We start from the raw sequence: 70,591 nt of genomic DNA, 5'->3' as shown, positions 1-70,591 counted from the left end.
ATAATAATTTGAACAATCAGCAGAGATCAGATCATTAATGCATCTTATGCAGAACAGCTTGCCTGCTTCTTTATTGATGGTCCAGGAGGCTCTGGAAAGACTTTCTTATACAACTACTTATTGGCCAATGTAAACCCAAAGAATTGCTGTTGTGTGTGCTGGAAGTGGTCAACTCTAATTGTTCTAACCATATGGATATTCAACCTGCCCTATTTTGATTTTTCATCCCTCTGAGTCCACAGGAATTTCAGCTCTGAAGATGCCATATTGCAGGACTGCCCATCCAAATTGTGGAATTCCTCCAAAGCTTCTGCAAAATTCATTCTGTTCAATCACAGATCATTCTCAATACTTGAATGCAGATGTGTTGAGGCAATCAAAGCTGACAATTTGGGATGAAGCCCCAATGACACATAGACATGTACTTGAACTGGGGAGAACTTCCAAAAGCTATGATTATGTACAGTAGAGGATGATCCCCAAAACCTACATTTGCAAGAGCATATCACTGGGTTGAACATCTCAGGTTTCCCACCTCATATTCTGATTGAAATGTGGAGTGCCAATAATAATGCTCAAGATCTTGATTGGACAATGGGAATTTGTAATGAAACCAGGTTCAAGGGTGATTGTGGAAAACTTGGGTCCAAATGTGATTCACACAAGAGTCATATCAGGTAACAGTGTTAATGATTCTGTGGCCATCCCTCACATTCATTTCATATCTGACCCAAATGAGTCAGGAGTGCCTTTGAAGCTCATATGCAAGCAATTTCCTGTCAATTTGGCCTTCTCCTTCACAATCAATAAATCTCAAGGTCAAACACCTGGCAATGTTGGTATTTTACTTCATGAACCTGTGTTTAGTCATGGCCAGCTCTATGTTGCATTGTCAAGAAGCAAGTCAAGCCAAACTATAAGGTAGTGATTCCAGAGTGTGAAAGTGGCCAGTGTTCAGATTTTTTGATTCTACCTCATCACCATTTTTCCAAACATTTATTTTTTCAGCAACAACTTTTGTGTATTTTCCAAAAAAAACTTGGCCTTATTTCCTGCAGTTTTCACTTGAAATGTTTTTTTCCAACCCATTTTTTGGGTTATAAGTTGGTTCTCCTTAGACTGAATGCATATTCGCCCTGAAATTGCATCATCAAAGGTTTGAAAAATTGAACTCATTTCCTTTCAGCTGTCCCCTTGCCACTTGGGGCCTTTTACATATTGTGACTTTCACACCCCCTGAAACCCCAAATCTGGGGGCTATGCCCTCGTAGAAAAATCAAAAAATATAGGGGCTGGTCTCCCAAGGCTGATGTAGATTTGGGTGTCGGATCAACTGGTGAAATTTTGCTCGGCCAGTAATTACAGGCTCTACTTACCGGCCAATGAGGATTGCGCCGAAGAGAAATCGTCCGCGGTCGGTGGCCCGGTGCCGGCCTAGTGTAGCACCTCACCGAAATCCCCTGGGACGTGGTGGAAGTTGGCGGATCGCGGGACGGGAAGCCTGAGAAGGGCTCAGCAGGGTTACGTTAATAAATACATTCATGGAGACCTCGACCGCGGCCCTGTTTTTGCCCGCCGGGAATTCCATGTCACAAAGGTCATTCCGGCATTTGATAAACTCTTCGCAGCCACTGTGACTTTCTGACAAACGTCACCCAGAGCCGCTGTAGCGCATTGAGGATGTTCTCGTCGCAAGAAGCATGCAGAGGGAAACGTCTGGATTTCGGCTGAAATCAGGGTGCACCTTCAGGCCAGATGATCAAGATCATGTCACATGGGTTACATACTTACACCTCGGATGCAGTTCAAACTGAAAAGTTTCTGATGCCTCTGTATGAATTTCGTGTTCAAAACGTCCCCTTGGTCAGCACCTTGCGAATTGGTCGCCAGCTCCTAACGTACAACGAGCTAGAGGATTACTTCGTCTATGACCTACTCCAAACCAGACCAACCTCCCCAGTTTTTCTTCTAGCCACGGGAACGATTCTGGAGTGATTGGATTGAGCTTGATCAGTAATCTCCGTGGGGCACCGTCAACATGGAGTGCGACATCGGCATGTGTGTTATTGGTGTTTCCAAAACCACTTATGACAGCTGCTGCAATACTCCTCAAGGCCAAGATGCGTTCATTAGAAGTCATATGCTCGAAAGTCTAAGATTACTCCGGGTCTTGCACAACAACTACCGCTTCAAGGATCAATCACCTCTGCTTAGGAGCGTTTCTGGACTTCTTTCGAATGCACCAACTGATTCGAATTACTTCAAGCTACTGATAAACTATATAAGAGATGAACGATTCCCGCCAGTTTCCTCCAGTACTTATATCATTTTGATATGTTTTGCTGTTTTACATGTCATCATTTTGGTTAGTTGCTTTGTGACCTTCATCTGGCCTGTTTTCCACTATTCATCGAATCAACGCTCGAAGAAATTTTGGCTTGTCAAACTAATTGCAATCGGAGGTCATGGTCAAGGAGATTGTCAGTTTTTTTTCGTTCTTTGAATTTTTCCATTCCTGTCTTGGGGTGAAGTTAAACAAACCTAAAATTGCGTTTCAATCAGTTCACTCGGTCCCGCTAATTTTGTTCAACAGCGGTGCTTTGGTGGCTTTCTCTCAAGTCACCGAAAGCTGTTTATCCATCGTTTATATTTTCCTGACATACTTCGCGTCTCAATCTGTGGAGTTCGCAGAAAATACTTCAACTAGGCCTTGGTGAGATAACGTTTTCCTGGATCACAAATTTAATGTGTAACTATAATACGACGATTTGACGATTCTAACAGCTAAACAACTTCTAGGGCATGTGCGATCGCCCTGTTCCAATTCTATTCTTGTTGGTTTATGGCCTGGACTTTACTCTACACAAGGTATGTAGAACAACACTTCTAACACGACTTATTGCCAACGAAATTGTCTAGTTCTCCATCCACGCTGACTTGTGAACGTAACTTATATTCAATTTGAACGCATGACTTTTACAGGATCTGCGCTCGCAATCCTTACATTGATCCAATTGGAAATAAGAAGAGATCTCGCAGAGTTTTCCACCCTCTATCCTTGAACGCTTTCTTTTGCAGCATACCTGTTATCGTTACAGTCGTGTCCGGCATAATGATCTACGAACTGGCGAACAGCTCAAGCAATTTATCAACGGAATGGAATTCTTTGAATGGAATCTTGAAAGCCGGTTCATTTGCGTGGGAATCACTCCACAATTCTGCAACAAGTGTTTCCCCAAGTGATGCTTTGAGATTTCAAATGAATATTACGACAGATAATTTAAAAAGTTTCGTTGAAGGTATCGAGGTTTCCCTTCGCCTAAAAGACAACGTGTTTATGGACCAGCTAGAATCATTGCTTTGGGTTATTGCACTTTCTGGCACTTGTTTGGTCAGTCTGAGATCTATATGACTTATCGCAATTCTGAGATTAACCACCGGGTGATTTTTTCATCTAAAAATTGAAATTCAAAAGGTTTACCTATTTTCTTACTGGACTCTATTGCGGTTAATCTCGGGTGGCATCCACAAATTCAAGCGGAGAGTTGAGATCGGGTTAATTTCAACCAGGATGAACAACAGTGGTACATCTATTGCTCGGACTCCAGCACAAGTCGATGTCCATGAACCACTAACAAGTACAACGTCCCTCGGGAGTAAAATCGAGGTTTCCCCGGAACAGGCCTCGATTAGAAGAGGGTTTGGTCAGCTATAATTTTACTTCTCAGTAATGACTTAACGTTGAGCAAACATGTCGGCTGATCCCTATTTTTCTTGTCATGGCGGCTGATGTCGATCAATTTCGTGTTCTAGTCCATCTCGCGTTTCATGGAGCAGCAATGATTTTGGCTATGCTATGTACAATTGGAGTGAGAATAACTCTATCAATCAAATCTCGAGACCTGAATTGGCAGTGAGTAACGATTGTCTAGCTGTCATCCCTTTCAAACTCTCCGCGTCGTTGAAAGACGGAGCGGAGATTGACCGACTGTTTTCTCCGTCTACTCGCATCCTAGCGCGAGCTGGCGTGCAGTCGGATCTTGGTTAACACTCATTAGTGGGACTTTTGCAGCGTTGGCAGCATCATTTCAATGTGTAAGGCCCCCACGCGTCATTCCCAAAATCTGCAGCTGTTTCTCATTGTAGTGAACTGTTTTGATTTATTTTGGTACATGGAATAAGATGAGGACAATACTAGAGTTCGATATAATTATCCCTGTCAACCCTGAAATTCCGAACGAAAATACTGGAAATTACTGTCCTGCCCTTCAAAATCAGCAGGATCGGCCGTGCTCACAAGACGCGAAACACTGCAGCAGAAATTTTGAATCGGATAAGCATGCACAGAGCGTTGAAGTTTATCAATGATACCCAAAAATCACAAATGTGTATCGTGGAACCGCTTCTTCGCCTAGTTCTCAATAAGCTTACAACGCCACACAACTTCCCAATTTTCCAGAATCATGCATAATTTCTTGGGTGATTTTTTTAACTCTACATAAATTTTTTAACCAACTCATTTGGACAAACTCATTTAGTGCTGGGTTTGTGGGATGTATTGATGATCGTGAAAAACCATTGTGTGCAGGATGAGTCATTCTCAAGTAAACAACGTGAAATTTCCCACAGAAAAACTCTCCCTCTGCTATCGAGGTAGCAGCTTGCTAGTGGTGGTGAGAAGGGTAGTTAGGGTTGTCACGTCTCACAATCATTTATTGTGCAATGATTGTGCTGCCAAACACTATGTATAAGACACTGCAATCTGACAGTGAATGGGAAGCTGGGCGGAACAGTCCTGTCACGGGTGAGCTATCGGCACTCGCGGATTCCGGTCTCCAATCTCGGTGAGGAAAGAGATTGGGGCCGGGGCGCGGGATCTGCCAGACTAAGTACATGATTCTAGCCCTAACCGGATGCCTAAGATCGATTATCACTAACTAGGTTATGGTTCTACATACATGATTATACTCTTGTAGTTTATGTAATCTTGAATCTTCCTGTTTCTTCCGGTTGTACTCCAACACCCCCCCCCCCCCCAAGATTACAAAAACTACCCACCAACACCAAGTTGTTTCAACGCGCTAGTCATTTTTAAGGGTCCGAGCCGCTTGGTTAAGACGTCCGCAAGTTGGTTTTGGGTGCTGGTCCAAGTGATGTTGATTTTGTTTTCCCTGATCAAATCATTAACAAAATAGAAGGCACGCCAAAGATATTTGGTCTTCTTTTTCGACGTGTTGTCTGTCGCAATGAGGATCACGGCTTCATTGTTGCAATGCATCGATAACTTTGGTTGAGAGCCCATTTCATCAAAGATGTTGAGTAAATGGGCCAGTTGCTGTGCCCCTTCCAAAAGCGCCAAGTACTCCGCCGCACACGTCGACATCGCCACTACCGTCTGCCTTTTTGACCCCCACGCTATGCTATTTCCGTCGTGTGTCAACAGATAACCCGTCGTCAACCGTTCATGCTCTCCGCCCCAATTTGCATCCGTCCACAGGTCCAGTCCCCCCGATCCTGCCGTGTACACCAACACCTTTTCCGTCGTCCTCTCCAAATATCCAATCAACCAATCCAACGCCGTCCAATGAATAGCCAAAGGTGCCGCGCCGAACCTTGCCAAAAGGTTCACCGCATACGCCAGATCCGGACGTGTCCCACATGCCAAGTACATCAGAGACCCAATTGTAGATCGAAAGGCTGTCTGATCTATGGGCTCACCAGACAAAGACTCTAGTTCTACCTCTGGAAGTGGGCAGTGGTGTGCGTGAGTTTTGCGATGGTAGGTTGTGACAATCTGTTTTGCCATGAGCAATTGATTGAGCCGCAGTTGAGGGCCATCCCAACGAAATTCAATTCCAACAAGCCGTTGTACTTCATCTGACCATTTAATTTCTAGTTGAGATTCCATACCTCACCGTAAATTGTTGAGCAGAGATTTGTCTGACGCCAGGGCAAAACCATTGTCCACGTGCAGCCAAATGATGATTAAGCTGCCCTTGCGTTTGAAGAGGTAGAGGGACAGTTCTATCTCGCTAGTGTCTAAGCCGAGAGACAGAACTGTTTGTTGGAAAAACTTCCACCAGCAGCAAGCAGCTTGTTTGGTGCTGTAAAGTGCCTTCTTCAAACGCATGACTTTACCCTTGAGAGACGGGTCAATTTTAACAGGTGGTTGTATGTATACCTCCTCTTCAATAGGAGAGTATAGATACGCCGAGCTGACATCAAAGGTAGCAGTTGGGAAACCATGGGAGAGACTGATTGATATGAGGAGACGGAGAGTGTTCAGGGAGGCAGTCGGCGCGTAAGTTTCATTGTAGTCCAGGCCCATCTGCTGGTTGAAGCCTTTAGCTACATAATGCGCACGGTATTTGTCCACGGTTCCATCAGGCTTCCGCTTGATTGAGAAGACCCACCTCGCGCCTAGTGCCTTGCTTCCTTTAGGTGCCGTCGTTGGGATCCAAACTTCCAGTTGTCCGAATTTTAGCATCTCATACTCCGCCACTGCACGCCAGAGGTGGGCATCGAGTCCTGACAGCGCCTGCTTGATAGATTTCGGAAGATTGTGTTCTTCATCCGTAGACAGTGGGCCGCTATGCTAAACTACGCTATTTTAGCCCTAAAGTTTAGCGTAGCGGCAAAAAGCGCCAACCTTTTTTGAATAGCGTTAGCGCGCTGTTAGCGCTGCTACGCTTCACTAATTTTCAGCGGCGCTAACAGCATACCAATTTTTGTTTAGCGTTGGCGCTGCGCTACAGCCGCTACGCTACGCTACGTTGTGCTAAGGCGCTTCTAGCGGAAAAAAGGCACTTTTTTGCTGCAAAAAACACTTTAGCGCAGCATAGCGCACGCTCTTTTGCGCATTGCGTGCTTAGCGTCAGCGCAATTGCGCGCATCTGCGCTAACGCTACGCTAAAAGCTAAAATAGCTTTGCATCCTTTGCGCGTAGCGTTAGCGCAGATGCGCGCAATTGCGCTAACGCTACGCTAAAAAATAGCGCATTTGCGCTGCGCTACGCTACGCTAACAGCTATGTTAGCGTAGCTGACCCACTGTTGGTAGGCCCATTTGGCGGCGTTCTTCTTCAGCAATCTCAGTGGTCTTCTCCTCGCCGAGCCGGAGCATGATTTGCTTGAGAATAAGGTCAACTTGAGTTTCTGTCTCTGGTTCTGGAGGAGGGACTAGGTCTGGAGCTGGTTTGCCGGCAGGTTTCTGCACCGGGAGGACTTGAAAATCGGGAAATTTTGCCGCCAACGAGTGAACAATCCTGCGTTCTTCAGGAACCCAGAACAACCAACCGGACCTGAACGTAGGGTATCCAAGTAACTGACCTTCACGGGCCTGTTCATCCAGCTTCTTCCGTCTTTCCTTGGGAACGTGGATGATGGCGCGCGCACCAAATGGGTAGAGCGTCTCTGGGATTGTCTTGACATTGTAGAGGAGCTCAAGGGGGGACTTCTGACCAGTGCGTATGTTGGCACTGCCAGCATATTTGGCTGGGATGAATTCATCCCAGTTTAACTGGGATGCACTCAACCGATTTAAAATGGGTTGATCTCATCCAATGAAATATAAAACCAAGGGGGTTACCTTGGATTTATATTTCATCAGTTGAGATGAACCAAGTTTAAATTGGTTGAGTTCATCCTAGTTTAACTGGGATAAACTCAACCCAGCCAATTATTCTGGCAGTGTGGGCAGGCGGTTGTGGAGATGTGCCGCCGTGGAGTATGCAAAACTCCACCAGATGCTTGACAGTCCACTTGCATGGAGCATTGTCCATGCCATGTCACCAAGGGTGCGGTTGAATTGCTCTGCCTCGCTGTTCTGAGATGGGGAGTACGGTGAAACTGGGGCAAGGGTTGTCCCAATGGCCTCGAGTTGTGGCTTGAGGCTTTTGGTGTATTCAAGCGCGTTGTCGCATCAAAGGTACGGCGGAGCTTTCCCCAGGGCCGTTTTCAGGTGTTTGATCCACGCCATGATCTTTACTGGAACCTTGCTTCTGTTGGCCATTGGTGCGCAGAACGTGTAGGTGCTAGCATGATCACGGAGTGTCACCAAATATTGGCAGCCATTGATGTCTAGATTGAAGGGTCCAATAACGTCTGAGACACAGAAATCAAGGGGGGCATCTCTGGGGATTTGCGTCTCCATCCCAAGAGACTTTTTATCCATGCTTTTCGATTGGGTGCACTGCTCACAGAAGAAGCTCTTTCAGGCGATTTTCTCCTCCGGGTAATTGATTTGGAGAAAGTTCTTGACCACCTGATCGGAGACGTGGCCCAGTCGAACGTGCCAAGTGGAAGATTCAAAAGAGGGACTTTCAGTCACTTTCTTTGATTGCAATATGGCGCTGGTCTTGATCGACCAGCAGTAGTTATGAAAGACGGTGTCATAACTAGTATTACAAGGATCAAATAAAGTGGCTTGAGTGTCATCATAGACTAGCTTCCAACCATCTGCAAGAAGTTGACCGGTCAACAGGATGATTCCATCAACACCTGGGCAGTGGTAGACATCCTTAATTATCAGCGGACCCTTTGGTGTTGGGATTGTCACACTGCCAATTTTGGACACAGTAACATTCATATCTGAGACGGCCAGATAAAACATGTGGGGTCTTGTCAGCTTCTTGTTGACTTTGAACAGGGAGGAGTCGCTGCTTACGTGTGCAGATGCGCCCGAGTCAATCAGGACACCATCACTGACGTCCGGATATTCACTTGTTGTAGGCGGTTTCTGGAGCCTTCAGGTTGCGGTGGAGGTCGGTATTTCGAATCCTTCACGTTGAAATCGGCGTCCAAAGGACTGATCTTCCCAGTGGCCACGTCCCGCCAAAAATGGGTGCAGTCGGGGTACCAGTGGCCATTGTCCCCACAGTACAGGCAATGGACACCGTGTTTCCGGAGGAGGGAGTTGGACTGGACTTTGCCTTTGAAGTGAACGGCTTTGTCTATTGACAGCTGAGGTAAGGTCCGTGTAGGTTGTTGAGTGTTGCAACGTTGGGGGGCAACATACCTTGCCTGAGTTTGTAAAGCTTGGATACGGTCTAAATCCATTGCCATTGGGTCGGACAAGGGCAGCGCCAATGACGGGTGAGGCCCAGTTGCTTTGTTTCAAAGCTTGTTGGCCGCAAACTGGAGGATAGTCGACATGTTGTCAAAAGCAGGAGCGTCCTTCTTGTTCAACTGTTGGCTGACTGTGAACTCAAAGGCCATTGGGTCCACCCCCACTGGGGGCTTGAAATATGCTTGGAGTAGGATTCCAAGCGCTTTGTCCCACGTGAGTTTGAGCTGGGCCAGTTCTGATTTGAGCCGGGCCCACACCAAGAGGGTAGCATCAGTGGCGGACGCAGGGTCTTTGACAAGTGAGATGACTTCCCCTAGCAGTTTGATCTTCCGGCGACGGTCCGATCTGGAGCATTTTGACTTCAGAAGTTCAAAAACTTCTTTTGGGTTTGAAAGCTTAGACAAATCAACAATGTCGCCCAGAGTATTGACAATTGTATTGCGGATGAGACTTGTTATGGTGGAGGCCTTGTCAACAGTGAGGGCGTTGAAGTTCTCCGGTTTGTTGGTGAAAGCTTCTTGTTGTACCAGGACATGAAGGATGGTCCTGTCAAGAGCTGCTTCCCAGACCGGGAAGTTGGTCCCCTCGTAGACAAGGATTGGCTTCCGGGGGTTAAGTTGGTTATGGACTTTGAGGGGATCCTTGACAAAGTTTTCCATAATCATCTCTTGACAGGTGCGTGGGCGATGATAAGGAGCGGGATGGAAGGGCTGAGCCTGATGTTGATTGATCTTCAGGGTCGCAATTTCTTGACGGAGGTCGTCAAAAAGTTTTCTGGCCTTGGCCGGGGTGAGGTCGTGGTCCATTGGGGCTTCCATTGCTTGGTTTGATGAGGAGGATGAGGATGGTGTCGAGGGAACGGTAAAGTAGGTGAATGTGGATGGTTGGGGTTGGTTCAGTATCTCTGATTTTCGATCTTTGATTTCTTCTTCTCGTTTTTTGTTTTTCTGATCTTGCTCAATCTTTTTAAATCTATCTTTTCTCTTCTCTATCCAGTTCATCAAACGTCCAATTTGGGACCCGGGGTATCGATGTGGTGCACTGAAAGCCGGCTTTTAACCTATAAGACACTGCAATCTGACAGTGAATGGGAAGCTGGGCGGAACAGTCCTGTCACGGGTTAGCTATCGGCACTCGCGGATTCTGGTCTCCAATCTTGGTCATAATTGCATAAGATAAGGGAAAAGCATACTAACCTGGGCGGAACAGTCCCATCACGGGTTAGCTATCAGCACTCGCGGATTCCGGTCTCCAATCTCGGTGAGGAAAGAGATTGGGGCCGGGGCGCGGGATCTGCCAGACTAAGTACATGATTCTAGCCCTAACCGGATGACTAAGCTCGACTATCACTAACTAGTTTATGGTTCTACATACATGATTATGCTCTTGTAGTTTATGTAATCTTGAATCTTCCTGTTTCTTCCGGTTGTACTCCAACACTGTGCAGCAACTGTCAAAAACTTGCTGGTGAGGGGCTGGTAGAGGAGGATAGAGGCTGAGCCTAGCGGCTGACAAACTTAACACAATCCCTCGCTGCTGCGGGCGTCTGGTCTTGCGAAGCAAGCCTCTGATAGCCCTTGGCAGGAGGGACTTGCGCGCTATCACCCCCTTTTGCAGAGCCTAGAAACTCCATTTGGCTGGGCGGTCTTTTCAAACCATCACAGTTTCTTGCATTCATAACATTAAACCTTAATTATTTGCTTGGCGCAGAGCCTTGCTTCTTGCCTGTCATCTGATACAATCTTAGTCACCACGGGTGCAAAAAAATATTTTGAAAACCAATTTAATTTTGAATGGTTTTCAAAATATTTCCAATACACTCAGTCCTGGACGTCCTGAGGAACGAGTTGGACTAACCATTTTCAGATATTTTTAAAATATTCTCAGAACCACCTCAGGTGGTTCTGAAAATATCTCAAAAACTGATTTGGTCAAAGAAATATTCTTGAAACCACTTCAAATGGTTATCAAAACCAATTTGGTTGGCTGATAAGCGTTGAAAACCAATTTGGTTGGCTGATAAGCGTTGAAAACCAATTTGGTTGGCCAAAAAGTTTGGAAAACCCAAATTGGTTGACCAAAAGGTTGCAGAAACTATTTTGGTTGGCAATTTGGTTTGAAAAATCAAGATTGGTCAGCCAAATGGTTCCTAAAACAATTTTTGTTGGCCAATCCATTTGGATAACCAACATTGGTGACCCAAATGCTTTCAATAACCATATTTTGGCTGTTAAAAAATTCTCATACCATCTTTGGTTCCAGGAAAAATTTGCGCAAAGCAATTTGATTTGAAGAATTTCAAGAATCCTTGCATTGCCATTAACCTATGCACTTAAATACATAAACTATGTACATAGAAAACTACTGCTGGTACCACGCCGACTGGCCACCCTCCAAGCAGACAGGCAGCGGGCCAACGGCCCCAAAATGGTCAGCCCGGCGGCGGCAGGCTGGCTGGAAACCGATGCAATGTCCTTGGCCACCTGGGTGTAGAATGGCGTGGTTGCATGAGGCAGCCACGGGGTCAACTAACAACAACTTAAAGTACGTTGACGTTCTGGAGATCTTGGCAGGCTTCCAGGGTCTATGTGTTCCAGGTAGCAGCATCAGAAACAGTGACAATGAATAATAAGACAACGAAAATCTGACTGACCGTAGCATTCCTTGTTGGGGAGATCAGCGCCCTCTGGATTCCCAACTTGGGTTTTCAGGTAATCCTTCTTTGCCTAGAAGTAGTTCTGCGAGGAGAAAATTCCGTCTCTGGTCAGTGGCCTAGCCTTGGCTCGTGAAAGAGTGGCAGTTGAGGGAACTCACTTGGAAGCCTTCCATGTAGGCCCATTGAGTATCTATGATCGTCCAGACGTCCATGAAAGAAAAGCTGTCAGAACTTGCACTTCAGTAACAGCGATAACTGCGGTTGACAGAACTAACCAGTGTCAACGTTCATCTGATGGAATTTTAAGGAATTGTTCAGTCTTTAAGACAGGCTTTGAGTGTATTCAGTGCTAGACTTACAAATGCAGCAGCAATGGAGAACATCGGGCTGATCTTGCTGAAAGCGGAGTAAACGTCCCACTGCGAGGTAGCAGATCAAGTCAAGAAACGGTGTACACTGAGCTCAGCAATCTCGACGAAAGAATAGGCAGCTAGGGACAAACAATCTGGGCAAGCAAAGAGGGGGAAGAGAAGAAAGATGTGCGATGGGCAATGCCCGGTATGGAGTGGGTGGAGAAGAGGGACAAAGGTCATGAAGTGATCAAGATGAAAGCTACAGCCATTCCGAAAAAGCTTGGCTTTGTTGGAAGGAATTTCCACCCAAACTTTGTATTGGATTTGCCAATAATCACTGGCAAGGTTGGACATATGTATATTCATGCCCACCTCATTCTTATATGCAGGGTGCATATACAGCAGCCAGATGCCCTCAATCATCTTGTTCCTTTCATTTTTTCCTAATTCTGAGTTCAGAATTGAGTGATTTGGCTGATTCTGCCCTGGATGGCATTCCAATCATGGTTGTGAGGTTGGAAGGTGCTGGTCCCAGCGGCCGGCGTGTTTTTTTTTTGCTACCAAACGGCTTGATTGGTGGGATCCTGCAAGCGACTGCGCTTGCAGGTCAGGATATCATGTGTCCAACCTTGATGTTGGATGCACATACATTGGCAAATGCGGAAATTCCTTCCAAAGAAGCCAAGCTTTTTCGGAATGGCTGCAACTGGGGGATCCTTCCAAGTGGCCGGTTGGACAGTCTCTGCGCGGCCCACAGTCCCCAGCTAGCCACGTTTGCAGTTGTCAGACTGCCTGCCCATGTACTGAAGGATGGTTCCAAAAAATATTTCTGGGAACTGCTCTGCTAACCTTTTTGGTTTTGATGACCTTTAAACCAACCATTTTGGTTTCCAGAACCAATCCCACAACATTTGGGAAAAAGTTGCGAGATTGGTTCTGAAAACCAAATCTCTTGGAGGACGGTGGCCATTCTCTCACAAAATGGTTTTGGGAACAAAATTGGTAACCAAATGGGTTCCCAAACCAAATTCAGACCAATTTGGTCCCAAAAACCACTATCCAACCAATTTCGTTCTCAAGACCACCTTGGAACCTTTTAGTGCACCTGTGGTGTATTTTACACGACTCCTTCAAATAGAAATAAATTTTCAAAGTTGACCAAACCTTGGAATTTACTGAAGTCAAGTAACAGAAGAGATCCGTGCTCAATCAAATATACATGTTTTTTTTTTTGACTTGAAGTCCAGCCTCTGAGCCCTCAATCGCTGTCACAGATCCGCCATCAAGACCATATAGCCCTCTTGATGACTGGTAAAGACCGGCCATCATCAAAGGGATATGTACAACCTCTCGATGACCAGTATGTTCCGTTCATCAAGAGTATACAACCCTCTTGATGACCGGTCTGTGCCGGTCATCGAGGGGACTTGACACTTCTGATGACCGGTATTGACGGGTAATTGGGAGGATGCAACCCTCTCAATGACCAGTACTGTGCCATTCATCGAGAGGGCTTTATCCTCTCAATGACCAGAACATACCGGTCATTGAGAGTGTTGAGTCCCCTTGATGAACGGTCAATCCCGCTCATCCTCAAGCTAGCTGGGTGTCAAACAGGCTATGTATTGACCAGAGAGTCCATGCTCTCATTTCATAATTACTTTCTGCAAAGTTGGGCTATAGAGTCGGTAACTGATAGCTCTGTTTATGAAGCTTAGGGCAAAAACCCGTCAAAATAAGGGTTTTGGGCCCTAGCACTATAACTGTGCTGATTTAAACACTGGTAATTTAAATTACCAAGCTTGTTACATGGCAAATATAGACACTACAAGGGTTTTTACACTCTGTAACAGAGTAAGGATTAATTATGTAATTAATAATATGTAATTATTAATTACAGGGAATTAATTTGGTGTAAAAGTAGGTGGTAAGTGCTTAAACTGATTGGCTGCTTGACAGAGGCGGTGGTCTTACGGCAACTCCTTATAAGGATAAAGTTTTAAATATGCTAATAAGGGATTTTGTATATTTAAAGGGTTTAATCCAATGAATTTTGTGTGCTGGGGATGGTTTTAAAGGGAAAAGGAGCTACAGTAGTAGCAGAGGAGAATATTCACAGCAAACTTACGGTTTATTGGCGGTGAATGGTCTGGGGGATCTTTTCCTGAGGGCCAAATAGACCTCTATTTATAGAGGGGACTTCAGTGGGCGCAACCACTAAGTCCTTTTCTCCCTATGGGAGTATCCTGTTATTTGTATTATAATAGACTAATTTCCCTGACTCTGTCACATGACATGTTTATAACCAATTGTCATGTGAAAGAGCTTCAGTAGAAGTCTACATAATATTTTCACGGGGTATTTTTACACGAGTAATATTACTCTTTAATGTACAACAGTTTATTTTTATGTACTTTGTTTATTTTACTAATTTTTGTATGTAATACTATTTTTGGGCGCTTTCTGGGGCCAATTGTTATTTATACAATTATTACATGAAGGAATAGGAATAAGGGGGTACTTTGAGTGGGTGAACCCCCTTAATTTATGATGAAGAATCTGATTCTGCAATAATCATTTAATAATTATTATTATTTACTAAGTTATTGCAGTCTTTTGGATACTTAATGTATCTCTAAGGCTGACAGTAACGGTCTTGAGGTTTATTTGTCTTGTCTAATTTCTCAGGACATACATGTATCAGTACATAAAGAAAAAAGTAGAAGCCTCAGCAGTAGCATGTTGAGCTGATATGGAGAAAAAAAAAGTTTATCATGGAATGAGAGAGGTAAAAGGGGAAAAGTGACAAGTGGGGTGAAAATTGCATTCTCCGTGCGCCAGAAAGGGGAGGTACGGTATAAGTCCCTCCTGCCGAGGGCTGTCGGAGGCTTGCTTTGCGAGTCACACGCCCGCAACAGCGAGGGAATTTGTTAAGTTTGAGCGGCTGAGGGCCCGTTCGGAGGCCCAGGGGCCTGAATCTCAGTTTCACCATGGATTCAGATCTCACCCTGGCAGCCAAAGATGTCAAAGTTTCTGGATCCATGACATTAACATCCAGATCTTCAGGATCAGGAACATTTGGCTGCCCACCCACTCTTTGCCTAACTAAGCGGGGGGGCTCCATCCGGACCCAAAGGGACTTCAGAGGTCCAGAAGTATCATTTGGTTCTGGGGCAGGTCCGCAGGAGCTGAGGGGGAGGATGACTGAGGATTATTATTATTGCTCCAGCCATTTTTGATTTCTTCCTCAGACAAAATTTTGACTGTGTGCACAAGTCCCTCCCTACACCACGGGGAGTGCCTCCCTGCACCATGGGTGCAATAATTTTTTTTTAAAACCAATCAAACTGGTTCTCCATTTTTTTTAATTCAGTCCAGACGTCCTGAATACGGTGTGGTAGACGGAAAAGTGAAAAATCAAAAGTTTTTTCTCATACATATATTTACTCACCCTAGGCCTCAAGATACCACCAAATAGACCTCATAAATGGATTCTACGGCCAATTTTACCCCTAGTCACCACTGGAAGCGTCACTGGAACCCCGCAGGATTGGAAGTTACACCCTCTTGGACCCTCATGGGCACGGCCAACCCCAGTCATCAACCTGTCACACCCCTCAAGTCATCTTTCCCAGGTATACACATACTCAGCCCCAGCCAAACACATACTCTTTTCTATCCCTCTTATCTCCACTGCATATGCAGGGGACCAACCCCATTTCCTCTGTATTTGACATGTCCCCGCCTCATTTATGCACCTCTTGCAGCTGCATGCAGTCTTCTGACCCCATTTCTGCACTCCTTGCATTAGTCTGACACCACTCATGCACCCCTTGCATGAAGTACCCCTGTATTTGACATTTCCCCGCTTCGTTTATGCACTCCTTGCATTAGTATGACATCATCTTTCATTTCTCACCCCACTTTTTGCCTGTATTTAGTATCTTCTGACACCACTTGTACGCAGCCCACCAGCTAAAATCCCTCATCCAGGGTCCCCCTTGTAGCTAAAATCCCTCACATTTGTCTATATAAGGAGCTCTCTCCCCCCAGTTGTTTTTCCCTCAGCTCAGTATTCCCCAGTTATTTACATACCACCTTCACACTTACCATCACATCTATACCTCACCACACCCCTCATATTTGCAAATAACTACTGAACTCACTCTCAACTCTCACATAAATGTTGTCGAACAACTTCATCTGGAACTAGACCAGACCTATCACTTGATTAAAACTTGCCAAGCTTAGCTTGGTGGGTCTTGTTATCTGATAGTATAGAAGGGCAGAGTTTGCACCTCCACCATCCCCTTCTCCATTCAGCAGAAGGGTTTCACAACCACTTTTGAGTCTTACAACGGGTGGGGTGGCTTTGCCGCCAGCCACAGCGAGCCTCCCACCAGGGCAAGCTTAACTAAGCCACTTGTGGTGAGCGGGTCTGGGCGGCAGCCCAGTCTCACCAGAGAGGCTTATGAACTAAAACACAAAGCTTGCGTGAGCCAAGCGTGATATAGAGGCCACTCTTTCTCTCCTGGCTTCTATGCCACTCATCAGAATTTTTTCTTTTTTTGCTTATCTGACAGCTTACCATCTTCTTGATTTTTCAGTATTTTTTTATTGCTGTACTCTCACCCCTTCACATTTGAAACTTCACAACAAGAAGTAGTATGACTGCGCACGGTCCTTGTCATATGATGCGCAAGCCAAATCCAAGTTTGAAATCATGAACTTCAATAATTTATTTCCAGTAGAAACAATCAAGATTTTGCACTAAAAAAATACTGAAAAATCCAGAACATGTAGAACTATGATGTATCAAAAACTAGAAAGATTATGTTGAGTGTTGAGAGTGTGGTGATGCAAACAAGGCTGCTCCCAGCCAAACCTTGGAATCGGCTCACGCGAGAAAAGTATTTTAGTATGCAAGGCCCCTAACTTATCAAAGTCCCTCCCCATGCGGGAGGTCGGAGTTCGGAGTTCGGGTGGTGGTCCGGGGGGTGACTCATTTGGGTGGAGCTTAGACCATCCGCACCAGGCGCTAAGTTAGCCCGGATTAGGGCACTTAGTCCACCCCCGCATCCGCATCGGCTCGGATTAACTTGGGATCAACTTGACCCGGAGCTCCGTTGGGAGCTAGTGGGGTATAGATCTAGACCTCACTAGTCCTCAGACTAAAATCAAAATGAATATGCAGAACAGGCAGGATTAAGACAGATTAGCTGATATCCCCCTCCGCATGTCAAAGTCCACCATACCCAACCACAATGGCTACCAACAACGAGCAGGATGAGTCACAAATCAAACAAGCGCCAAATTTCACTCTTGAGGACGGTCTGTGAATCAATTGGAAACTGGCGAGACTCAGGACCAAGCGAGGTCTGAGACTTTCAATACTCCAGATTGATTGGGAAAGATCTCTCCTCAAGAACACGCATGCAAAGACAACAGTGTTCCTTTCAGCTCTCGCGATGCGTTTCACACCCCCTCTGAGTCGGCCAAGCATCCCTCACTGCATCTCTCCAATCAATCGGCTTCGGATTGATCGGCTTCACATCTCTTTGATCCACCCGTTTTGTCCCCTTTGGCCATGGGCAGGGATGATATCAACCCGGCTTGGTGATAATTTTACTTGCCATCCCAATCATGAAAAAAACGACTGTTTACTCCTGACTTATTTTTCCCCCTATCACACTCATTGGTGATCTGATCCAACCCAAAAAAAATGAAATCATATTGATCTGTGATGTTATCTCTTTTCCTGCTCATCTCACTTGGAAAAACATGTAAAGGCTGCATCAAATGTGCATCACAAGTTGTTCTCTTCTCTCAGTGGCTCAGATACTTGGTTAGGAGCTGGTTTCATTGCAATGAAAAGAATGAAATAAATAAATTGAATCTAATCTGAGTCTTCATCCAAAGAATCTGATTCTTTGGCCCGTTGGCGATCCAAATCTTCATCCAATTGACGGTCTAACTCAGTATCCATTTGGCGGTCCAAATCGGTCTGCTGGTCATGGAATTTGAATCAATCTCGGTCTTTGTTAGGCCTGCGTCTGGTGCGCTCTTGCGTTGATGGTTCTTCATCTGATTCCAAATCCAGCTCGTCAATGAGGATTCTGATGTTCTCGTCATCTTCCAGCACCAGGGAGGAATCCGTGGCACTTCCCAAAGAGTACCATATTATAATTCCATCAGACCGGGGGACTGATTTCATGCTGGATTTAACCATAAATCTTGTATAACTTTTTACCCTATGGCAACAATCACTGAAGCCCAATTTATGCACAAATATCTGTTGATCAAATGTTTCATTAGGGATCATCTGGAGAGGACAATGTATTTATTTCATGAAGATCCCCATGTTCAACCAATGATGAGGTTGATTCTGGGCCCCCTTGGGTAAGACACAATTCAGCTTCTTGATTTGTGATTGAATCAACAAGCACTTTCCAAGCTCCTTTTGAAAAGAAGATATTGGAAGATTCAATTAGGCATCTTTGTGGACGTATCCACCTTGTATTTATACTACTGTGTCTGGTTGGTTGCTTCAAATCATCTCCAAGATTGGAGAGAACATTCTTCAATCTTGCTTCAGATTTGGAATTTCTAGTTTCAAGTCTCCAGGTGCAGATGGTCATTCCTCCTCAAACTGATTCTAAAACGACTGTCAAGTTGTCAACACCCCTAATGTGTGGAAAGCTGTGACCCTCTGGTATGCAGAGTGCCCTGACAAGATTAATGGGGACATGATGTGCTTAAATAATGGGATTTCACCAGTGACATTCCCTCAAGATTGCTGTACCCGCCACGCTGGATCCAGGGGACACAGGCACCCTTGGAGTTGGACCACACTGTTTTGTGATCACCAAAAACAAGCTGGCCCTGATGTCAGTGTATCAAGTGAGTTCTGACCATGTAGTGTATGTTCCTTCCTTTGGGCTGGATTGGAATTTATTATTGGGTTCTTACGAACGGATGCTGAGAGGTGTGAGGGCTGATGCAGCTGATCTTCCGTGCAATGCATGTATGTTGGTGCAAAGGTAGTATTATTTGTGTCTGATAGTTTCTTGAACTTACCATGGTGGGCTGCCAGGTTCAGGGAGAGCCAGCTGTATTGCACCGGATATGTCTCAAATAACTCATCCACCGTGCGGGTGGGATGGGAGTTGAAGGGTGGATGAACGCTGTGTGATGTCCACCCTGACGTTCGCGCGAACGTCAGGGTGGACACCTATCACACAGCTGCTTGCGGGGACTCCGGGGCGTTTTCCCCGTGTCCCCCGACCCCGCTCTTCTTGGCTCACCAGGGTTTCTTGGCCTGCCAAACGTCCTGGACATTGTCCCCAGCCAAGACGGTTTTAGACGCTCAACGCATGAACACTCATGCAATTTCTGAGCGTCCTTGTGGCAAGGAGACCCAACTTGACCCCTGATTCAAAACTGTCACGGAGGATTGCCGTCTCACAGTGCAATCAGCTTGCATGTGATGATCCGTCCTCACCCCAGCAGTATGCTCGCAAAGATCAATGGAGATCTTCCCCGATCAAGAAGAGTTCACCCAACAGAGGCCTCTGCCTACTGCCAGAGATGTCACAGTTTTACATGTAGCATATGTTTTTTACCAATCTCCATCTTTCCGACCTTTTTTAAATTGCTAAATTCTGGTTGGCTCCTTTTTTGGCTGTTGTTAAGGGCTCCGAACATCACAGCCCATCAGAAACAACCCGGTCATGCATCCTGGCGTTCCTGCACACCCTTCCAGCCTTCTCTTCATCACCACAACACCCAATCAGGACCTTCCCAGCAATCCCTCTTGCTCTGGAAACCCCCGGTGAATCATGATCACTTTGACAGACCTTCCTCAGATTATCACCAATTTTGTTCAATTCTTTGATTGTGGGTTCAGTAAAGTCTTATGTCAAGAGTAAATTACATACTGGCAAAATGGCTGTTGGCTCAGATTAAGAGCCGCTTGGATCATGAAATGAATCATTTTTTCTGTTGATGTACAATGAATACATTTTACCTTTCCTTCCCTACCTTCCATTAGTTTGGTTGGTTTAATTAATGCAATCAAATTCTACCATGTAATTTCCTAGTTGCTGATACATTAGTTAGACAAGACATCACTATTAATTCAACATCAGATGAAAAATCCTTCAGGCATTATTTACAGATGCACAAGCAGTTGACTTCACAAGAAGTTACTGAAAAAAATTACGGTATGGCACTCTGTGGGAAGTGCCACGGATTTCCCCCTGGTGCAGGAGCTCTTGAATCATTTGTCGGCCAAGCTGGAGATGATGTTTCACTAATGATGTCTTGTTTCTTTCATCCATGGAGGTAGGGAGCTTGATCACACCAATAGGGGGGTTCACAATCGGATTTTTGGCTCCTGGTGACACCATAAAATCTTCCTTGCTGGTGCACATTTGGGCCATAAAATTACCACTAGAAATGGTAAAATTTTGCTGGTCATCCAACCGGGACCAGCAAAATTTTACGGCACCCCTTCCGATGACCGGTCAATACCAGTCATCACCTGGAATGCATAACTCCATCCGATGGCTGGTCAACACGGGTCATCGGGTTGGGTACACACTCAACGTTTCCCCAACACCGGTGATCGGACGCACGCACACACCCCACTCAATGACTAACCTGGTCATCAAGTGGATACACACTCCACTCGATGAACCGGGTTGGTCATCAACTGCACACACTCCACTCAATGACCTAGCCGGTCATCGAGTGGATACTCGACTTGATAACCAGACCGGGTCATCAAGTGGGTACACACTCCACTCAATGACCCGATCGGGTCATCCATACCGGCTCAATGGCCGGACCAGGTCATTGAGTGGACACGTACACTCCACCCGATGGCCGGACCAGGTCATCAAGTGGATACACACTCCACTTGATGACCAACCCGGTCATCGAGTGGATAACTACTCCACCAATGACCGGGTTGGTCATCAAGTGGGCTCCCCGCTCCACTCGATGAACCAAACGGGACATCGAGTGGAGTGAATATCCACCTGATGACCGGATCGGCCATCGAGTGGATAACTACTTGACTTGATGTCCTGGTCCGGCCATCGAGTGGAGTGTGCATCCACTCGATAGCCGGACCGGGTCATTGAGTGGAGTAGTTATCCACTCGATGACCAAGCCGGTCATTGAGTGGGGTGTGTATCCACTTGATGACCGCACCGGGTCATCGAGTGGAGTAGTTATCCACTTGATGACCGGCTTGGTCATCAAGTGGGGTGTGTATCCACTCGATGGCCGGACCGGGTCATCAAGTGGAGTAAGTGGGGTGTGTACACTTGATGACCCGGTCCGGCCATCGAGTGTGTATCCACTCGATGGCCGGACTGGGTCATCAAGTGGAGTAAGTGGAGTGTGTGCACTCGATGAACGAGCCGGTCATTGAGTGGAGTGTGTATCCAATCAATGACCCGGTCCGGCCATCGATTGGATACACACCAATGACCCGGTCCGGTCATTGAGTGGATACGCACCGATGACCCAGTCCGGCCATCGAGTGGATACACACCCTACTCGATGATGGAGTATGTATCCACCCGATGACCAGGTTGGTCATCGAGTGGGGTGCGTGTATGGGTGTTGATTGACCTGATAATTGGCCTTTCATGGGTTGAGGTGTGTGAGATTGATGGCCGGTCTTGACCCGCCCAGGTTCAAGGTGTGATGGGCACCAGTACGTTTCCTTTGCTCAGCCAGCATAAAATCCTCCTGGTGTGAGGCTAAAAATTTGATTGCGCAGAATGCACATCTCTACTGGTGAGGTGATAAAAAGTTGCTGGTGAAATCCAATTGTGAACCCCCCTAATGGATTAACTTTTTGTTGATGCGGATGCTGGAGCTAGACAAGACTAAAGCCTGTTTAATCCAAGAGATAGTCCAACCAATGCGGTTGACTATGCGGATTAGCGCTACACGGCGGGGGTACTTCCTGCCCCGCCCGTTTGTGGAACCAACGAGAGGAGGGTAATCCGTGGAACCAACAAGGGTCGGCTCGGTAACCCCTTGGTAAGCTCTTTGTTTCCACAAAACAGGTTTTTTCCACGTGGAACCAATGGGCTTCCCACTTTTCCCCGTCGGTTCCACGATGTGCTGTAAACCCCCCTCCTCCTTTGGGGTTCACAAGGAACCAAGACATGTCACAAGTAGCTATGTAGTCCGGTCCCCCTCTCTTCCCTGGTTCAGCAGAGAACTGACCTGCAGTCTCTCTGGACCAGGTAAGCACCTTTCTTCCTTCTCTCTTGTTTTCATCTTCATTCTCACTTCCAGAGAGAACTGACCTGCAGTCTCTCTGGACCAGCGCAATCAAGACTCCCCCCTGAGTTTGGCCCTAGAATCCTCGTCCCGTGCCGTGCCACGTCCCTTTTCCCTCCTTCCGCTCAGTGAAGGGATCAAACCCTTACATGTGCCTTCCTGGCACGCGTGGAGACCACGTCAGCTTGTTGCTCACGTCGGTTCCACGCCATTTCTTTTTTTTTTCACTCCCAGCCAAGACCACCTCAGGCTGGTCCTGAGGTTTTGAAAGCCCAAGAAAACTTGATGTTGAAGATAGGAAAAAAAAATGAAAAAAAAAATCAAAAAAACCAATCGCAAACCCAAAGGCAAACCATTGTTTGGGGGGTTGATGAGGTGTAAAGAAGCAAGGTGAAACAATGTGAAATGGCTGTGTTGTGTGGCACTCCCTCTCACCCATATTCCCTGCCTTGATCCCGAATTCGACTCCTACTGGCGATAGTTTTGATAGGCTGCCTACTTTTTAAGGCCTGCCAATGTACGTGGCCACGTGGATTCCACGGGTACACATCTGTAAGTATCCGTGGGATCCTCGGGGCCATCACAAGGTGCCCCCGTGATCCACTTGGTGGAGACCCCGTGAACGTGTGGACGACCAGCCGCTGGTCCGACCTCGCGCGCGGCCACCATGTGGAGTCCTCATGGAATCCGCGTGATTTCCCCGTGGATGGACTCCCCGGGTGTAGTCCGGAGTTAGCTGCAAGCTTAACTTAGGCTAATCCCTAGCACCCAATGCGGATGCTCTTAAGTTTGGCTGGTGGCAAAGCCACCCCTCCCGCAGGGAGGGACTTGCGGCTAAAGCGACTGTTTGGGTGGGAAACCACCCACCAAAAAGTGATGGAAAATCACTCTTTGAATTTTGTAGCCTGCAGCTTCAACGCTGCCCCCCCCATTATCGGAACTTAAGCTGCTTTATACTTTGTTGATTTTTTGAGCTCATCACATCAACATCACATTTTCCAAGTTTTTTTTGATAAATTTTTGTAAAGCCCACCCAGACTCTAACTTAACTAAGTCCCTCTCTATGTGGAGGGGGGACGCCGTCCCGCAGGGACCCTCCGAAGGAGGGACTTAATTATGCGCTATGTCGCCCCTCTTGCCTGAGAGCATCAGGAAAATCGAGCTTTTTTTTCAATCTGCTGTACAGCTGCCATCTCTTATTGGGTGACTACAAAGTCACCCAGCAAAATGAGGGGCTTACCAGGAGAATCTCTGTGTCTCCTTCTTGAACTTGTGAGGGCCTACAGTGCTTGGTTAATTGTGTGTTTTCCAATTTTGTTCCTCCAAAGAGACTGAAACAACAAATCCTGTAACAACTGCCACATCTCATGGAACAAAGATTCCGCATGAAATACAGCAGTTGAAATGATTAATCAAAAAGTGTAAAGAACCATTGCTACTTAAATATCTATACGCACTCATGGGCTACAGTCATTGAAACAGCATAGTATGTTTCAGCACTGAATACAGTTTGAATGTGTGGAAGTGCCTGGAATTCAAGTGTAATGCCCAAGAGGAAATAAAAAATCTAAACATCAGGATAGTGAAGGCAGCTGATGGGATGGAGACAAAAAAAAATAGTAGGTACATGGGGACCGCTTGTGTGGTCCCAGAAATGAAAACTAGAAGGAAAAGTGTTCAGAGACAAGTGCGTGAGGTTGATTATGAAAAACTGCCCACCAAAAGCTGAAATGCTCTCAGGCCACGGAGTCGACTTAGCACGTAAGTCCCTCCTTTGGAGGTCGCTGCGCTCCCCCGAGGAGGGAAATTAGCTAAGTTAGACCCAGACTCAAGACGGCGGTCTTCACAGGCGGTGCCTGGCCCCGCAGGCCTGTGCGGGTCAAGTTTTTGTTTCTCTTATTTTGGCTTTGCTTGTCTGCTATACTTTTTCCTTTGAAAATCTGAGCTGACAGGAAGGAAGATGAGGTGCAGGTGCCTCTGTCGATGCTCAGGACCTCATATGTAGCTCGCATAACGAGCGAGCTACAGGCTCTCAAAGTTGAACCAGGATTTTTCCTGATGGTCTCAGGCGAGCACCCCCGCTTTGGGTCTAATTCCCTCCCTGCGGTCGGCGGCACTCTGCTCCCCACTCAGCCCCGCAGAGGAGGGACTTTGTTAAGTTAGACAAGGCCCTCCCTCCGGTCGGGGTCGCTAGGGGTCACTTTGCGACCAGCCATTCTGTAGTCTGTTTTTGGAACCCGTCCTTAGGGATGGGGGGCAAATTTCAGGACCCTGGAAACCCCCTATAAATGGGGGTAATGAAAATGTATGAATTTTTTGGCAAAAACCCAAAATGGTAGGCACAAAAATGGTATGAATGGGCTTTTTTGGCCTCAATGGTAAGCACTTCAAGTGTATGAAATTTTTCCTGGGTAAGGGATGGTAGTAACTAAGATGTATGAAATTCCTGAGAGTGCAGCAGAAAATCCCCCTTCCCCCCTCAGCAGCACACCTTGTCTTAGGGCCTATTCCATTGGTATAGGGCATCAAAATTCAAGTTTACCAATTTATCTCCCTCAATACTTTTTAAAACTCAAGCTGAAAATTACCAGAAGGCATTCTTGAGCCCAAAAGTGAAGATTTTCAACAATTGAACCCTCCTATTGTTTTCTTTCACTGCCAGCATAATTGGCTGGGCTGAGGTTATCCCAGTTAAACTGGGATGCACTCAACCAATTTAACCTTGGGTGATCTCAACTGATGAAATATAAATCTAAGGTACCCCCCTTGCGTTTATATTTAATTGGTTGAGATCAACCAAGTTTAAATTGGTTGAGTGCATCCCAGTTAAACTGGGATGACTTCAACCCAGCCAAATATGCTGGCAGTGTTTGTTTGTATAGAGGACAAGAAAAGTGGAAATTTTGCAAAATTGAAGCATAGGCCCTTACTTTTGGTACCCCACCTTGGTGCCTCCAAGATTTTGTTTTTTTGTGCCACCCCCCCCCCCCCCCCCCTTGGCAGCAATGGTAGGCATGAAAAATGTATGAAAAACTGGAAAATCCCCTGAGGTTAGGCACAAAACGTGTATGAATCAAATCAAAAAATGTATGAATTTTGGCAAAATTCTGGATTTTACATTACCCCTCTTTATAGGGGGTTTCCAGGGTCCTCAAATTTCCTCCTAAAAACTTCTTTTCAGCTCCTGCGTTTGCGCAGGAGCAGATGAAGATCCGTATAAAAAAAAAAAAATGCTGCACGCCCGCACGGAGGCTGGGACTTGCGTTAAGGTCGCCACCAGGGGGGGCTTGTGTTCTAACTTAACAAAGTCCCTCCCCTGCTAGGCTGAGTGGGGAGCAGAGTGAACCCGACCGCAGGGAGGGACTTAGGACTAAAGTGGGGGTCGTGGCGCGTAGAGAATCTCGGAAAAGTGTGGTTCAGCTTACACAGGCCATAGCTTGCTCGTTTTGCGAGCTACATATGAGTTCCCAGGCATTAACAGATGCTCCGGGATCCCGGCTATCTTTCTGTCGACTCAGAATTTTAGCAGATCTGTTCAAACAAAAAAGAAACGATGAAGAAGCCAGACAAAAACTGGCTGTGCTCGGACCCCCGGGCTCAAGCACCGCGTGAGATATGGGTGTTTCTGGCTTGCCTTGACTTGCTTCAAAAATCTACAAAAAATCTTCTGGTCGGCTGGGTGAGGGGACGATCAGCTCTAAAAATCGGCACCATCAACGAGCTTCTAAGTTCCTGTAGCTGGGACGGACAGCATCAAAGCTGTAGGCTGTAAAATTCAAAGAGTGTGTTTTCGCCACTTTTTGGTGGGTGGCCTACGCGCCACGACCCCCACATTAGGCCTAAGTCCCTCCCTGCGGGAGGGGTGGCTTCGCCACCAGCCAAACTTAAGCTCCACCCAAATGAGATATCCCCCGTACCACCACCCGAACTCCGAACTCCGACCTCCCGCATAGGGAGGGACTTTGATAAGTTAGGCTTGTGTTAAGTTAAAGGAATTCTGTCACTGGGGCCCGAGTCCTGACGTCAGCCGGGTGCACCTTCGTATGTTGTAAGTTCCCCCGATGATCGACTACCGAACCCGTCGTCATTGGTGTCCAAGCATCCGATTCCTTGGCAAACATCTTCTCTCAAGCTTCGGTCTTCTATCACTCAAATATATACTATCTATCTAAGATCACAATCCGAAGAAGAAAAATCGAAGTCGACATGTCTCTTGCCACCATTCAAGCCTTGGAAGTCGTCATTGCTGGTTCAGGTGGGTTTGGCTTTCATAATGCAGGTTGACTGATGTATTATTGCTAACCACGCATCAGTATATGTTGTAGATAACGAGAAGAAAGTATTACGACTCAATGCGCTTCGTGACGAACTGGAATCCCTTGAATGCGTCAGTGCCCTTGTTGGTTTTGTTTTGCCCGCTTGACCAGCTGATTGATCAACTGACTGATAATCTGTTTCCAGGCGCCTGATCTTCAAACTTTGATCGCATCTCTCAAGAGCTCCCTAGATTCTTCAAATGGACATCTATCCTATGCTGCACTTGCCTGTTTGCCACCACTTGCCCGCACTCTCGCTTCGCCGGCCCATCAGTCTGCCCTGAAACAGCTCGTCATCTCACTTTATTCTCCGGCTTCAAGTAGTGTGGCTAGTTTTCTCGGAGATGCCAAGCAACGAACCCGCGAGACGGCCCGAGCCGCTCTTTTTGCGGCCGCCTCAGCTGCCTGTGAAGCACATTTAATCTCCCAAACTTCACCCCGCACAGATGACGTCTTACAGGACATTGAACGTATCGTCAAAGAGCAAGGGTTTGCAAGCAAGATTGCTCGGGCCCGGGTACAGGTCAGCACCAACACATATCATATCCATTTAGCCGCATGCTAATCATGACCGAAATTTCCGCCTGGAAGACTCTTTATTATTTATCCGAAATCCGCTCCCGGTATCCAGCTTTGATTCCATTCAAAACGTATTTGCCTTCCTTGGTTTCATTGCTCGAGGACTCCGATGCTTCTGTTCGAACTGCTGCATCAGAGTGTGTTACCACCGTGTTTTCTGATCCATCACTGCCGCCATCTGCTCGAGGGGATCTCAAAAACGAATTGGCTAAACAAGGTACCCGGCGCTCAACGGTCGATATTATCCTTGCAAAAGTCTTCAGCACCTCAAACCCCGCTGTCAATAGCACATGTGCTCTTGGTTCTAGTGCGGACGATCCACCTTTGACACAGACCGATGACAGTGTGCGCGATCAGGCCGTCAATTCCAATCACGACCCGTTAGCCAGCTCGCAATCTGGCCCACCAGGTTCAGAACCCCCACCTCCTTCCGGGATCATCCACCCAGTCTTTGTATCTGGTCCCCGTGAATTGGAATCCATATTTGCGAAAATGTTGCCCCCATGGGAAGGCAAAGAAACTGAACACAACTGGCAAGCACGAGAAGCCAATTTGAACACACTTCGTGGTATGATCAAAACTAATGTCCATATGCAGTATGCTGCTGACTTCATCATTGGTCTCAAGTCGGTTTCTGAGGGATTGCTGAAATCATTAGCCTCCTTAAGAACAACCATGGCCGTTGGAGCTTGTAATGCATTCGCCGAGCTTAGTGTACTTGGTGCTGCACTCGATCCCTTGGTTGATATAATCCTACCTCCACTACTTCGTATGGCCGCTCAGACAAAAAAACTTGTCTTTCAAGCTTCGCAGGCTGCAGTCTCAGCCCTCATCAAGTCAACATATCATCCTCGTGTCCTGCAATATCTTTCGGCATGTATCAATGAAAAAACCGTACAGTCACGTGTTGCAGGAATTTCTCGAATGAAAGAGTTTCTGGATTTCCATGGACAACGATCCAAGTCTCAGATCGAATCAGGGGGTGGACTTGGAATTATTGAAAAAGTTCTACGCCGCTCGTTAGCTGATGCCAGTCCGGCAGTCCGTGAAACCGCCCGCGAAGTCTTCTGGAACTGCTCTGCAATATGGCCTCAAATGACTAGCCCCTTGATCGACTCACTCGATGGGCCTACCCGCAAACAGTTAGAGAAGGCTAGCACAGGTCGTCGGGCCGTTTCAAGCACGTTGTTTAAGGCTGAAAAAGAACCTTCAAGTCGAATCTCGGTGAGGTCACTGATCAAATCTACACGTTCTGCCCACCGCGCGACTGAAAACCCCAATGCGGTACAAGTGGCAAACGCATCTCCCAGGCAAGTTGCCAGTAACAGCGGTGTAATCGAATCGCCCACAACCAAGTCTGGTACAAGCCTCGCACATCGAACACCGGAACGCCAGTATGCTGTACAATCTCCCTCTAGAAACGAGATGAGAAGGAGTGTCTCTGCCCGTGATCCGCCGATCTCATCTCCCCCACTCGGACTGGCTACAAGTAAAACGCTAAGCCCCCGGAAGACCGGTCAAGCGTCACCAATTTCACGAATCGCCGTACGATCAGCGAGCACAGGAAAGAATTTCTGTCCTCCTAAGTTCAGTGCGATCTCGCTAGATGATCGCCACCTGGAAACTCTCTTGGATGTCACTAATGGTAATCAATATGAACATTGTAGCCAACGGCTTCAACCGAGGAAGGTTTTGAGTGCCGAAAATATCGTCGAAGATGCGATGAAAGCGCAAGCCGAGCAGGCCGAATCTGCAGCCCATCGACTTCTGGAGCTCACGGAAGATGAAAACGAGCTTCTGCCACTCGTTCCACTTGGTCCGGGTGGTGTTTTACTTCCAACAACCACTCGCTCTGACCATTCCCGTTTAGCTCAGCTTACGCAATCGCACACCGCCAAACAGTTTCAGAACATTTCCAATAAAGACACCATATGGAAACAATTCGAAGATTCTCCCCGAAATCATCCTCATTTCGCAGTCGAAGAGGTCCCCAAGAAAGACATCGCACATCGTGGGAACAAGAATCTTTGGTGGCACCGCCAAGCTGAGCGTGCGTTGAATATTTAATGTGAATTTTGCTATGCATTATGGAAGAACCTGACTGATCCTCAATTCCATTTTAGTATCAATGTGTGCGGGTCGTCAAGACTCATCCCCAGACGATATCCTAAGACTGATAGCTCAAATTGAGAAGAATCCACCGACGTCTGAAAATCGACAAATATATCTAGACCTGTCGCAGGCATGCTATGAGCATCGATGTTCAATAGGCAAGGTTGATAGTGCTGGTACTGTAATCAAATCAGAAGAGAAATCCCAGATGGAGAAGAATATGCAGTTTTGGGTGGACCAGAATTTGTTTGACAGGCTGTTTGAAGCTTTGAAAGAGACCCTGAAACAGGTATGGCGACTTATTTCATGATCATTAAAAAACCTCAAGGCATCTGATTGGACAGTGCTATGTTTCTCTCCTTTTGGATTTGGTATCAGAATGTTTCCGTAGAAGTTAAAGACGCTCAATTAGTCCTATTGAGGGCGTTAATCCTATATGAAACCATGTTGATGGCTGGGAAAGAAACTGAACTGTGTGAATTGTTGCTGCTGGTGGCTTCCGAAGGTGTATCAAATGTAAGTCAAAGTTTTTCGGGGAATCAAACGGAGAAGGTCCTAACAAAAAAATGAACGATTGTGTTTAGTTAATCATTGCAGTCGAGGCCTTAGGAAGCTTGTGGGCTGAAACAAGCGATCCTGTTTACGGCTTGAGCTGTTTACGAAGCTGTGTTGAAATCGTCAGCCAACGAAATTCGATGAACCAGGCTTCCATCAACCAACCAGGGTCGGAGAATTGGATGGGATTGGCAATGAGCTGTCTCGGTGGATTTTTCTGCAGACTTCCACCTGAAATTGTCGAAGAAGAATTGCCCAAGGCTAGCGAACTGATCAAACGAGTTGAGTAATTCAGTTGATTTATCTTTTTGATATTTTATTCCATCGAAAATCGAGACGACGAAAATCGATATCATGTCCACCTACCCTCCAATCAATAACTCTGAAAGGTACAACGTATTGACAAACACTTCCATATGCAGGCCCTCAATCATCGCCAGGCCGAAATTCGCATGTCGGCAGTCATGAGTTTGGTTTCAGCAAATCAAGTGATCAAGAACGATCGAGAAATCTTCCAAGTTTTGGGCAACCTGACCACTGCGCAAGAAGCGTTGATTACTTATTATTTAACTCCAAGCCAATAGCGCATGGTCGGGGATCACCATTTTTTCGATTTTCCTTGTCAACAGCATTCTTACACAGTCACTATAGGCTTTCTCCGGTGCACGTTGAACACGAATGTGAATCACCAAGCGCATCTACAATCGGAAATGTACGGCTTTTTCCTCATCAAGCTTATCTCTCTTTTGTTGTCCTAGACCACTCAATCTACTGAGTCATCATAGACAGTTTGGAAAATCACTGTATCCGGCTTTTTTTTCTCCCTCCATCATTGCTATACTTATTTATGCCTGCCCTTTTTAGTATGTAGACAAATACAACACATGCATACACATTTATAAATATATTGATCAGATATAAATTACAGACTTTGGGTAATACAAGCTCCTCCTTTTTTGATCCACCAATCAACATAATGACTATGCCCCTAGGGGTAGAGTATGATGAATGGAACATGGTCTGACTTTCATTCCTTTTCCCACTTCACTGGTCCCACCCTTCTCTTGTGATTTGCGATGTGGGCATTCATTGGAAGTTAAATTGCCAGTCGTAGATTTTCATTTCACGCATCTACATCTACATATCTACATATAACTAAAGAAATGGCCTCTGGGGGCCAAACAAACCAGTACAAATACCTGTCATGCGAGTAACGCCGGCGTCGGTATGCAAGTAACGCCGGCGTCAATACTTTTTTGTATTAACCGCGTCCGTTCAATGCAGAGTCCGTTCCCTCTGAATTGACTCTGCTTGAACGGACTCGACTCTCTGAAAGGATTTGGTAAGAGAGTTTGCTCTTCTGCTTGAACAGACCAGCGACTCCATTAAAGCAGACTCCAGAGTCATGTTGTCAAGTCTGTTCAAGCAGACTCATCAAGCAGACTTGGTGATCAAATTTCACCGAGTCCGCTCAACCATATTGCTTGAATGGACTCTTATCACACATCAATAATCAAGCCCATTCAAGCAGATTGCTCAAAAGGACTCTTACAGACACCAGTTCCATTCAAGCAATGTTAAACTGATAATTGATCTGCATGAATTCAGCAATCATAACACCTACATAATTCCCCTCATCATATATGCTTGACAATCCCATCATCATCAACTTTCACACTCTCTTCATTCTCAACAATCCCATTATCATCAAGGCCCAGCGTCATATGTGGTAATAAACCACAGCATAATAATCCAAATAAGCTTTATTAAACCTTATTTGTATTATTACTGGGCTTACGCAATTATAGAGGGCCGTTTGGGACGGCCACCGTCATATAGCAACAGCAGTCCTGTCTGTTTGGTGCACCACTCAAAAACAAGTCCGGCCTGCGCTTCTCTCCTCCTCAAATCCAATGCCACAATGCCCCCACTGGGCTCTGCAACCCTTGACAACAACCGCCTCTTGCCTCGCTTCCAAGATGAACGCCAGCAGAAAGTCATCAAGCTGATCATCTTGATGGTGATTGTAGCCTCGCTTTGTTTGGGGCAGGAAGCAGAGGCGGGATTGAAGCCTTGGTTGATTGGGGGGGAGGGTTCAAGGATGGAGGTCTCTTGCGTCTGGGTTCCATTGAGTTGCACGGATTTGAGGCCAAAGGGAGCAATTATGACCGCAAATTTTGGGGTCAGGGTGAAATATCCCAAATGGCGGGGGGAATAATGGAGCGGGAACTCCTGTGGTCAACTTTATGACGCCCGGTGGGCTGCCAAACAGGGACAGCGGATAGCGTAATTTCCCCTGTCCCCCCAAAAATAATCTGCAAAGTTTTTTATTACGCTCCAACATTTTTGTGGACAGCCAAACGGAGCCCAATTCTTGCCCTCCCATCATTACCAGCAATATTCACATTCCCATGTTCTTTTTCTCTGTGACAGGAGCACCAACATTCTATTTATCAGCCTCAAGATTTTCCTCACACTCAACAATCAAATAATCCAAATCATGAGTGGTCTTCATCCCCAAATTTCCATCAACATTGACAACAGACCCCCGCATACACAGTATCATCAAAATCATGAATCTCCTGACAATTTCAATTGTCAAACACAAAACCAATCTCAACACAGTATCATCTAAATCATGAATCTTCTTACAATTTCAATCCTCAACCACAAAACCAACCTGAACACAGCTCACACAAATCTCCATCCCAGCATGGAAATAACAATCATGGCAAACACGCCTCCAGGTTGTATATTTTTAACTTGCTCAACTCCCAGAGTGCTTCACCAAGAAATATGCAGAGTCCATTTCAAACTTATGAATATTCTTCAAATCTATCCCCTGATTCACCATAACATTGGAAGTTTGCTTCCACTTTCACAGGAATTCCCCAAATTCTTACAGCTGGACATATATGACACAGAAAATGTGTTTGAAAACCACAGAGTTCATGGTCAAGATCTACTTCCAGGACTTATGTGCAAAGAATCTAAACAATCCTTCACCATTAATATCCTCTCATGCAACAGTTTGAATTTGTTCCATCTGAAATAAATTCAAATCACTCAATAAGGCTAACTGATAATGCTACAAATGTGGATCAAAGAGTTTACAAACTCCCAACAGGTGACCAAATTGCATGCTCAGGAACCTTGATTGGACAATGGGACTTTGTAATGGAACCAGGTTGGGCCCAAATGTGATTTACACAAAAGTTATATCAGGTAACAGAGTTAATGATTCTCTGCCCATCCCTCGGAGTCACATTCCTTTCACATCTGACCCAGATAAGTCTGGAGCTGTCTGGACTGCTTTTCAAGCTCATACACAAGAAATTTCCTGTCAATCTGGCCTCCTCCCTCACAATCAATAAATCTCAAGGTTAAAATTGGTAATTTTGGTATTGTACTTCATGAACCTGTGTTTTGCATTGTCAAGAAGCAAGTCAAGCCAAACTACTAAGGTAGTGATTCCACAGCCTGAAAGTGGCCAGCCTTCATAATAAACTTCAAAAAAAATTTAAAAGGAATTTCCCTCACATTTTCAGAGTTTTTGAGTATCTCTCATCACCATTTTCCCAAATATTTACTTTTTCAGGAACAAATTTTGTGTCTTTTCCCAAAATAAAATGCCCTTATTTCACCCAGTTTTCACTTGAAATGTTGATTTTTGACCTATTTTTCATTTGAAATTTGGTTTCTCCTTTGACTGAATGCATAGTCACCCTGAAATTGCATCATCAAAGGTTTGAAAATTTTATGTCCTTTCCTTTGCTCTGTCCCATTCCCTTTTGGGCCTTTCACATCCTGTGACTTTCACACCCCCTGTAACCCCAAATTTGGGGGCTATGCCCTTGCTGTGATTTACAAACCCCTATGAATTTAACACCCCCTGGAACCCCAAATTTGGGGGCTTCCCCTTGTATATCATATGTGATGAGGCTCTGGTCATTGATGTATTGAGAGATGCCATCAGTTTTGACTTCTGCTGGGTAGGTTGAACCATCACTCATTTGTGACTCAGCTTTACATGTGCGAGACATGTGTGTGATTTGTCGCTCTCGGTCTCCCTCGAAATCCCCGTCCGTCCACCTGCCGGGTATTTTGTGCGGTGGTTATTTAGGATTTTCTGTCGCTCTTACATTCGATAACCACCAACCGGATAACGGGAAGCGGTCGATAGCGAAGTCTCAAGCTAGCGTTTCATCATGAGTGTTGTTAGTCCCTCATCCTTTTCGTCTGGAATCTGCCTCTGATCTTCGGAACTGTGACCCTGACCGCGATAACTTGTTTTTTGATATTCGTGATCGTCAGGTCCAGCCAGTTAATCCAAAGGTCAGCAAGAAGCTCGTTTGGTTTCACGCGTCTGTAGAAAAGGGGAAGAAACAAAAATTGCTTGGAGAAAGTGATGCTAACAAAAGAAACTGTCTTGACCTTGATTACCAACCTTTCTTCGATCGGAAACGTCGACTCACGGTCCCAAATCAATGGATAATAGCCGTTCCTTCAAGACTTGACTGGAAAAGAATGCGTGGTCAAATTGAAATGGGGTATGGAGTACAAAGGATACCTCGTCAGCGTGGACAACTACATGAACTTGCAGGTTGAGTTTGTTTTTACAATACTTTGAAATTCTTCACTCATTGAAATCAGCTCGTTCGAAGGCATACTGGTGCTAACGCTTTTCCTAATCGTTTTTTCCCCCGCCATGTCTGCACAATTTTTTGTCGATCCAGCTAGCTAACACGGAAGAATATCAAAATGGGAAGTCGGTTGGATCACTAGGAGAAGTTTTTATCCGGTCAGTCTCATTTTGAAGCACAATTCAATTGCTACATCGTATGATTGCTATGTACCGTACTAAAGTTGATTTCTTGCTCTTCATCAAAAATTTCGCTTGGATTTTTGCTGCGCATGTTCGCGATGACTCCACGTTTAACCAGGTGCAATAACGTCCTTTACGTAAGTTACTTGAACTGTTAGCAATCGGTTAGGAATGTACAGACGGTGACACCAGATAATCTAACCTGCTGCTTTCTATCCTTTCCTATTCACCTCTATCCGACATCGCTACAAATGACGACTATTGGCTTCTTTTGACTTTGTTTTTCTAAACATGTAACCCCCCCCCCCCAAAAAAACAAAAAAAAAAAAAAAACCAACAGGTACTTGCTGTAAATGAATAATATCCATCTTGAAATTTCGTTCTTTTCGCCGTCAAGTAGACCACACTCAAACCCAGTGGATATAATGGATAGCTTTATTCAAAGCGTAGCATACATACCTGGAACTGCAAGACAAACCATCACTCTACACCACCAGCTCACGTCCTGTGACCAGTGTTGGTTGGTCCAACATTACCTCGTCGGAGAACGTTGGTCCTATCTATTACATGATCGGGATCGGTTTATCCAGCCATTCCACAATCTGCATGATCAGGGACCAAATGGTCCAACCAATCACCCCAACTTCCCGCAGAACCTCAAAAAATCAGCCAATTGGCTAAAGGTTAGGGTAATACATTATGCCACTGGTGAATCCAATCTGATTAGCGCTGTGGTTAGAGCGTTTGGCAAGCATAGATGACCTTGTGGTTGCAGGTTTAAGTTGCCCCTTTTTTTTGTCCCTTCTCGTCGCAGCAGGCTGCACAGCTGCAATGTCACAATTGGGTTATGGTTGGGTGAAGGTGGGGGACTCTGTTGTGCCAACGTTTGACCCACCATTCCCCTTTGGGAATGTCATGGTTGTGGTGGCACTGGACCCACATTGGTCACCAAGCCAGAGTGTTTGGTTAGCCCAACCGTCAAAGCACACGTTGGGCTATTGTCCCAGTTGCTCAGTGGTGTAGCCTGCAGACATCACCCTCAAGCAATTGCAGCGATTGATCTGCCAAAATTCCATCTCAATTAGAACAAAAACAGTTTTGGTCAGAACAATCTGATTTACCAACACCAGAAAACCCAGATTCCCATCATCAACGCGTCCATCTAGAACCCAAGAACCATCCAGTAATCTTATGTTCAATTTTTTTGAAATAGTCACTTGGGATGTCCGGTTAAGCTCAATGATATATGCCTTTTGCAACCTGGCCTTGACGTGTGAATGTAAAGAACTTGTGGACAGCTGAATGCCGAAAACTGGAAGAAATATCACTCCTGGATGTGGTAACTGAATGGGAATCCATTTGGGCTATGAAATGGGTTTTTAGGGTGTTCAAAGTTGACTTGCATCAAATCATAACACCATGAAATCATAAAATCTAAGCTGAAAAAAATATGTACCACCCAAACACTCAAATTAGAGCAACATTTCTAAAATGGTACATATAAAATCATCATTTGAAAATTTTATGATTTTATGATTTTATGTATTTATGGTGTTCAAAGTTGAAATCATAAAATCATAAAGCTTTGAAGTGATGATTTCATATGTACCATTCTAGAAATGTTGCTCAAATTTGAGTGCTTGGGTGCAACATATTTTTTCAGCTTAGAATTTTATGATTTTATGGTGTTATGATTTTATGCAAGACAACTTTGAACACCCTTATTGAAAATTTTATGATTTCAACTTTGAACACCTTAATTATCCATGATGTCTTCTTGACCATTGCAAAAGATCTGTTGATATCATAATGGTGGTTTTTATTTTTGCAATCTTGAACAGGGCTTGATGTCCCAGAACCCAGCAAAGCAAGTAGAGCTGCTCTTTGGACCATCAACAAAAAACCTTTACATGAATATGTGTGGACATCAAGTGCAAGCAACTTCAGTTGTTTTTGCCATCATACAATTCCCCGTACCGCAAGCCCCCCGATCGGTGGCCGCATGTGCGCTTCATGGATACCCGCGGGGCCCTCGGGGGGAAGATAGACGCGCCGCTGTCTCACTCTTTTGGGCCATCCCCTCGATCTCGATCACTACCCACAACAGCACGCCCCGAGGACTCCCAAGCTGCACGGATATATACCATGTCCAAGGAACCCTCGAAATCCGCCGTCAGGCTCACCAGCTACCCTGCCATCAAAAACGCTCCGTTGATTGTTGAGGGTCAGTGGGCAAATCTCGTGTTGCTCGTCTATGTGGCCATTCGACAGTCTGATCCCCTCTCCCGCATTTACTTTTTCTGTCTGTCGAATGCCACGTGACGCTTCGTACCAATTTCAACTTGGAAACGGGCAACTTTGGACAGGAAATGGCAGATTCTCGAACAAGGAATTTGTCCTCGCATGCATATTCGTGCCTTACTTCGTCGGAAAATTTTTAGTGCCAGGGATCACGATTGGATTTTTATCCTATGGACACATCTTTTTGATGATCGTCTTGGCCCCAGCGGTGATGATAAGCTACTGGGCCTTAAGCTCGATCTATCCCAGCCAAGTCACGAACCAAGTCACGCTACCCAACAACAAGCAGTCCAGTTACTTCATCTTCAAAGACGCCAAACTTTCTCAGGCTTACAACCCCAACAACCCCGGCAGTAAACGGATCCCAATGCAAGTCTGGCATGATGCATATTTCGAGGGAAAGATTGAGATCAAGCGTGTGTCATCTCTTCCTTCCATCCAATCCCATCTAATACTTTCATTATGATAACTGACACTCTTGGTTGTTTGGGTTGTCAACAATTTTTTTTTGCCAGGCGACATGATGGAATTGCTTGAATACAGACACGACTGGGCCGCATTTCACATGACACCGGAACTATTCAAATACGTGGTGACCAGATTGCTACCCGAGGTTATTTTACACACCACGTCCCAAGATGAAGAACAAGTTCGAGGGCATTACGACCGAGGCGACGACTTCTACTCCTGGTTCCTTGGCCCTCGGATGATCTACACCTCGGGAATTATCTCGGATGCCGACAGGGAAGAAAGCTTGGAAGAATTGCAGGACAACAAACTGAAACTAGTCTGCCAAAAGCTCGATCTTCAACCGGATGACAACCTGCTAGATATCGGATGTGGCTGGGGAACTTTGGCTGCCTTTGCGGCCAAAAACTACGGCTGTAAGGCCACCGGCGTCACTCTGGGTAAAAACCAGACCAAGTTTGGTAACGATCGGCTCGCCGCCAATGGGATCCCCTCTACCCAGGCCAAGATCGTCTGCCAAGATGCACGAGATATACCCGCGGAGCCCAAAGGAAGATACAACAAGATCTCCTGTCTCGAGATGGCCGAACATGTCGGTATCAGACGATACCCGGACTTCTTGAAACAAGTCTACGATTTACTAGCTGACGACGGGACGATGGTTTTCCAAGTGGCTGGGATCCGACCCAATTGGCAATTCGAAGACTTGATCTGGGGTCTCTTCATGAACAAATACATCTTCCCCGGTGCCGATGCCTCGTTATCCTTGGGATGGGTGACCACCAAGCTCGAGCAAGCCGGCTTCGAAGTCAAATCCGTCGACGTCCTGGGCGTCCATTACTCCGCTACCCTCTATCGCTGGTACAAAAATTGGATGTCGAACGAAGAAAAAGTCCGCGCGAAATACGGCGACAGGTGGTTCAGGATCTGGGAGTTTTTCTTGGCTTATTCGGTGCGTCCTTGGTGTCTGTTTCCCCCCTAGCAAGTCGCTGTTCTCTATATACTGACTTTTCCGCCTCATTTTCTTGTCTCCTCAGGTCATTACTTCTCGACAAGGAAGTGTATCGTTGTTCCAGATCACCGTTCACAAAAATTTGAATTCATTCCATCGAGTCGAAGGAGTCAAGACCCACACTTCACTCGACACGCTCAAAGACCCATCGATCATCAAACGACGTTCTTTCGAAGAGGTCGTCTGTCAACCAGTCCCAGGAAGTTAGACTACCCATATCGCAGGCAATCTTGAATAAGTGCCTTTAGATTCCTCTTATCGAATTTGCTACCGTTACTCTTAGCCTCTCTACCACCTCTGTTTCTCACGAGCTTTATCTTGTTTTTTTTTCTCTTCATTTCTTGTTTCTTTTTCTTTCAATAAATGTGAAGTCCTTCTTGTTTATTCCCAGCAGTTACGTAAACACAATCTGGATACTCAGGTCACGACCATTATTGCCCTCGCTATGTAGGAAGGTTCGCGTAGCCGAGCTTGTCGCTTGTTCACTTGCTGCTGCCATAGAACTCTTAGGATGAAATTTCCAGGCCACTTCACGACATTGATGAGAAAAGAAAAATGATCTCAAAGTGAATCCACATGGGAGACAAGCGATGTTGTATCGGTGCCTGTGTACGAACAATATGGTGAGTAGAAAAGTCCGAGTGAGATGCTGCTCAACTCATTCTCAGGGCTGGACAATTCAGCAAAGAATCAAATCATCTGTACCAATGAAAGATCTCAATGGGGAGCGATCGGATAATTGTTGTGAGCTCATGACTCTCGTCACGATGAATGATTAATACAGGGACATAGCACATAGCATATCCAGAGTACATACATAATGATAAGATGATTTTGGATTGTTTTGCGTATGGATGAAGAAGTGAATTGGGTAGCACACTCATGTGAGTTTTTTTAACCGGGTACGGAGCGCGAAGTCTCTTCTTGTTCCAGTTCCTCCAGCTTGAGACCGATCTCACTGACGCAGTCCACCTTGAGGATCCCAAGCTCATACGGCCCCGGCTTCTCCAAGACCGAAATCCCGACAGTCCTGATCGATTCCCGGGGCATCTCGAACTGATTGTTGACAATCTGACCTTTGTTGGTCAACGCGAAATCGGCAAGTGGGATCTTGTGGCGAGAGAAGATATCATAAACAATCATGTTACAGTTAGTTAGCAGCGAGTAGATGAAATGAAACTCACGAGAACATCCTCCCATTCACCTGGGGGACCAAGCCAGAGCCGATGCTGAAAGATATCGGTGGACACTACAGCATCTCATCAAAAGAGTTAGCAAATGGCTAGTTTACAGGTTGATCGGGATTGGGGACAAGAACGCACCTGGACCTTCGGTTTGGATGTTGACGAAATATTTCATCCCATCCCCGGAGTTTTTAACCCGAAGTCTCAAAAACTCGTGTTGCTCTGCGTTCCAGTTGTCTTCACCAATCAACATCTCTCGGACCTCAATAAGAGAACCCGGAGATTCAGTCTAAGAAAATCCGGCCAAAAACAATGGAAGGGGAGCTTCACCCTAGTTCGGAAGCCAGCATAGCCACCAGCTTTCAAGATTCCAGATTTCAGAGCTTGTTCGCCCAACTCAGAGCGCAGAGTACCGCGAAAGACGCCGTGAGGGAAAGGGTGGCTGGGGGATTGCTGGATGGCCAGTTGGACAGTCGAGTAGCCGCCCATGTCGGCGTCACATCCGAGCGCGAATTGATCAAGGTGGGAAGGGTCGCTCATCTCGAATATCGGCAATGGCCTCCGGAAGGGCTCGCCCCCCAGCGGATCCATCTTCACCACTGTTCCGTGCCGACAGGGCGTGTATGCGTCAGTTCTTCCGGTAGAGTGAGCCGCCCACAGTTCGGAATGACTCACCAGCCAGTCCATAGCGATGCCAACTCTGCACGGTCCTCTGCAAACGAGCTTTGAGTGCTGATGCCATTTCGAACGTTGTTGCCCGGTGACTTATGTGCACCGCCCAACCCGAACTCAGTCTGAATCTTCAGCGGCTGGACGGATGGCCGGGGGCGGGGGCGGGTTCGGGGCACAGGGCAGCGCAGTCGGGCCGCCAACCCGGGGGCCCCGGGGGGTAACGCCCGACTCCGCCAGCCGCGGCTCGGCTGTTGACCGACCACCAACCACTGCCGACGATGAACTACCAGCACTCCATCGCCACCCCAGCATCCTCCTCATCGCGGATACCTCCACCCCATCTCCCCAGCCAGCGCCAGCCAGCCACAAGCCCACCAAGCCAGTCATGGCCACTCATCGATCAGCCCTCCCTCGACCCCGCTCCTCCCTACCATCCATTGTCCTCCAGCACGAACGTCCAAGCCTCGCTGACCACCTTCCCCTCACGGCTCAGGCTCGGGGCCAGTGGACTCTCTCAGCCGATCTACACCACCACGTATATTCAGAACCGTCTCCAACGCCCGAATTCTCCGATCGACTCCCATCCATCTAACCCATCTATCGTCCCTCTCTCCGAACCGGGAAAACGCGCTCGGCGGGTCGTCAACTACTCCGAGAACGATTCGTCGCGTCTGCCCAACATAGATCCGGACTTGGATCAAGCCTTTGAAGATGACCATCCTCGGTCTAGGGCCGCCCAGACCCGCGGCCGTCCCAGCCACAGCTCCCGGCTATCGATGGGCGCGAACGTCAATCAAACACCACAAGCTGGACGGCTTGCTGCTGCCCGGAATTCGACCCCTACTCCTGCGCCCTCTGATCCAGGAAAGACGCACGAGGACGAGCTTGCTAAGCGGAAATACGCCGACGGTCGCTCGTATCTTGGCCACGATCCACCTGCTAAATGGATCCGCGTCGAACGCAGACCGAAACGCGCTCCTCTCCTCATGAATACCTTGGGCTTGAGCGAAAATGATCAGGCCTCAGATAGTGTGTGCTTGGTGCCTATCCGGATCGAACTTGATACGGAAGAACTGAGGATACGAGATGTCTTCACCTGGAATCTTCGAGGTTAGTCTCCATTGGCATCTTGGTCAAAACTCCGTAAACAAGCAAGTTGATTATCACTCCCCCATCTGTGCAGAACGTTACATCACGCCAGAGATCTTCTCGCTCGAATTTTGTGCGGACGCGGGGATCCAGTCTGGAGTATATGTGCCCAAGATTGTCGAACAGATCAAGTCGCAATTGAGCCAATACTCCTTCTTATCCACCACAAAGTTGGTCCCAGATGAAGCGGACCTATCACATTTCTCTGAAGAACAGTTAGTCGGGATCGAGCCTGATCTGAGAGTGATCATCCAAGTTGGTAGTCTCACTTGCTCATCTAAGCTCCCGTCCCAATAGTTGATATCAAAACACATCGTTATTCGTAAGCTGGATGTCCAAATAGAAACACTACATCTGATCGATCGAATCGAATGGGATTTGGCATCACCATTAACGCCCGAACTGTTTACAGCCCAATACATCTGTGACTTAAACCTGCCCCGATCCGCGAGTCCGATCATTGCACATGCGATCCACGAGGAGATCTTCCGACACAAACACGACTGTCTTTCACTTGGGCTGATTTCCCACGAGGTTCTCTCGTCTACTATGCCAGCTGCTCCTAACGACACAGATCCTCAGACCTCCACCACCACCACCAACAACAACAACAACAACAACACAACCACGACAGCAGCTACAACCTCAACGACGGCAGCAGCAGCAACACCCAACCCGGTCGGGATCGTGCAGACAAGCTTCAAAATAGAAACCGATCCCTTGCTCAAGGAGAAATACGGCTCCAGTCGCGGGCCTAAAAAACTCGAGGGTGTCTGGCGAGACTGGCACGAGGCAAATCTCTTTGGCCCCAAACTACATTTAATCCATGTTGAGGATCTGGAATGGGCGGAGATCGAAAAGGAACGACAGGCTAGGTCGGTCCTCCTCTCTCATCCTCTGTTCTGCCGCCGTCCAACCACTCATATTTTTTTGTCCCGCGTTCTTTTTCATCAGACGCACTCGCAGAGATACTACACGAACTGCCAGGAGACGATGACCGATACTTGTTTTGGTTGACAATATATAAGAGGAAGCAAATATGTTTTTATATCCACAACAATGATTATCTTCATACGCTTATCTTACCTTCTCTGTATATTCGATTCCTGTCAACTTCAATGTATGCTTTGATATTTGCCTTGGTCGAGTTTCCTCGCTTAGGTGCTGCTCTCTATATTCGGTAATTTTAACTACGTATTTAGAACCTATTATTTCCGTTTTTTGAATTTGACCTGAAAAGAGTATTCCGGCCGTAATTACATTTTTTTTCTTCTCTTTTTCAGTGACTTATATATATTTGCAATACATGTGAACACATGTAGAGTCATATGTAGATAGAGAGAGAACAATTTCAACAAATGGGGTTGGAGGCCGTTGTATTTAAGCTCATTTTGGTCTTTGTTGAGAAAAGAATGCTCTCAACGGTCGTCATTTGTCTTCAATGCTTGCACATGAGCACGGATTTCAATCATAGAGTCAACTGAATCAATCCTCGATACTTTGGAAATAAAGGTACAGGTTGAAAGGAACTTTTGTTGGACCGCAAATATTTATGCCACACTATCTTGTTGATTGAGATAAACCACGAGCTGATTCATGCAAAGTATTTATAAATAGAAGCTATTTCAAAAATGAATAAAAATAAATTAACCAGAGCCTGAGGGAAAAAAAAACATTGCGCAGCACCAGCATCGACACGAAGAGGTTTCTCTCTCAAAAAAAAAGAAGAAAGAGGTCAGCAATTCTTTCACAGAGCCTGATCTGGGCTATCCCAATCACAACACTCCCTCTGCGATGATAAATACTCAAAGACTCGAGGCAGACTCACCTCTGCTCACTCATCATCAGCCGAGCAGGAAATCCCTCGGGCAGGCAGACTCGAGTGATCTTATGCATTTTCACCTCACGCTTTGTTTGTTGAGGTAAGTATGTTCGATCTGAGCCAAGAAATGAGTAAGACTACATATTTTAGTTAGTGGAGGTCTCCAGAGGCTGCAAGGGATGGCATTTGTATACGTGCATACTTATTTACTTCCCAGAGGACCGACCACGCTTTCTAACAGGATTTTCCACTCTTCCTTATGGCGAACACATTGGAGTCGTGCAGTCATCATCATCAAACCCATGTGTCCTCCACACGAGCCAAAGGACAAACTTCACATTTATACATCTTATGAATAACAGACAGCCAACTCACGAAGTAATTTGTAACTCGGAAATTCCATCTTCCTGCAAATTGTCTTCTCTGTCGGAATTCCCTTGGTCTGAAGTTTCGGACCCGGTGGTTGATTGATTACACATAAATTCATGAGGACCAGCCGATTCGATTCGAAGCTTTATTCGACTGCCAGGCTTCATTCGATGAGATGAGAGCTTAGGAATGTTTGGCCTTGGTTGGGGCATGCTATCCCGACTCTGCGACGAAGAGGGTCGTGAATTGCGGTTGGTAATATCAGTACTACATCTTATCAAATTTCAATGATAATAACAATAACAGCTGTCTGTAAGATAGGCTGGGTACAAGCTTGATTCAAGAACTCGGATAAACACTACTCTTGTGGATCCTTGACGGATGAAATGAAATAGATGGAACTTAGATTGTACCCAGCCCTCAAAATGAGAGAGCCTTGCAGACGAACTCCCCCAAGCGGCTTGGCTAACAGTCACTCTCACCACCCTTCCCTGCAGTGCCATGCTATGCCCCTGCTGCATTTCCACAAAAAAAAACTTATTGCGTTGGTGGTCTATTTAACATGTGGCCCACCGTCACCCAGCTGGTTCATCAAGAGACGCCTCCTTAGTCCGTGACCGTAGTAATAATAATCTGTTCATTGAAATTTATCTATCTATTCATCTTGCAACTTGTGTGTTTCCAGGGTCAGTTTTCGTTATCTTAATCAAGCAGAAAATCACCCAATTAGCTTGATCACAACACTGACTTAAATCGCACATCTAATCCATTCACGCTTCCCCAATATTTAACCGACCCCAGTTCCCAGGTTGAGGTGTTGACTCCAAAATCGAAGTAAATCTATGACGACTGGCACTACTTCTAGCCCATCCTATGTCGGCGGCTCAGCTGCTACCTCGGCAAAGCCCTCCGCCTCTTCTCAAGCTACTGCGAACCAGTCATCATCGAAATCCCTGCCGTCAAGAGAGTTGAAGAAAGTGAGCCCGCGGCCGGCCAAGAATGTGACGAATACGACCGGCGCAGGACTGGACGATTTCGGGCGGGCATACGTTAGTCTGATCGGCTACTTGAAGGCCGTCTTTCCGTCTCGCGAGCGCAAGAAGGCCGGTCGGGAGAGTAGCAGCAGCAAGAAGAAGAAACAATCCGGGGCCCGCTCCACTCGGGCTCTCGAGCTCCAACTTCAGCTCCAACAAGAACTGCTTCGCTGCGAATGGCTCAGGGATGGCCAGGTCGGCTGGCGTCTGGGGCCCCTCGACCTGCCTCTCCCCGATGGCGACAGTCAACCTGATCTCAAGAAGAATCTCTTGCCAGGTTCTCCACTCGGCCCCATCCATCCACCACGCTCTCGGCTACAAACTGCCAAATAACCCATCGACGTGGATTCTTTTCATTCTAAGTAGACCAACTTCATTGATAAAACGTAAGAATTCCTTCTCTCTTCCCATCGCCATTCTGCGACTGCTATCATCCTGTTTGATCTGACAGTTCATTTTTTATTCATGCTCACCAAGTAGATGTATTCGGCATGAATCTTCCAGGCCGGGCCGCGAACAACCATTCTCAGCATCCTCTTACAAACGATTATTTAGCATGGCTGTACACAAAAAAGACACTGATGAATATCGATACATCCAGCTGTTAGGATTTCCAGTCATCAAACTTACCAACAGTTTTTTTTCTTCCCCCGTTTGATCTGATCTGCTTAGTGTTATCATCATTAGCCTTTTCTTCTTGCATGCTCAGTTTCGTCCATCTTGTACCATTCTCCCCAATTGCCCAACTGGCTTGTCTTGTCAACCGCATAAGAATAGTCTTTACACAATCTCATGATCTGGAGTTCTCACATAAAGCACAGAAGTCCATAGAAAGCAAAAATTGAGCAGAACACAAGCATACATGTATGTTCTTTTTTTAGTAGTGACAAGTGAAATGCTATTAATAATCTATTGCTCTGCTTATCGTTGACGGTATTCATTGTGCCTAAATTTAGGGTTGACAATTGGGCGGGTTCGGGCCGCCCACGGGCTAGCCCGCAACTTAATTGGACAGGCCGGGCCGGGCCAAAACATCAGATTTTGCTGTCCGGCCCAAACCCGTGTCCGCAATGAGACAGACACGGGCTGTCCAGCGGCGCCTTGTCGGGCCAGATGGCCAGCGGGCCAAAGCGGGTGGCCCGCGGGCAGCCCCCTGGGGGCCCACGGGCCAGCTATAAGCACTCCCAAAAAAAGGTATTTTCAGAGGAGCCTAGGAGGAGAAATGTTTTTTTGCAATTCTAAGTACATGTATGCAACTAGGTCAACTACAAAAGAAAATTTACAGAAGATAATGGAAAATAAAGCATGAAGAAAAGAACAGACTGCTTTTTCTTGTCTTGAGCGCATAAGAGTGCTTCCGTGGTTTCTTTGCTCAGACAGCTTTGGCAGTTGTCCAAGACACAGCCCCCAGTGGAAAAGGTTTATTCCAATGCCACAGAGGTCACCGGGGCCATCAAGATTAACTTGGCAAGCTTTGAAAGGGTCCAAAAGCGGGAGGAATTGACCTTCCACCAGCTGAGGATATCAAAATGTTTGCTGCTGGTTATGCCAACATTCCTCTACTCAAGGTAGAGGTCTAATTTGGCACCCAGTGCATTGGACTGGCTTCTGTCTGTGGTGTCATTCATGTATTGGAGGAAAGAAGCCTCATTGACTTTTGTTTTTGGGCTTGTGGTTTGGATGTGGCAGAGACCAGACAGTACATTGCAGATAAATTGAGGATAGCCTCCCTGAAGAAATGTGAGATTTTCTCAGTGATCAGGTCTTGTACATATTCCGGGATGGCACACTTATTTTGAGCTTCTGGCCGGACCAGATGAGCAAGGCAAAGCCCACGGGCGCCCAACGGGCAGCCCGCGCCGCTTAGCAACTTTAACAGGTGTTGAAACTCAAGCGCACTCTGCTGCGCATCTCTCAAGCTCAAGCGCCTCGTGCGCTGCTCTTCCGCTGTCCTCTACTCTTTTTTGGTCTTTTGGTATCACTAAATGAAACCTATCTGAATCGCGTCACTCACTTGCTCATTTCCACGGCCACCACTTCTTCACTTATCAATCTCAACTTAAATCTTCTTACACACAACTCATCAATCAATAAACTCTTTGACTCAGATCTAGTCTTCCGCCAACAACATCGCCGATACTCTTTGCTTGCAACCTCAAAAGTTCCCGAAGCCTTAACTTGGACAGCCGTACTGGCTTCCAACTTGGTGAGAAATGCACCTCCGCATTTCCAATCTCTCATTGACCTGGCTCTTCCGATCCCTGATACTAATTCCTCCTTATTTCTCAGTTTCCCTCCTAGATCAAGTCCTTACTATTCCTTTTCCTTCTCCATAAAAAATATTGTCGCCTACATTGCTAGGGTTTGTTCTTCTTTCTCAAACGTCTCCTGAATCCCCTCGTCGACTAACCCATTCACTACATTCTCACAGCTATCACTCTCTTGTCGTCTCACATTTGTCGCTGTCCTCATCTTTATAGCCTCTATTGTCTCAGGGTTTGTTTCTTTCTTCCTTATATTGTTTATACCTTGTTCTCATCTATTTTTTCCTTTTAGTTCTGGTTCTGGTTTATAGCAATTAAAAGTCTACGTTCTTTAACAGGCCTGGCCAAAGCTCACTATTTTCACAAAAGCACTGTCCACGCCCGGCCCAAACCCAGCCGGGTTTGGGCAGCCTGTGGGACACCCGGCCCAATTTTCAACCTTATTCCTAACCATATTATAGCCCATCAGAGCATCTGCATCCGTTGCTGGATTAGCCTGGGCTAAACTAGCTTGGATTGTGATTGGGCATCCGCATGGGTGGGGATGACCCCGGAAAGCCCCAACCAAGAGGCCTCATGTGAATTGTGCTAATTTTGGTTTTTGGATACGTGGGGAAATTGGGTTTTTCCCAATTGGACCCGGTTTAGATACGTACATGGCGGGCGCGTTTCGCCGTCAGGAGGACAGAGATTTCCTGTACTCAGGACTCTGTTTGACAACATGACGGCGGGGCGCGCAATGTCTGCCAAAGAGCCAGAAGGCACACCGGTCAGATGGCCGGTGTAATCACTGCAAAAAAAACTGTGTCAACTGTGAGCAGTTGACATGTGGTAACTCTGAGGAAGCTTGTGGTGTTACACCAGCCTTACTCAAGGTTTGAATCAACCCAAGCTTTAATGCACAGTCACTGTGCACCTTGCACAGTGACTGTGCCAACAAAGACACTTGTGCATTCAGGTGGAGTTACAATGGCAGCTTGGCTTGAGTATCCTGCATGTCAACTGAAAGCAGTTGACCAAGTTTTTTTTGCAGTGAATAGCATTGTCAATGACAGCAAGCAGATCGTCCACACGGCCAGAATGGGTGGCATTGTGACAAGCCACCCACATGCCATAACCTTAAACACCGACCCCCAAGGCCGGTCATAGGCGGCAGAATGCTGGCACTCAGACCCGGGTGGGCGGCGAGCCCAATTGGAAGTCTTATTGATGGACGGCAATGATTTTTACTTGGGCAGATTGATATTATTACACAAAATCAACAGGCAAAAAGATATTTATGTACACCAAGCTGATTAGCAACTACAAACATGACATATAGACTTCTATTACAAAATTTTTGATCTTATTATCCGTGATAACGGGCCAATAGGCAAATAAAAAGAGAGCAAAACAAGAGTAAGAGACAAGGGAGGAGTGAGCAATGGAGCACCAAGCAAGCAAGCAAGGAACAATGGAGCAATGCCCCCCCCCAAATGTTGTAGCCTGAGGGGCTACGCATCCCGAGACTCGCCGCAGTCGCGGTATCAGCTTCACCTCGGACTCTGGTCCGAGGTGTTTGGTTCTGTTGATCATCAATACCATCATTTATTGTGCACGAGACCTCCTGTGCCACAATAGGTTATGAGCCCCTGACGCTCTTAAAAATTTCCTGCTCTTGATCACACCGATATTTTCCTAAACCGTATATTGGTAGTCACCGTTCTAATTGCTCGGATACTCTACAAACTTCTCTTTGTTTACTGAATCACCCATTCGACCTTCAAGATTAACCGTCTTGTCTATCCGATCCACCAACACTGCATTGGAAGGTCGACTTTCTCAACTTTCGCATTCGACAAACTTAAACCGTCTTGTCGTTTTCCCTCGGAATATCAACCTTTCCGACCGAGATCCGCGACTCTGGTGTGTTTGAGGTTAGAATTTGGAGGTTACTGACGGCTAGAGGGACTAGCCATCCTTTCGAAAACAAGACTGTGGCCCAGTCTTGCCTGCCGTAGGTAATTTTTAGGTTCTAATTTTGATTAGCATCGGGGTTTTGTCGGTGTCGTTTCCTCCTTCTCCGACTTGGATCTTCAACCTTTCCACCTTCGACATCTGTTTATCCTTTTTCTTACATACTATCTCCACAAAAAAAAAAAAAATCTGTCAATTTTTTTTCCCCGCTCTCTGTACCTGGAACCTTTTCTTTCTTTCCCACTTATTCTCACTATCGCCTCTATCACTCGTATATTGAACATCGAATCACCTCCCAGATTTTTTTTCCCTTTTTCCTTACCGATCTCACATATTTTCCCTTCCCAACCTCCTTTTCCTTTTTTTTCCTTTTTCCTTTCACTTCCGAACCCCACCTCCTTTTCCCGTGTTTCCGTTTTTCCCATGTCACCTCCTCGACAATCAACCTCTGCCAGCGCCACCAACTGGCAGATCGAAGACTCCTCTCATCGGGACAGGCTGGCCGAAGACATCGCGGTACTGCAATCTCAGCTCGACAACCAACTCCCGAGTCCAGAAACGACAGGCAGTACGGCGAAAGGCAAAGAAAAGCCGTCGTTTTCTCGTGTTCCCAAGCCAGACGTTCAAGACTACAAATCGGCACCTCCTCACATGGATCCCAGACTACCGGTAGCTTCTAACTTAAGACAGGCCCCTAACGCTGATCAGGTGTTTCCTCCCAGACGCCCTGATAACAGGATCACTGCCGAGGATGCCAGAAGACTGAAGGAGATGGCCGATTTCGAGGAAGCCGAATTTCTTCTACGACAGAGCAAGCTGGTGGCAGGATCGATTCAATCCGCCAAGAGCCTTTTTCGGACGGAGAATCTCCTGAAGGCCGATGGACGGAATTTCGGCGATTGGCATCGGAACCTGGCCGAAGTTGGAAGGGCGTGCTTGACTAGCGCAACCTTTTTTTTCGAGAAATGCAGCAACTCGACTTTCGAAAAGATAGGCCGGGCCGTTCTAATCTCCAGCATCGACCAATCGCTTGTGGCAGAGATGCAGAAATTCGTCACCTGCTATGAGATGTACATGGCCCTCTTCGACAAATTCAAGACGGCGTCTCGCGCAGCCCAGATGAACATCTGGTACAAGTTCAAGAGCTTCAAGATAGACCCGGAAGGACACAACGCCGGGATCTCGTCCTCTCTTAAAAATCTTCTCGCCGAATGGACCTCAGTAAGCGTCACATTCAGCGCGGATGCTTTTCTCGGCTTCATCGTTCAAGCCGCCGTTATGGAGTCTGGGGCGCCGTATAGTTCAAATTTTGAGCTTCGAGTCGAAAACTTGGTCCAAGCTGATAAAAAAGGGACCTGTCCGACTTTCGACGCGATCATGAATGCGCTGGACGTGTGTAAGGAGCAGAATAGGAACGCCGCCGAAATTGCCTCGTCTGGACAAGCGTTCGCGTCAAATCAACCACCCTCAGCGCTTGTCACGTCTGTAGATCAAGAGGATCTATTCAACGTCTCCGCTTTTCTCATGGACGTCGAAGAGGATCAATGGGTGGACGCTTTGGACTTCTATGCTCTAACGGCGAGCACCTGTTGGCAATGTGGGGGGACGGGCCATTATGCTCGGAACTGCCCAGATAAGTCGAAAGGCGATTCAAGCAAGCGACAGTTCGGCCAACCTCTTGGCACACTCGTTGGGACGATCTACGGCCACCTGCCCAGCGGTATGCCAGTCAGCTCCGGACGTTTTCCCCGGATGAACTTCAGGAGATCGAATGCGGCTCCTTCGCGCAATCAAGAGCACGCAAGACAACTGGCCGATCACTACCGTCCGAGGTATGGGGGAGACCGCCAGAACAGGAATTGATCCCAGCAATCTACCTCGTCAAGCAACGGCGCCGAGAAGCAAAGCGTGTCGGCGCATGTTGTGGAAGTCAACGGGCTTCCGGATGATCTAGACGACCTAGACTTCCACTCGATGGCTTTGGGAGAAGACCTCGTAAGTGACGTAGCTGTTTTCGACACCGGTGCATCGCACGGTTTTACTGGCTCTAAATTCCTGCTACACGATTTCCGTACCCTGCCCAAACCTATCGGTGTTTCCGTAGCTACCAGTGGAGGAGGTTCCACGATCACTGGGGTGGGATCCCTGAAATTTCAAGCCCCTGATGGGCGAGTTATCGTGCTCAGGCAAGTCCTATATTGTGAGCACGCTAAGGCCACCCTGATATCCATGGCTGCGCTAAGGAAGGCTAATGCGCTTGTTGCTTATGATAACGCAACAGACACCTTCCAGATCTCACGTTCAAGCGGCGAACGCTTGTTCGATTGCGCTTTTGAGCCAACCAAGAACCGCTGGTGCATGCCGTACCCGATGATCAAGTCGAATGTGGACTTACCCAGATCCGATACCGGCCTCGATTTCCTCGTTTCTCATGTCTCTCTACCTCTTCCTTCCCCACCAGTTCCGCAACCATTTCCTGCACTCGTTTCTACTTTATGCCCTCCCACAGACCAGATCATGCCTTGCACATCTCTTTCTCCCTCTCCATTGTCAGCATGTGATCTCAAGAAATGTCCAGAATATGCGAGAAATGACATAGCTATCCTTGCTTCTAATTCCAAAGTGAAACCAGAGGATGATATATTCCGAGAGCCCTTATGCCAGGCATCTGATTACCAATGGAAGGCGGAAGCCCTGAGCAAGGATGAATTAAAACTGCTCTACTACCACCGGACCTTTGGACATGCCAGCCTTAGGCATGTGCGACGGATTATCAAATATCAAATGGGAAATGGACTTCCACAAGAAATCCCCGCGGGCAAAATACACTGTCCGGTATGTGCCATCAGCAAAAGCACCCAAATAAATCCTTTAGCTTCAACTCTGCGCAAGAACGAGCGCCTAGATGTTATGGCCGTGGACCTGATGGGCCCATTCCAGGTAGACTCTGTTGAGGGAGGCAAATACTTGCTGACCATGCGGGACGTAGCCACCGGCTATGCATTTGCAAAAGTCCTCAAAGCTAAGTCTGAGGCAAATGATCACATTATATCCACCATTACGCGTTTAGAACTGATCACGGGGAAACGTCTCGGTACTCTGAGGAGTGACAACGGTGGAGAATTTGCTAACAAAAAACTTAGCGAATTTTTGAGTTCTAAAGGAATAGCAGCGGAAAAGGCGCTCCCGTATCATCACTACCAAAACGGGATGATAGAACGTTTCAACCGGACCATTGCGGATATGGGTCGGACGCTACTGATTGACAGCCCTCTTGGCAAACAATTCTGGAGCTACGCTTTTGTGTGGGCAGCTCATGTCTTGAACAGGATCCCGAACAAGGCAAGCGGCGACATGACACCATACGAAGCCATGTTCAAAAAGAAGCCTCAGTACGATCACTTCCGAGTCTTCGGGAGTACTGGGTATATCCATATTCCGCACGAAAAGAGAAAAAAGCTGGATGAGCGTGCTGTGAAAGGTTTGGTCATTGCACATCTTGACTCCAGCAAAGGATGGCTGCTCTGGCTTCCTGAACAGAAAAAGTTTGTGTCATCTGCCATGGTACGTTTTCCTCTTGAACTTTCAAATGCCCCTGTCAAGCAACCCTCCGACAGTACTCCGGTAGCCGCTGATAAAGAGACGCTGCCACGGGAGCCAAAACTTTCTGTGGATTACGTTATGAACTTACTCCAGCTTGGTGACTTCACCAAGGAGATTGAATTCACTAACCAGGAGTTGATAGTTGACAAGATCATTGATCTATGCGAGTTCTATGCAATCACAGTGCCGAAGACGTTCAAACAAGCTATGAACTCTCCTGAGAAGGAATACTGGTCGAAGGCGATAGCGGTCGAACTCACCAATCTGGAAGAGATGCGGGTCTGGGTTCTCGGCCTAAAGCCAGAGGATAAAAAAGCATTAGGAGGGCGATGGGTCTTCGCCACAAAACCAGATTCTAATGGCTCGGGGGTCAGGTTCAAAGCCCGGTATGTGGCAAAGGGCTTCACACAGGTCGAGGGACAGGATTTCAATGCAACTTTCGCGCCGACTGCAACCTTTGTCTCGCTAAGGCTACTCCTGACGGTGGCGGCGGAACACAACTGGCCGGTACAAAGTTTCGATTTTGTTGCGGCGTACCTCAACTCCAAGATCGATGAAGAAGTATGGGTAAAACCTCCGGAGGGTATGAAGACTCCTCATGGACATGCGCTACTTTTAAAGAAGGCCTTGTATGGTACAAGGCAGGCAGCGCGGTGCTGGTGGCTGCATCTAAAAGAAGTTCTTGACCGTTTTGGCTACTCCCCCTCGCAGTACGACAACAGTCTTTATGTTCTCCGGCACCCAGACGAAGCAGGTGTTGTATGGCTACACGTTGACGATGGTGTGGTAACCGCGTCGAATATGACCTTGTTGAAGAAGTTAGAAACTGACCTTAAAGATATTTTAAAAATCAAGTGGTCTGACAGTTTGGACTCAATTGTTGGGCTTAATGTTTCACGTTCTCACAGAGGTTTTCAGCTTTATCAAAAAGAACTAATAGCAGGGATACTCGGGGAACATTGGGACGGGGTTTCAACAGCAACGACACCTTTGCCAGCCGGTTTCAATGCGATCACTGATGAAAATGGGGTCAGCGCCGACTCAGGGCGCTATCTGTCGGTTATCGGTTCTCTGAGTTACCTGGCTGTCGGCACACGCCCAGACATTTGCTTCGCGGTGAACTATCTGGCACGGTTTGCGGCGAAACCAGGGCTCTTGCACTGGAAAGGCGTGCGAAACCTGATCAACTATCTGGCTGGTAGCAAAAATGTGCGTCTCTCTCTTTTTCCGTCACGAGATCTTAAGCCTTTGAAGACTTTCGCAGATGCATCGTGGGGAGGAGAGTTCTCTAGGTCCTCGTATGGGGTCTTGATCACCTTCCTCAACTGCCCGGTACTTTGGGTCTCGAGGAGGCAAGTCTCCGTGGCATCTTCCACGTGTCATGCAGAGTATATGGCGTTGGGGGTCGCTACACAACAGACTCTCTGGGTTAGGCACCTACTTCGAGACATCTTGCGCAAGGACTACGTAGGTTTTCTTTTTTGCGACAATCAGTCGGCAATCAAGGTGGCTACTGATGACGCGTCCAACAAAAGAACGCGCCACACTGACCGCGATTTCTATATCACGAACGAAGCCCTCTTCCAGAAAAAAACAATCCTAGAATGGGTTTGTACAAAGGATCAACTGGCTGATATTTTTACAAAGGGTATGCCTCAAGATAGCTTTGTATCAATGCGCACAAGAATCATGTCTTCCTGAGTCTCCCGGCGGTTTCTGTTTCAGTTTTGTTTTCTCTTTCCTCTCCTCAATTTTTTATTATGTTTTTTTTCTCCTTTCTTTGTTTCTTCCTATTATTGTACTTAGTGTTTAGGGTGATGCCGCGTCTACGGCGAGAGGGGGGGTGTTGTAGCCTGAGGGGCTACGCATCCCGAGACTCGCCGCAGTCGCGGTATCAGCTTCACCTCGGACTCTGGTCCGAGGTGTTTGGTTCTGTTGATCATCAATACCATCATTTATTGTGCACGAGACCTCCTGTGCCACAATACCAAAGGCCACAGCATATGTACTTACACAAAATACAGCCATCAATGCTAATTTGTGAGTAATTGCAAAACAGACACCATGGATGGATAGACAGGATGCAAGCGCATCTATCAATGCCCGGGACCTCATAGGTAGCTCACAGAATGAACAAGCTACAGGCTCTCACAGCTGAACCAGGATGTTGCGCGCAAAAATCAGCCTTCAAGGCTGATTCACGGGTATCTATTGAGTTGAGAGAGTTGGCAGACATTGGCGGCCAGTTGTCCCCCCAAGTTTGTGGGAACGCTGCTGCCATTGCTGCCATTGTCTTGGCGCATGTGAGACAGACAACTGTTGACGGAGCAACCTTTGGTAGTGTGAGGCTCATGGGTGGGTTCATAATTTACACTTGGTTTGAAACAGGTTGGAAACAGTTTTGGCCCCTGTATCTGCACCACCAAGATAATTTTTTCTGATTTCCAACTTATTTGAAAACAATCCCAAAATTATCCCAAAACTGGTTTGTAATTGGGCCCTGAGTTGAAGACTAATTGACAACTGTCACCCAATGGGGGGGTTCACAATTGAAATTTACAAAACTTTGGGACACATTTTAAGGTGTTTATGAACATTTTTTTAAAAAATTGGTAAATTGCACTGATTTTTCAGTATCACCTGCTGCTGTGCATTTTCCCAAAATTCAAAAATTTTGTTCATAAAGCTATTAAATTTGGCTCTAAAGTTTAGTAAAATTCAATTGTGAACCCCCCTAATGCAAGGTTGCAGATCACACCCGTGGTTTATGGCTATAGATTCATGAAGGAACTTGATCAGCTTCGTTGGCATCTCCTACAATTCTGCCTTTTGCAAAAGCGCTCAGGAGGATCTTTTCTTTATGAGATGAAGAATATACTCAGATCATTCCAAGTATGTACTTATTTTTGTCGCTGAATATATCCTGCAAGAACCCAAAAAGAAAGCCAGGAAAAGGAAAGACTCTCAAGATACGGAGGCATAAATTTGCTTATTCTCTACCATAACTTCAGGATGACCTATTCTCCACAAAGTATCAATGGGCGCCAATTTTGCGACAGCATTTCGCGCCAGGTTACTCCGACCAGGGGACTGGTGGTAGCGTTGGCCAGTCTCAGAAGACTTCCATTCAAGTTTGAATGAAGCGCCACGTCAGAAACCTGCGTCAATTCGCCTACGGGGCCCGCGTCCTCAAATCAAGAATGATATCTGCTAATCAAAACTTAAAGCAAGTCACAGATACATTTTTTTTGCTGCCATTTATCTCGACAGAAAAGTGTTTCTTATTTATGATTGTAATGTAGGTGATCAATTCAGGATCATAGTCAGTTGAGGAGTAAAGGTTCAACTCATGTAAAAAATTTAAACAATTCAGACGAAATGACGAAAACTCTGCGCAGACAATTTTTTGTTAAAACAAAATGATTGAAGTGTTACTGATATAAATGTGAGAGTCATAAAATTACTCGTAGGTATAGCATAAGAATCCGCCCTGTTTATCCATTATTATAAAGTAGGTGTTTTATTGGTTTTGTTAGCCACATGAAAAATTGGTCAATGTGTGCAAATATTTCGCACCTGTATATCCAAGGAGCCGTACAAAGGTACATCCTATTTGGTAAACACACAGTTTTGAGATCAATCTAAACACAAACAGATTTCACTAGGAAGAGCCGATAGCTGGCTACTTACGGGTGCGAGTCCCAAAAACTTGAGAGTTGTCAGAAGATTTGTTTCCTGAAATAGAGAGAAAATTAGTTATCAGATTCCATCCCTAATGTGTCTGCTGAAATCAACAGGGGAAACTGTTATACCTGAGTTGGGTTTGCCTGTGTTTCGTATCCTGCACCGCGAAGATCAAAAATTCGCTCTTGGGGGTTGGCTTCTTGCCTTTATCGGATGAAATTTTCAAATTATAAATTGACGGAACATCCTAATGTAACAGGAAGTGTTGTTCGGGAAGATAATAGACGCTTACCAAGTTGCCCATAGCATACTAAAACGAAAATTGAATACACTCGTCAAGACTTTGCTGGTTTAATCCGAACGATTTCGACGGAGACTCACTCTATGTAGAGATGGTGACTGAAAAAAATCGAATCTACTGGTGCGGTCTGCACATCTCCCAACTTTTAGACCCAGCTGATATTAGACCCGCATTGAAAATCACTCTGGGATAGCAAGTGAAGGACTTACTTCTCCACCCACACCGTGATGACCGGCGATGTGATTATAATGCCGGATCTCGTTCAAGAAGGAAGCAAACGTCGTTTGGGCGAGTAGATTTTGATAGTACTGTCGGCCCGCCATAGCTGAAGCAGTTTCGTTAATTTGTCGCCGAAGTGTTCGTCGAACATTTTGAAAACCAGGGCCCAAGGTTATCTCCAAATTCGCAAATGGTCCTTGGGTCTGATTGCAGAGTAAACATTTGTTTTCGATTAGTTCAATTGAAATATTGATCCAGGATCTTTGTTGAATTTGATTTCTGGAATAGAACCCACCACGCGACCAGTTTCATCGCCAGGACCTCCGAAATCACGCAAAAACTCCGAGTTGCGGAAGTTTCCAGCATCACGCTGTTCGTCCCAATATGGCATTCTACCACGATAATTGCACTCGTCGCGTATCATCAATTCGAAGATGAAACAATACATTCGATGGACCGCTAGAAATTGTCCTGTGACGTGCCATTCATCTCTGCCATTAGGATAGTCACTCTGTCTTTGATGTACGTAGACCTGATTTCAAAGAGTCATGAGATTGCATCTTCAATCGTAGTATTTTCTGCCAGAGCTTACGAGGTCATCATACCGGGAGACAGCTCCAGGATACTTCATCTGACTTGGTGCTCTGAGTAGACATGTGATGCTTGCCTGGTAGGCTCTCTTCTCTGATGTAGAAAGATTTGACCTGTTATCATGATTCATATTCGGCGAGAGATCAGTTTATAAAAACTTCCTAGAAGGAAGGGAAGCGTAGTGAAAATAGGAATTACCAAGAGGTTCTGACTGAAGGATTCGGACAGGTGGCACTATTTCGGCGGTGGAGATTGTTCTCCGAACTAGGTAAGCAGTGAAGAGGGGTTGAGGCCAAGAATATTATGCAAAGTCCGCACCAAAATTGGTTCCGCATAATGGGCTTGGTAAGAATGATAAACGATGGTAGACTATCAATGAGGAGCGACTATCAATGGAAGGCAAGCCAAGAGGATTGGTCAAGAATCAGCAGATGTAGGATATGAATGAAATGAGTGATAGAACTCGGCTGATCAGTGTTCGAGAAGAATGGAGACGAAGGAGAGAGGCTGGCTCACTGGAAGTTATAGTTATTTATTTGTTTTCATTTGCTTTGAAGAGAATTATGTTTGAGCGATACCGAGAGTTAACCAAAGGGAAAAAAACAGCGTTGCTGAACCAGGAGGCAGATTTCCATTGAAGATACGCTGGTGATTGGGCCTCATGGGGTGAGCAGGAGATTTCTGAAGAGTCTCGCTGAAACCGTAGCGCCATCCAGGCTCTCGGTTTTCGAACAGTCCTTGAGGTGGCAACTTGGGGGTGATACATGTACACCCTATCCCCAGTTACACCGATGAGTTCGTAGGTGTGGAGGCGTTGCCATGCCTCCCATCGTTCCTTCTATTGAGGAGTTAGTTGGAGTTGGTTGGTCGGTCGTGGCAGCTGTCCAAACTGCCGAAAACACTTTGAGCGGCTTGTTATCATTGAAACAAGGAAATATTCGAGGGATCCTTATCCTGCTGCAGTGCTGAAGCAAGCACCTGGTGGCCGTGCACACCCTGATTTTAAAGGGACAGCTCGTTAGCTGATCAAGTGCAAGCAACGCGCGGCAAGATATCGCCCGGCGACTACAAGGCTGCGTATACCAATACTCGCGAAGCGCGAGGGGAGCAAGGAAGCGCTTTTTTGAAGTCCTAGCACCTACCCTTCTGAAGCAGAAAAGTGGTTTCGCATGTGGCGCGCTTCGTTTCTTTCCCCTTTTCCCTTTCAAACATCGTACGGGGTGAACACACATCTTAGCCCAAGACGCTCCCGAAATCGGTGAAAAAAATGACTGAGTCCACCAAAAATGGAGATCCCCTCAGACACCAAAACAAAGCTGCCCCCACAACTTGTAACTAAATAAATAAGTCCCTCTGTGGGAAAATCACTCGTTACATTAAACCCAAAATGATAGACTGCCAGTTGTGGGGGCAGCGTTGTTTCGTTTTCTGGGGGGACTCCATTATTGGTACAGTGGAGGACTTCCCGTCGGTTTCGCAAGCGTCTTGGTAGTGTGTGGTTAGCAAACCGGTACTGGAGTGATGTGATCTGGAGTCGTCATCAGATGTGTGCATATATAAGTGCATAACTGCAGTATGCACTTAGGTGAGCTCGAGTGCGGGTGACGAAGCCGCTGGACTGCTGGCTGCGATCGCTGTTGACCTCAGCACCACCCAGCTTGAGCCTTGCGTCCATCACCATCTCCCCAACCCGTCAACCTCTACCCACACCCTTTGAAAAATCGATACAATGTTTCTGACCAGGTGAGCTCGGCGGTTCTGATTGTGTCCTGCTTGCTCGGTTGGATGTTAGCTGACCTTGTCGTATATCCCGATCAATCACGCTTCGTCCCATGTGTCTCTCGTCTTAATTCAAATGTTAAAGATCTGAGTATGGTATGTAAGAAGCTCTCTCAAGAAACGAATCAGCCAAACTGAGAACTGTTCGAACTCAAAATAATAATATCTACGATTTTCAACTTGATTCTTGTTTGCGAATTCTGGGGAGGTTTCAGATCGAGGAGTCAACACCTTTTCGCCTGAGGGAAGATTATTCCAGGTAGAATATGCAATCGAAGCGATCAAACTGGGAAGCACGACGATCGCGGCGACGACGAAGGAGGGAGTGATCTTAGGTGTCGAAAGACGATCTCAATCAAAATTACTAGAAGCGTCATCGATCGAGAAGATCATGGAGATCGACAGTCATGTCGGGTGTGCCGTCAGTGGGCTCGTGGCTGATTCCCGTACCATGGTCGAACATGCTCGCGTCGTCGGTCAGAACCATCGGTTTACGTTCGATGAACCCATCAAGACTGAGAGTGTCACTCAAGCAGTCTGCGACCTCGCGCTAAGGTTTGGTGAAAGTACGCATGATGAAGATGCAATGATGGTCAGTCCTTTTGATTCTCCCTATCAAGGAGCCGGGTCAAGTGATTCAATGATTATCTCAAGTTTGTTCCTTATGCTGACTGATTTCTCATCTGACCCTCCTTCCTTTGTTGCTCCTAGTCACGGCCTTTTGGTGTCGCTCTTCTCATCGCAGGATGTGACGAACATGGACCTCAACTGTGAAGTCACTCCTCAGCTCTCGTTTCAACGACAGGTAACCCATGGCCTTCGGTTTTGAATTGCACACTAATCTTGTAAATTTATTTGGGTTAAAACTCCAGTTTCCATGCCGATCCTTCCGGCACCTTCATGCGATATGATGCAAAAGCCATTGGCAGTGGATCGGAAGGCGCTCAAACAGAGCTGCAAGAGCGTTGGCATAAGGTATGGGGCTCCATCTTCTTATATCCTCGCATTTTATCATCATCATTGTCTTTCCCGCTCATCTTTCCCACATGGTCATTGATGCTGACAAACAAAATCGGACGGTTCGGTAGTCAATGACTTTGCAAGAGGCCAAATTATTGGTACTGCAGGTCTTGAGACACGTGATGGAGGAAAAGCTTGATGAGCATAACGTCCAATTAGCACAGGTGAGCATCCTTCATACCAGAAGTGAAGTATTAAAAACTCCTCCGTTATACAGAAAGAGTAACCAGATGTATTTGACATAAAAAACCAGGTCACTCCGAGTGGTGGATTTCATATTTTAACCAATTCCGAATTGAAGGAATCGATCAGCCAAATGCCGGTGGAAAACAATCCTACGCACCCTTCAGCTGCTGGAACGCAAGCTGCCCCCACAGCTTAAGTCAAGAAAGAAAAAGACGATTGTATGATTGACTTTATTAACTTGAAAAAAAACGACTAGTGGTTCAGATAGTACATATATATTCCATCTGCGCTTCTTACTGCCTTTGCTTTCCGAAAAATTATATAACAATAAACCCTGTACTTGAGTTCCGAAGCAGAAAGAAAGAGGGTCAGATGCTAAAAGATCCTGTCAGGGGATCAGCTCCTCACTCTCTCAAGTCTGAGATTCTTCCTATGATGGGCAAGTGCTAGATTTTTAGGACTTAAGTTCAGCAGTAGTAGCTCTTTTTATGAGTCAAAGGTATACAGCCTCTGTTGAATGTACTAAGGCCCTGGTTGTTAGTGTGATAAATGTTGTGTAATTACTAATATTAAAAACACACCAGATTTACAATGTCAGGTTTTGTGGTGGGAAAGATTAGCCTAAGGCCCAGTTTGGATATTGCACAAAACATTCAATAAGAAACAAACCATTGGAGGACTTTGTCAGCCTTAAAGTCAACAAAGTTGTGCCTTTCATCTCCATTTTATACCTAAATTTTAACCTTAAGACTTAATTAGGTTTTTTTAACTTCAGACTCTGATTTCTCATGCAATTTTGACCATAGTAGGGGGTTTCAAAGTTGAAAATCAGGTTGTGCAGGTCACAGGAATCAGGAAAAAAAATGGACCTGGAATCTCTCCTGCGGACCTGATTTCCTTCTTCAAAAAAGGCTCCAGGAGATCAGGTCCAGGAGCATGAAAAAGGTCAGAAACATCCCCTCAAGGGTGTTTTCACCTATCCCCAATCACACCCGCATACCGGCCACTCAGCCAGTCTGTGATTACAAACACAACTTGATGGCCAGTTGGGTCTATACCGGCCATCAAGTGACACAACACTCAATGACCGGTCAGTTCTGTACCACACAACACTCAATGGCCGGTTGGGTTTGTACCGGCCATTGAGTGACACAACACTCAATGGCAGGTTGGGTCTGTACCGGCAGCCATTGACTCTGAGTGACATAACACTCAATGGCTGGTTGGGTTTTTACTGGCCATTGAGTGACACAACACTTGATGGCCGGTTGGGTTTGTACCGGCCATTGAGTGACAAAAAAGTGCAACACTTGATGGCCAGTCGGGTCTTTACCGGCCATTGAGTGACACAAAACTCAATGGCTGGTCAGCTCTGTACCAGCCATTGAGTGGGTGGTACTCACAACACTCAATGGCCGGTGTGGTGGTAGATCCGGGTTGGGGACCCGAATTGAATGCATGGGTTTGCGGAGTTTGCGGACTGCGTAATCCGCAAGGCTGGTGCAGAGCAGCGCAGCGCGGAGGCGGAGCGCATAAGCTGGACGCAGAGCGTGCGGTCAAAGGCAGCGGTGGCGGAGCGCATAAGGCATCAAGCGTGCGATCAAAGTTGGCAGAGCTGTGGCGTGCAGAGCTGAACAGACTTGCTGAGTTCAGACAGTCCAGCGCAGCAATTGGGGAAAGCCGTGGGAGCTGAAGCGGGCTACGTCAGCGGACGTAGCTGGGGCGGAGGCAGCGTGTGGCATCCCAACACCAGAGGCTAGACAGGGGTGTGGATGATGGATGATTAGGGGTTTGGCGGCTGTCTACGGCAAGCGGTGGAGGCGCAGATGACAACGTGGGAGCGGAGGCATGCGGCGTGCGTGGGATGGGAGGAGGATTTCTAATTGTTATTTCTTTTTCTATTGGGTTATAACATGCGGCGGAGTTTTCTCATGGTTCATTTTCTATGGTGGAGCGGTGGAGAGTTGTCTATATAAGGGGGAGGTCTTTTCCCCCTGCGGGGGAACTTATCATGCTATCTTTTTATGGACTTTTGTTGATTATATTGTGGATTCTTACTTTTGCTTGCGGAGGGATTTCTACTATGGTTTTATTATGGCTTCCTTTCTTTTACAGCTACTTCTTGTGGTGTTTGCTTTACTATTTTGACATACTACTATTATTATGGTTACTTTATTTCTGCGGAGTTATTTTTACGCTTATGCTATATGGAGTTCGGAGTTTCCCTTGACTACTCAGGAATGTCTTGCATAGAAGAAGGTCTGCTCCGGTCATTTCATACCGGTGGTACCACTCTCTTCTACCACACCAGTTGGGTCTGTATGTTGTGTCACTCAATGGCGGGCTGGTCAGGTTTGTGCTGGTCATCAAGTGAGTACTCACAACAATTGATGACAAGTAAATACCTGTCATCAAATGATTATTGAGTTGCGTACCCACTCAATGACCGGTACATACGGGTCATTGGGTTTTGTGCGCGCACTGAAGGACTGGTCCAGACTGCGGGAGGTAACCCGTTACGGACAAAAAAATTCTGCCAAAGATTCTCCAGGTTGGAAACTCCTGATGCAAGATCAGGAGTTTTTTGCACTTTGGGGGCGTTCAAACTAGATCCCCTAGGTTGCTGTTTTTGGCAGTGAAAAATTTTCCTGGAAATTGGACCTGCACAAGGTCCTGCGCGACCTGATTTCAACTTTCAAACCCCCAAGTTTCCACTGATCACTTTCCAATATCTCTGCTCCTTCATAGAGTTTGTGGTTTGTGACGCACATGCGCAGCAGCACTGTGTAGGTGCACCTGAGCGCTCCAAACCACATGTACATGTGTGATTATGTCATCCAACTTTGAAAATTTTTGAATTCAGGATCTCCCATGCAGCTGGAGTATCCACAGACTTCAGACAACCAGAACCACACCCCCAGATAACCCAGGATCACCTACCAAAGGCAACTATACTCCCAGTACACCTTCTGTCACAGGTGCCAAGGATATTGACAGTTTGTACCCTTTTTCACTGACCCTTGAGTATCTTTGAGGTACACCTCTCTGTTTCTTGACTGTTTTCTCTCCCTGTTTGCTTTTGCTCTTCTCTTTTGATCACAGGTCATCACCTATCCAGACCTCTTATCTCAAGGATCCCTCTGATTGCATATCCTTCTTTTTCTGTGGTTTTTGTCAGTAAAAAACTACATAGTCTTCCCTTTAAAGAACCTTGATTATCCACAGAGAAGTCTAAAACATTGTGGCTGATTAGACTTGTCTAATACCTTCCACATTTCCATTGTGAGAAGAGGCTGTTGCAATCTCTGGCACAGCTTGGCAGCACTCCCTTAAGGAGTAGTATGCTAGTGGATGTTATTTCCCACCTTTAGGTCCACAGGAACTTGATTATCATCATTCAAATCATCTCTTTTCCTCTCTCCCTCTTTCTCTCTTACTGTTTGTTGTTTCTTTATCCCAAGAAATCCAAACAGTGCCCACCCAAAAACTTTGTGTCCTGTTTTCACTTTAGAGACACAGGCTCACAGACTTCCTGTCAAATTTGACTAAATCTTGAATTTCAGATTTTGCAGGGAAATCTAAAATCTGGAACTCTGGATCACTTTGGGGATCTTTGGGGAGCTAGATTTCCCTGCAAAATCTGAAATCTGTTGGCTCAGATCTGACTTTCCAGATCAAAGGGAAGTCCTTCATTAGAATTTGGTACCTAATTTTTCTGCAAGGCAAGGTGAACACATGATCCCCTCAATTAGAGATGGCATTTTGTACCCGGGTACTGCCTGTGATAGAGAATGTCAACCGGTGCCCATTTGGCGGTACCCGGCACCCGCGGGCGGGTAACGCCCGCACCCGCCGTGCACCCGCCAGGCGGTGCCGGATGCGGTGCCGGGTGCCCGTTTTTTCGGAAAAAGCGGTGCGGTACCCGGGTACCGCCCCCAAGTACCGCTTTCCTCCGCCGGGTTAATCAAGTAACCCCCGGACCCCGTGTCAGGGCGGGTCTCTAAAGTGACACCGCCGTGAATGTAAACCTAGAGATATCTAAGGTTTGAGCTGTTTTCAGCTGTCACAGCTGAAAGCTGGTGCTTGACTCGGCCGCGCAGGCGCAAGGAGAAAAGCCGCGCCTTCTTCAGAAGGGGCTGGTTGAGCGAATACAACCGGAGTCCACGGACTCGTTGAGAAAGGTCCTTTCTAGGACTTAGAGAGATAAAAGGAAAAGGTCGACTTACCGAGACAAAGCGCGGAAGGTCAAGGGATAAATTGGAGAAAAGAGGAAAGGTGGATCAATGGGCCCCAATCGTTGTAAGTCGGCGTTGGTGGTCGAATACAACAATATTGGTGGGCTTGGTAACTGATCTGGGGGCTATTCCTGGTAGGAACAGTCCCTGATACTTATACCCCAGCTATGCTGGGTTAACTTGTGGTTCAATGTGCATTGGCACTCTACGATCTATCCACCTGGGAATCTTATTAGAAGATGCCCAGGTATTGCTCACTCACTCACTCGAGGTCGGTGAGCCTAATGTCATGCTTCACTTGGGCTGGCCTGCCCACTTGGGGGCGACACCTGAGTGCGCTCTCTAGTCGGAGGGGTTGCTTGGTTGCAGGCCGCTCTCACTCGCAGCGGCCCGTAATTTGTCGCCGTCTGCGCTGTCTTGACTAGCAGACTGCTGACACCCCGGCCCCTTGGCCCGCTCTGAGCTGCCCTCAATGACTGACAATAGACCGGTCATTGGCCAGGAACCTAACTTGACACAAGTCCCCCCTGGTGGGAGGCTCGCTGTGGCTGGCCGCGAAGCGGCCCCTCCCGCAGGGAGGGACTTGTGCACAAAGTCAAAATTTTGGCTGAGAAAGAAATCACCAATGGCTGGAGGAAAAATACTTAGCATCACCCAGCCTCCCCCTCAGCTCCTGTGGACCTGCCCCAGAGCCAAATTACACTTCTCAATCTCAGCTTTCAAATGGCGCTGGTCTCATCTCCTCAATCCTTATCATTTTTTCTGTACTAATGTTTTAAAAATAAAAAAAACACAAAGAAATGTAAACCAAGGAATTACAACCATCATGCCTTGTGGATATTGGATTCACAAGCCTGCAGATATCTGCAGATCCTACACCTGTAGCCACCCAATTGTTGCAGATTCAATTGTGCATATTATCAGAAAATCCAAAGTTGGATCTTCAGTGCAATGGAATATCCTCCAGGATTCCTTTGACCTCCAAAACGGATTCCTTCAATCAGTTTTGGAGTTTATGCCTCAAAAACTTGGGCATCAGTACTGCCAAGAAAACTGTCTATTCAGTTTTTCTTGTACATATTTTGGTGAATTTTAAATTGTGTTTTTTGTGTTTTTAGGATTGAAAATCCTTCCTTTGTCTGCCAGCCTGCAGACATTATTCATAAGCCTCTCCTACGGAGAGCCCTCCGGGCGGGGTCCCCCGGACCCTCCGTTCGAGAGGCTTAGTTAAGCTAGGCCAGGAACGGTCATCGAGGACGGTCCCTGGTGCAATTATCGAGGGGAGTTGTCACTCCCCTCGATGACAAGTGCGTGCTGGTCGTTGGGGGAGCACCCTCAATGACCATGAGCGACCTGTTTGATGACCGGAACAGGTCGGTCATCGCTTTTCTGGTCATTGAGAGGTCCTCCCCTCAATGACCGACCTGTTGCGGTCATCAAGGGGAGGACCTCTTGATGACGCGTCCATTCCGGTCATCAAGGACACCTCTTGGTGAGCTTTTTGATGGAAAAAGCTGGCAGGTACAGCTGGTACCTGCCTAAAAGACCGCTGGTACCCGCCAGGCGGTGCCGGATGCGGTGCCGGGTGCCTGTTTCTGGAAAAAAACACGCGGGTACCGGCGGTGTAAATTACACCCGGGTCCGTTTTGACATTCTCTAGCCTGTGATTTTGGACAAAAGAGACACCTGGTACTGCACCAGGAACTTCCTGGCTGATGCCAGCTAGTGCAGGTAGTACTTTGGGGGGGGGGGGCACCAGTGGTACCCAAAGTGCTCATAAACACTCATAGGTTTGGGTTAGATTTGAAAGATGATACTCAGAGGATGAGGCTGACAATGTGCTGCTTGTGGGTGGATCCCATGGTGAGTGGGCAGTACCGACCCACAGGTGCCAGGTTCCTCCAAATGGGTACCAAATATCTTTCAACATTTCTATTATGGCACTGAAGATAGCCAGTTTTTTTGAATCTGATGGAAATAGTGAGGAGACCAGTTGTTCACCTAGCCTGAAAAAGCATTTAAGTACAAATTTTGAATATATTGTTTTTTATTTAGTGATTTGTGCAACACCTGCATGTATGATGCATCCAAAGGGGCCTAAAAATGATGTTTTACAGTATGTAATTGTACTGTGCTTTTGATATTAAACTATCTATATCACACTAATAAACAGGGCCTAAGTGCATCCAAAATAAACTAGTACAGCCAGGTGTTTTCTGGTGTGTCATTTAGTGCATCAAGACACTTGAGCAGCATAGAAAAATGTGTGCAGGTATGTATTTATTCCAAATTCACTAAGGCTTGAAGGACTGATTTAAAGAATGTGGATCAAACATTAAACTGAATTTAAGGAAAACACAAAATACATGGGAATGTTGCAAATTGTGGGATTGGACTAACCAGCCTTATATTAGTTGTGGCTCATATGTTGATATGATGTGTAAGTATATCCACCTTGTTGCGGGGGACGCAAGATGAAAAACCAAAGTTCACGGCTGACAGGCCTGTGACACTTTGTGAGTGAGAGATGATGGTTTGAATTCACTAAGGAAGGAAAACACTACAGTAATCTGGTGAGGACTAAATACAAGATTCCTGGTGTTTTGGTTGAAGCATACAAGCTGAGACATATAAGCATATGTGTAACTCAACACACCTCCCCCTTTTGGGGAAATTTACAAAAATATTTCAACTCAGCTTTCAGACATGCAATGCCTTAATAATGTTTCAGCCAAGATGCTTTTGTCCTGATTCTTCCTGGGTTTGAGATGTCAACATGACCAGTGATAAAAAATTGGGCCAGATGTATCATAAGCTTTGCTAAGAGTTATCCAAGTTCCACCAACAGTTGGGCCAAAAGTAGTTCGATTCAACACAGGCGTGCAAGATTGTAGGACACAAGCAGGAAGGCAGAAGACTTCTGAAGCACTCTAATATTTCAATCAGGTGAAGCAGGGTAAATACACATCTCAAAATTCAAAACAATAAATTATTAACACACCAGGGAGACACGACTCTTTCGACAACAGTGGCTCGAGGAAGTCAGAAAAAAGAACGATCACGAAAATGAGAAATTCGATACACACAAGAAGGCATCAAGCTCTTTTACGTTGTCGACCAGTATGCAAGAATTTTTGGCCTTTTCCTTCGGCGGTACATTGAGGACAATACCACTTGCCAATTGGCGTCTCTTTGAGGCCCAAACAAGAAACATGGAACCATTCGTATTGACAGGTTTTATTATCACACCCAATCATCTAATCCCAGCCAACCGAAAAAAACGTAAGCTAAGAGAAAATGTGCGAGGGCGAGGCATAGGGGACGAAAGGATAGTGGGTGATAACGTACTTCACCGTATGAAACCTTTTGGCAAAAGCAATAGAGCGTCGCATCGTCTCCGGCATTACTCTCTTCTCCTTCATCAGCCTCTGCTTCCTCACCTGGGTCGTACTCCATCGCAGCCATTTCTTCAGTTTCTTTGGGCTGTATGGATGGCATGTGGATGCGAAGTGTTTGACGTGCTTGGCCAGCCCGACGTTTATTGGCTACATTTATGTTCCAGGATCGATCAATGATAAGTAAAATGCGATGTATAAGAGGTTTGAGCGAAAAGGGGCATACCTTGGCCACTCCCTTGAGCTGCAGAACTCCCCGTAATGTTAGGGAGTTGGCTAGGCGTGAAGTTGTGCGGAGAAGGTGTATCCATCGAGAGTTGTTTTCGCTCTACAGGTCATCAACAAGTGGAATAAATCTCTGGTGAAAAGTGGACGCATGCAGTGAGGAGCGAGCAGATGTTTGCAAAACCTACTGTTATTGCGAGCTGTTTCAGAGGCTGGAGCAGGAGTGCCAGCAGCATTCGGTGCCCCGTTGGACATTGGATTCAATGAGCCCGGGGCCGTAGGCGGCTCTGATGGCTCCCTTTTGAATTCCGGGACCTCTATTCCAGTTGTGGCTGCCAGTTTAGCCAGCTCCTGGTTGAGTCTTTCAAGGTGTCGAGTGACCTGGAAATTTAACCAAGAACAATCAGACGGATGAAAGAAAAAGATTACGGAATCATGTATGTGAGCTCGCGCGGAGGTCGGGAGAGGGTAAGATCCCGACACGAAGCTAAGAGACATCAAAGGGTTCATACCAAATTGACTGCTCCAGAAGCGAATTTCTCCTTCTCCTTGCTCAACTTGATAGCATCGTCATAATGGGCGAGTGCCCTTTCGATGAGGACAGGCTCCTTCGGGTTAGGAGTCAACAGGTTATTGGGAGGCTTATGAGAGTGTCGAACGATTGAGCTTTGCTTAGAAGCCGCCTTACGGCGCGATTCATCAACCGAATACCATTTCTTGTTCAAGCCGGACTCTCCGTTACCGGCTTGCGAAACCGGCGGTTGGTCATCCTTCGCCGACTTCTTGGCATAGTCTAGATAGGCTATCTCGCACAGCAGATGGCCCACCTCAGATGGTAGATTCGCCAAAGAGTCGACAAAGTCCTACATGATTAATTTCGCAATAGTCCAATCGATACCCGATCTACGATGACCAAGGAAAACTGAAACCTGAAAAGTTAGCACTCACTTGAAGGAGAGTGTGTGTAGCATCTTCCATCTTTGGGATAACGGTGATGTCCAGTTGTCCGAGTCGAATGGATTGATAGTTGACGCGCGGGGCCCCGAATGGCTACTCGCCCCCTCAAGACCGCTCCGATCCGTCAGTATATAGTCGGGTAACCCGTCGATCCTCAATCAAAATCTATAACTGGAGGACAGACACTGGACAGGAACGAGGGCGCAAGATGGCGAACACGAGCCATCATCAAGCGCGTCGAATCACCCATCCCGAATTCACGGAAAACGTGAGTATCAGATAAAGAGACGTTCAACGGTGAATCCTTTCCCACCCACCCGCCGTTTCTGACCATTCGGATGGTTGTCGTTTCCTCCAGGTCATTTGGAACGATCGGGCAATCGACTCGATTCGGTCAAGTTGAGTAGATGTCCACAATGCATAATGAATCGAGCTGGACAACACGCCTGACCGGTTTTTGATACCTTTGAACCGATCTTAACGAACCAACCAACAACAAAACGAAAACCAAAATATCCCAGCCTGCTCATGTCTATCAGGCTCGCTCACTGGAATCATCGGCTTGACAAACTTCTCAGGACTGAGCTTTTATCTAGCCAGCTTCACGATCACCAATCTTATCATCCTTCTCGTAAACTACCTCAGGTTAATATTAGGTTACTCGTCTATCCAGCCCGTCAAAAATCAGTCCACTTTTCAGAATCTGGCCGAAAACCTCAAGTTCAGTTACGCCTTTTGGATATCCGGTTTGATCGACAATTCATTTGGCTTTATTCTATGTTTGTCCTCTTTCCCCTTCCATTTTTATGCTGCATTGTACTCCAGACACAGTTAGAGCTAACTGGTACCCCTTCTTTCGACAAACGTCTCGGAACTTTCCAGGGTGGACGCGTAAGTTGTTCTTTTTTCGTAAACCAACAGCCGAAAAAACCGTAACATTACTTCTGAAGCTTACCGGTTATCTGTTGTCCGTTCATTAAAATCTTGCCTCAGTTTTTTACGGCTTGATTCATAGTTCGTCTTTCCCACCATATCTCCATAGACTCTTGGTTGTACTCCGGCCACTGTAGCAAAGTGTGGCATACTGACCATTCAATTGACTTTTGCTTGTTCTTCTCTGTAAAACCATAGTCTATGATTAAATTAGGTATAGTATTCATATGCTCCGCGAAATTTCACGTTGGGCGAGGATTGAAAATTCCAGTAATGAACTGCATTAGAGCCCAATTATAAACAACTTTTGAGATGGTTTAGGGTTTGATTCCAAACGAGTTTGAAACAGCTTTTTGCTGATTTTTTCGGACAATAAAATCTCAAAACAACCCAAACCACCTTGGGAAGGTGGTTGGGGAAAACTGTTTGGCCAATACTGTTTTGAATGTGATTACAGCTCAGCATG

General features: G+C 46.5%; 10 protein-coding genes across 10 annotated transcripts; 6 read left to right on the top strand and 4 right to left on the bottom strand.

The window, feature by feature from the left end:
• Window positions 1-2,038: 2,038 nt before the first annotated feature.
• PtA15_18A162 (uncharacterized protein) lies at window positions 2,039-3,715 on the top strand (the record flags this gene model as incomplete). Its single annotated transcript, XM_053164674.1, has 5 exons — window positions 2,039-2,480; window positions 2,563-2,713; window positions 2,800-2,868; window positions 2,983-3,391; window positions 3,476-3,715. 5 exons carry the CDS (start codon window positions 2,039-2,041, stop codon window positions 3,713-3,715), a joined length of 1,311 nt encoding a protein of 436 aa, XP_053028660.1.
• A 7,889-nt stretch (window positions 3,716-11,604) lies between these two features.
• Window positions 11,605-12,104, bottom strand: PtA15_18A161 (uncharacterized protein; the record flags this gene model as incomplete). The annotated part of the gene is made up of 5 exons (XM_053164673.1): window positions 11,605-11,639; window positions 11,719-11,791; window positions 11,880-11,911; window positions 11,997-12,012; window positions 12,081-12,104. 5 exons carry the CDS (start codon window positions 12,102-12,104, stop codon window positions 11,605-11,607), a joined length of 180 nt encoding a protein of 59 aa, XP_053028659.1.
• A 14,481-nt stretch (window positions 12,105-26,585) lies between these two features.
• PtA15_18A160 (uncharacterized protein) lies at window positions 26,586-30,525 on the top strand (the record flags this gene model as incomplete). The annotated part of the gene is made up of 9 exons (XM_053164672.1): window positions 26,586-26,634; window positions 26,705-26,766; window positions 26,841-27,218; window positions 27,287-28,860; window positions 28,942-29,324; window positions 29,398-29,675; window positions 29,765-29,902; window positions 29,971-30,222; window positions 30,364-30,525. The coding sequence occupies 9 exons, from the start codon at window positions 26,586-26,588 to the stop codon at window positions 30,523-30,525; spliced, it is 3,276 nt and encodes a 1,091-aa protein (XP_053028658.1).
• A 6,386-nt stretch (window positions 30,526-36,911) lies between these two features.
• PtA15_18A159 (uncharacterized protein) lies at window positions 36,912-38,755 on the top strand (the record flags this gene model as incomplete). The annotated part of the gene is made up of 4 exons (XM_053164670.1): window positions 36,912-36,990; window positions 37,133-37,483; window positions 37,583-38,487; window positions 38,573-38,755. The coding sequence occupies 4 exons, from the start codon at window positions 36,912-36,914 to the stop codon at window positions 38,753-38,755; spliced, it is 1,518 nt and encodes a 505-aa protein (XP_053028657.1).
• Window positions 38,756-39,441: 686 nt separating this feature from the next.
• Window positions 39,442-40,473, bottom strand: PtA15_18A158 (uncharacterized protein; the record flags this gene model as incomplete). Its single annotated transcript, XM_053164669.1, has 5 exons — window positions 39,442-39,657; window positions 39,732-39,796; window positions 39,870-39,993; window positions 40,062-40,330; window positions 40,407-40,473. 5 exons carry the CDS (start codon window positions 40,471-40,473, stop codon window positions 39,442-39,444), a joined length of 741 nt encoding a protein of 246 aa, XP_053028656.1.
• A 75-nt stretch (window positions 40,474-40,548) lies between these two features.
• PtA15_18A157 (uncharacterized protein) lies at window positions 40,549-42,549 on the top strand (the record flags this gene model as incomplete). Its single annotated transcript, XM_053164668.1, has 5 exons — window positions 40,549-40,725; window positions 40,808-41,513; window positions 41,587-41,807; window positions 41,880-42,427; window positions 42,507-42,549. The coding sequence occupies 5 exons, from the start codon at window positions 40,549-40,551 to the stop codon at window positions 42,547-42,549; spliced, it is 1,695 nt and encodes a 564-aa protein (XP_053028655.1).
• A 2,036-nt stretch (window positions 42,550-44,585) lies between these two features.
• Window positions 44,586-45,110, top strand: PtA15_18A156 (uncharacterized protein; the record flags this gene model as incomplete). The annotated part of the gene is made up of 1 exon (XM_053164667.1): window positions 44,586-45,110. The coding sequence occupies one exon, from the start codon at window positions 44,586-44,588 to the stop codon at window positions 45,108-45,110; it is 525 nt and encodes a 174-aa protein (XP_053028654.1).
• A 10,950-nt stretch (window positions 45,111-56,060) lies between these two features.
• Window positions 56,061-57,730, bottom strand: PtA15_18A155 (uncharacterized protein; the record flags this gene model as incomplete). The annotated part of the gene is made up of 9 exons (XM_053164666.1): window positions 56,061-56,090; window positions 56,177-56,209; window positions 56,291-56,335; window positions 56,577-56,594; window positions 56,666-56,683; window positions 56,795-57,007; window positions 57,100-57,336; window positions 57,397-57,508; window positions 57,594-57,730. The coding sequence occupies 9 exons, from the start codon at window positions 57,728-57,730 to the stop codon at window positions 56,061-56,063; spliced, it is 843 nt and encodes a 280-aa protein (XP_053028653.1).
• A 1,394-nt stretch (window positions 57,731-59,124) lies between these two features.
• Window positions 59,125-60,576, top strand: PtA15_18A154 (uncharacterized protein; the record flags this gene model as incomplete). The annotated part of the gene is made up of 7 exons (XM_053164665.1): window positions 59,125-59,138; window positions 59,260-59,270; window positions 59,390-59,766; window positions 59,886-59,944; window positions 60,047-60,149; window positions 60,263-60,358; window positions 60,448-60,576. The coding sequence occupies 7 exons, from the start codon at window positions 59,125-59,127 to the stop codon at window positions 60,574-60,576; spliced, it is 789 nt and encodes a 262-aa protein (XP_053028652.1).
• Window positions 60,577-67,710: 7,134 nt separating this feature from the next.
• On the bottom strand, window positions 67,711-69,213 carry PtA15_18A153 (uncharacterized protein; the record flags this gene model as incomplete). The annotated part of the gene is made up of 6 exons (XM_053164664.1): window positions 67,711-67,872; window positions 67,964-68,160; window positions 68,237-68,338; window positions 68,424-68,616; window positions 68,748-69,098; window positions 69,184-69,213. 6 exons carry the CDS (start codon window positions 69,211-69,213, stop codon window positions 67,711-67,713), a joined length of 1,035 nt encoding a protein of 344 aa, XP_053028651.1.
• Between the last annotated feature and the right edge of the window lie 1,378 nt (window positions 69,214-70,591).

This window comes from Puccinia triticina, chromosome 18A (genome assembly GCF_026914185.1).
Source record: "Puccinia triticina chromosome 18A, complete sequence".
NCBI classification, from domain to species: Eukaryota; Fungi; Basidiomycota; class Pucciniomycetes; order Pucciniales; family Pucciniaceae; genus Puccinia; species Puccinia triticina.
This window is presented reverse-complemented; position numbering and strand designations above follow the sequence as displayed.